The 72,089-nt window shown below is 33.4% G+C and overlaps 3 protein-coding genes across 3 annotated transcripts; 1 reads left to right on the top strand and 2 right to left on the bottom strand.

The window, feature by feature from the left end:
• Positions 1-27,366: 27,366 nt before the first annotated feature.
• On the bottom strand, positions 27,367-28,953 carry LOC111374158. Its single transcript, XM_022996791.1, has 4 exons — positions 28,726-28,953; positions 27,901-28,311; positions 27,667-27,795; positions 27,367-27,411 (listed from the first exon to the last, which is right to left on the bottom strand). Exons 1-4 carry the CDS (start codon positions 28,951-28,953, stop codon positions 27,367-27,369), a joined length of 813 nt encoding a protein of 270 aa, XP_022852559.1.
• A 1,525-nt stretch (positions 28,954-30,478) lies between these two features.
• Positions 30,479-33,153, bottom strand: LOC111374141. Its single transcript, XM_022996775.1, has 2 exons — positions 33,135-33,153; positions 30,479-31,113 (listed from the first exon to the last, which is right to left on the bottom strand). Exons 1-2 carry the CDS (start codon positions 33,151-33,153, stop codon positions 30,479-30,481), a joined length of 654 nt encoding a protein of 217 aa, XP_022852543.1.
• A 2,125-nt stretch (positions 33,154-35,278) lies between these two features.
• LOC111374134 lies at positions 35,279-35,824 on the top strand. The gene has a single exon (XM_022996763.1). The coding sequence runs from the start codon at positions 35,279-35,281 to the stop codon at positions 35,822-35,824; it is 546 nt and encodes a 181-aa protein (XP_022852531.1).
• The last annotated feature ends 36,265 nt before the right edge of the window (positions 35,825-72,089 follow it).

Genomic DNA, 72,089 nt, shown 5'->3' with positions numbered 1-72,089 from the left:
AGGCTTGTAATTGATAACAAGACGTGGAGCACCTCGTTCAGTTTCAGCCGAATTGTTGACATAGAAAGCTGAGCAACTCCAAGGAGATTTGCTTGGATGAATTAAACCTTTGTTAAGTAAATCATTGATTTCTTTGATACAAAAGTCTAACAATTCTTTGTTCATTTGAATACGATGAGATTTTGTAGGAATATTTAATTCATGAAAATCGAAATTGTATGGAAGAGAAACCACATGTTTCTTACGATCCCCAAAAGCATTTGGAATAGTAGAACAAATCTCTTTTTCCATTTGTTTTTGAAGATTTGAAATTCTTTCTTGAATTGAAGGATTTTGTAATTGTTCTTCAATTATTTGAAATTTAATTTATTCTTTGAGAAATCGAATATGATTTTTCTTGAAATTGATATTATTAATTATTTTTGAAATTGATGCTTCTTTTAAAGAATTAACATCTTTATAAGAAGGATGATTTGTAAATTTTAAACAAATTTCTTTATTAAAAATGTTCGTAGTTAAACCTTTTGAAGTAGGTTGAAAAGGATAAATTTTTGAACAATAAAAAGAGTACCAAGAATTACTTCTTGATCCAAGTCTTTTACAAAAATATTTTTGAAACAAATATCTGAATTACAAACATGAGCTTTTGAAAGTTTATATTGAATATTAAGCTTGTTACCACTAGCACCATAAAGACGCTCAGTAGTGTTTTCAAAATATTTTGTAGCTATCAATCTTTCACGGAAACAATTTTGATCAGTTTCAGAATCAATAAGGACTCTAGAAGTAAATTTGAATTCTTTGTTGACTACAATAGTCATATTGCAGTACCATTTTTGAATTTGAAGATGATTAATAATATTAATCATTTCGTCTTTAGATTGAATATTTGAAGGAATGAGAGGATTGGATTCTTCACCAGAAGAACAAGAAGACGATAAATAAGAAGGAGATTTTGACTTTAACTTCTTATCTTGAATTTTGAGAAAAAAAAAAACTTCCATTCTAACATCTTTCATTTGACATTCAAGAATAGAAATTTGAGATTTCATAGACTTAACTTCTGATTTTAAATCATAACCTGAGGATTTTGAAAGTTTTCAAAACGATTTAAAATATTTTGCATAGTGAAAGGTTCAGCTTTAGAATTTGAAGGAAGAAGGGAATTAAACTTATTTTTGAGTTATAGATCATCAATTTGATCAACAATTTCTTTAATAAGTTCTTGTTTAATAAGAATATTTATAGTTTTACAACCACAAAGTTCTTTACTTTGACTTGAAGAGGATTGAGAATTTGAACTAGATTCAGCATCTGAATCTTCTTAATGTTGATAAACATGTTCTAATTCATCGTTAGACTCATTATTAGAACCGGAATTTGAATCAAAAAGATTTAGTAGTTGAAGCTTAATATCTTCATCAATTTGAAGATTATTAATCTTGCCTTTGAGAGGACCCTTATTAGAATAATGCTCAGATTTTTGACATTTCCAACAAGTAACATTACTCTTTCTTGAAAATCTTTTCTTTTGAAATTTCTTTTTGGATTAATTTTTTGAATAAGAAGGTTTTTGAAAATACTATTCTTTTGAATAAACTTTTCTTTTTGAAATTTTTTTTGTTTTTGTTTTAGATGGAGGAATAATTTTCTCAAATCCATATTGTTCACAAAATGATCCAAGTTCTTTTCAACTATCTAATCTTTCTGTTTGCAATTTGGATTTAAGTTTGAGCTCATTACAGAGTGCTAATCCTTCTCTGTTAATGAAACAAATCAATTCTCTATAAGAAAAAACATCATATGGAATATTGTTTGAATATTCCTTTTTGATAGAATTTTTGACTCTTTCAGAAAATAATTTTGGAAGTCCAGATGAAAATCTTTCTTTCCAATAAGTTTGATTACAATATTTTTGCAAAAATACAGGTGTTAAAAATTTGTCTTTATACAAGCAAAAATCTTGTAAACTTAAACAATTTAAAGTTAATAAAATACTTGAAACTTTTTCTAAAACGTTTGTTGGAGATCCCACAAAATGTTTGATAATACAATAAATTAATGTATCAAAACTATCATTTGAAACATCATGTTTGAGAACTTGAGCAATTTGATTTTTTTCTTGTTCAGAAATATAATTGAACCACCAATTATTTAATTGGCTTGCAAAACGTTGAATAATATTGCTCGTTGACTCAATTGAAGAAATTCTTTCTTGAATATAGGCGTTATAACAAGCACCCATTCTTTCAAAAATTTCAAAAATTTGATATTCGGATAAACCATCTATATTCTAGATAGTTATACTGGCACCAAAGAATGTAGTAGGAATTTTTGCCTTTTGTTCGAAAATTAAATCTGGAGGAGTATTTTTTGGATAATAAGGAGGAATTTTTTAAAATTGGACTTTTTTACCTTGAAGTTTATTGATTTGAGGAACTTCATCATCAATAAATTGAGATTCAATATCGTCACTAGTATTGATGTTATTTGAAGTAGAAGATGATATTTTTGATAAATGAGTAGCAAATTCTTTTAGAACATTAATCTCAATTTTTGAGGTCATTTTTAGGTTTAGCCTCATGCCTGTTAATTAAAACTGGCTCTATTGGCTTAATACCTTTTGAAGAGGATGATGTCTCAAGTTAAGAACTTATTTCAATTCTATTAAGTTGAGAACAGACAGATTGAAGAACTACATTTGTGTGCTTATTTTGAGCTTGAATATTTGCGATATCTTTAACAACAACTTGAGATTCCTCAGGTCGTTCTTTAGATATCTTTTTGAAAGGAGAAATAAGAATTTTAGTACTTCCATGTGGAACTACTATCTCTTGCAAAGGAGGATGAGAATATTGAATATTCTCTCCAGAAGAAGTTGTCCAAGTCTCTTGTGGATTATTTGTAGTTTGAATAGATTTTTCTTTCTTTGATTTTGAAGAAACCTTTGAAAAAGTATGTTTTTTGTTAAAAACCTTGAGATATGCCCATTTATAAAAACTTAAATCTGTTGGAAATTCATAAAATTCTTCCCAATAAGATTCTCGTTCTTTTTTTGAAAAACTTTGATGAAATATCTTTCGAAAAGTTTTAATATCAGGAGTTTGATCAGTTTTGAATTCATTTCTTCTATCAATACTTGAAGAAATAACATTTGTTTGATAATCAAGTCTTTCATTTTGAGAAGAAACATATCAAAAAAAGTTGGAGATTCAAGTTGTTTTGATTCTTTTTCCTTTTTTGCTTCTTTTTCAATATATTGAGGTTTTGGAATATTTGGAAGGAAATCAACACCTGTAAGCGAAGATGTTGAACATCTACCTGATTGATAAGAAGTTCTAGGTTTTTCTTCTGATCTAGAAGAATAAGATCTTTGAAACCTAGAGGAAGATCCTTTGAAAATCATTTTGACGTTTCCATTAGGAAAAGTAAGAATTTGATTAGGAGTTGTTTAAACAGGAGCAGGAATAGGATTTTGAACATTTTCAAAATTTCATTTTAGTCCACGAGTATGAAGGTTCCAAGAAATTCTCTTGGGAATCATGGTGTTTGAATGAAAATGATTACATTCAACTAAAAGACTTTCATCGTTAGGGGATGAACGTAAAGCGCCAATATTGAGTTGAGTATTCATGAGCTTGTAATATATCCTGTATATTACAGCAAAAGGATTTGAAGGATCATTGAAATCGAGATTATTTGTTTGAATATAGAGATTTAGAGCATAAAGAATAGCTCCATCGTTGAGATTGGTTGAAAAATTGGAATAACAATTTGAATAAATTAGACCACTTTCTAGATTTGGCTCTAGAACGAAAAATAATAAATTTTCGAATTTGAGCATTCTCTTATCTCGAAGAGTTAAGAGAATTGGAATGTCTAACCCAAGTCCAAAAAAAGGTTTGACAGCAATTTGAACTAATCCAACATGAAGATATTTGAATTTCTTCCTGTGGGATTCAATTGAGTCTTTTGAAAATAAATTGATGTGTGCATTTTGATTTTTGATAGAGAATATTTGTTTAAAAGTTTTGATAACATATTTATGAGTTAAATCAAACTTACTAATTTCATAGATAGAATTCTTTTGTACCTTTGAAATTGTCCAGTTATGCAATCTTTGTTCGATTTGAGCAATTTGAAGTTCATGACTATTGAAATCATTTGATGAATATGATGCAGATATTTGATCAATTTTTTCTTCATTTTGAAAAACAATTGAAATATTTTCAGATCTATTTTTAGACCTCTGAAACTAATTTGAAAAAAAGGACATAATATATATATATATATTGGGAATCATCTCTCGAATAAATAAAGAGCAAGAGTAAAAAAAAGCAGTGATTCAAATCCACTCCGGCACTCTATGTAAAATCCCTCCCCCCAAAATAAAGAGCCCTAAATACTAGAAGAAAAGCACCTAGAACTAATAAGATTAAGTGAATATCTAAAATTGTGGTCATTTTATTTCTATCTTTCCATACATAACTGAAGAATGGAAAAGATTCCTCAAGTGTCTCAGGTGGACGTTCCAGTGGACATTATGCGCTTGTTACATGCAACCCTTTAGAGGAAGAGCAAAACAAGGGGGGCAACGAGTAGGAGAAATGGAGGTTTGCAAGAGCGGAGCTCTACCAACTGACCTATATCCTCCCGAGCCAAGTGGAGCATGCATGAAGTAGTCAGATCCTTCTTCTATTCATTTCCCTCGCACAACTAGGCCAACCTGGACTTTTGCCCAGGCACAACGACGCAATTATCAAGGGCGTGCTCTACCATTGAGCTAATAGCCCATCGTGCGAGCCTCCCACTGGGGGCCCGCTATGCCAAAAGCGAGAGAAACATGTGTGTGTGTGTGTGTGTGTCTATATATATATATATATATATATATATATATATATATATACACACCTCAAGGATAAAGGAATTGGGTGTTAAAATGATAACTATCCCAAGCATGAGGTGGTCTCTTGTGGTAAAAATCTAATTTTTTAAATTCTTATAGGTACAAATCAAGTGTCCTTGGCTTATTTTTGTGTGTTTATAATCCATTTTATTTGCCTTAAGATCCCAACATATTTTATAGAACTAATTTTTTAACCATTCATTCGATTACTTACCCAATTAAAACCCGATATTCGACTAACTTCAACAATTTTCACCTCAACATTCATAACATTGCTTGGTCCTTATAGTATTGTATTTTAACCATGTCACTTCATGACTCATGTCCCAACTATGTTAAAGACTTAGTTAGGGTTTAGGATAACAATAATTAACCTAATTAAAAGCGAGAAGCTTTACTGATAAAATATCCAATATCTAGACTAACATAATTTTCTATAATAGCTCAATGTAAGATTCTCTACCTAGGTCATGGAGTCAAATACTAACTGTTGGAAATCTACTTATCATGCGCAGCGAAAAATTAAAACAAATTTCAATTCCCACCAATGATCTCTTTGTGTTTAGATAGAAATTGTACCTTTTTCCATATCTGCAAACTCCTTTGCTTTTCCTATGTTCCAACAACCTTGATTTGCTACTTACAGCTTTCCAAATGTCCAGCCTCCAACGGTGATCCACACAAAGAACAATATAGTAGGTTTAGGATTTTTTCCTCTTGTGCTAGCAAGAATGAATTCTCTACAGATTTTGAAAACCCTATTCATATTTATATAAGCCCAAACGAGCTTAGCCTGACTCGGTCCAATATTTAATTAACCCATTTAATTAAATTCGATCTGTGAATTAATTAATTCGAGCCTATAAATAAGCAACCCAATTAATTAATTTATCCAACACTTGTTAAATTAATTAATTGACAAATCACAATATTCTAGTTCTCCTTTTGTGTACGGCCCATCAGGTTTCTGATCACGATGTCTAACAACGTGAAATATTATTTTGATCTAATCAAAATTGATAAATTAAAACACCCTTTTAATTTATCACCAATTCACTCACCGTCCTAGATTGATATCTAGCAATGTGTCAAGCAAATACATGTGACGAGAAATGTCACGTGGTCATTCATTTACCGTGAAACTATAATCCCTTCGTCAATATAATCCGACCAATTATGAGATATGAAAGTGTGTCAATCCCGATTATCGATCATGTCTTTCATTCTACTATTAAGTCAATATAAGTCAAAAACTCCTTCTGGACTTCTGAATACACCTTGGCCAAGGATTTCGCTATTGACTCAATTGAATGAAAAGTGGATCATAATCTCTTACTATCTAAGAGTGACAAATCCTCTATTGGTCATTTACAACATTCATACGATTATTGACATGCCCGGACGATACAATATTAGCTAACCTTAGCAGAGCAACATTCAACTCCGTCAAAGTATGACTGTCCTCATATAAGTTACCATGATGACCTCAAGTCAAAGGACCAATTTCACTACTGAACATTAGAGATTAACCATTGACACTCAGATAGTTATCTATGTGGAATCTCTCAGCGGGTCTCCAGTGTTTTGTTCTATAACAAAACATTTATATATTCATTTAAGTGTAATCACACTTTAACTTATGAGATCCGCTACTTACTTCAAAAGTAAAAAATACCACACATGATGGTCTATCTGTAATAATGATATTTGGATCTCATCATTTCTTAAGACCACGAATGATTTAAGATTCAATCATATGTAATTTGTATCTCACAATCACAACTCCTTGTGATTAACAAATTACTAAGATTTTAATCTATGGACTCCATTATTTAGTTCAATTAAATATAAATTAAATAATAGATCTACCATAAAATTACATTAATTATATAATAAAAGTATTTATGTCCAAGATTGATTGGAGATAGGGCATAACACTTACACTAACTCCATATAAAGATCTCTAAAACCTCAATAATTCGAATGCACTATTTTTGGAGACAACGATTAGGATAATTGATACAAATGACATTGTAAATAGCATAAAATGCATTAATCATATTGGCCAAATGTATAACATGAAATTTGGGATATTACAGTATCGTACGCGCTATAAGGTGTCACATCACGAGACATGCCAATAACATGCACAAACCAATGTGAAAATTATTTATATTCATACTATTTGACCAAGGTCGCAGCACGACTCTTGATTCATTTCACTACAACTATTCTTTTGTTTGTTATTTCAAATGTAAGGGTCAGGCTAAGACTTGAAATCTCCAAGGTTGTTTACCATAGTTGAACTAAAATAATTGCTTAGCAATAATTTTTGTTAATTATCATAATTTTTTCTTTCAATTAATGGTTTATGTTAGGTTTCCATTATATTGGCAATTCTTTCGATAAAAGGATAAATATAAAAGAGATGGAAAAGTCAATGAGATTGCCGAAATGTTGTGATCAAAGTTAAATTATTAAGTCATAATTGTAGCAAAAGAGTTGGAGTTGGTAATATAGTCCTTGAAGAAGTCCAAGATGTCTAAAACGATCACATATAATCATTGGGATGGAATTAGAAGTCTAAAGGATATCAAAGAGCCGCATAAGTTTTGTTCCAAATCATAAATTTGAACGCATTTTTCATATGGAAAATTTTGGAATTTGGACATGCTAAAAGAATTGCATCCCTTTGAGTTAAATTTTCAATTCATTTTGAATCACTTCAATCAGACATTAGGAGAGAAACTAACAACTGTACAACTTTTGTCCGCTTGTTGTTAGCTTATCGCTCGAGCAACAGGTCTACGACCAAATTTCTATTTTGCTTCAAACACTTGGTTTTTCAATCCCTCTTCATCCCAAACAGTTTTCCATATATATATATGAACGTACAAAAGTGTGGTTGTTCATTGTATTGCCTCTCCATATCATTCTTTGACGATCCAAGAGCACATTCAAACCTTGATTTTAATCCTTTGTTCTTGAGATTATACAACCACATATTTGGGAGAACATCAAATCCTTGAATCCAAAACACCTGACTTTCTTAACACTTTAAGGAAGATACTCTCTCAGTTAGGCATTGAGAGAGGTGGACTGCAAGCATAGGAAAAGTACAAGAATTGGTGATTCTTGAAATTTCACTTAAGAGAGACAAATGTACAAGATCGGGAAGCTAGAAAAGACAGTGGTATCTTGGAGATTATAGAAAGTCAATCGAAAAGTATAGTGGAGTTGCTAGATAACATCTAACTGTACGATCATGGTTTATAGTGGAGCTAATTGGCTTAGTCCCAAAGTTTTTACTCGGTTAGGATTTCTCCATCATCATATTGGTGTTATTTACTATTTTCTTATTACAAACTGTGACAATTTAACTTAGGATAATTGGACTGTTTGATTAATCGTCTAGAATCTATTAAGAATGACTTGTTGCTTTTAATAGAATAATTCCTCACATATGGTCAAAATAAATCGAATAAGTGAAAGAACTCGAAAGTGGTCTTAGAGAATTCTAGAGCGACTTCACAATCGGTATCAGAGCCTAATTTCGATTCCTGACATTAATTTGTCTAGATATGTAGTTTATTGACTATCCCGCCATATTTTGATGGCAGCAATTATCCGTACTGGAAAGTCAGGATAAGTGCCTTCCTAAAATCTATGGATGAATGGATCTCGTTGAGTCTTGTTAATAGTTGGTTTGTCCTTTCTAGTACCATAAATAATGTTGTCACTCCCACCCTATAGAAAACTAGTCTAAGGCTGACCTAAATGAATGTAATTGGAACAACAAAATTTTGTATGCTTTGTTTATGGCTATGTTACTTGAGGAATCTAGGAGAGTGTCCATGCATGAGGTAGCCAAAAAGGTTTGGGATATCTTACAAAGCACACAAGAGGGAACACAGGCTATAAAAAGTTTTAAGTTGCACATGTTAACCACTAGATTTGAAGAGATTAGGATGAAAGGGGATGAAACTTTTGATAATTTCTATGCTAGCCTCAATGATATTGTTAATTCCGTCTTCAAACTAGGTGAGAGAATCCCGAGTCTAAGACATCAGAAAAATTTATAGATCCTTACTTGAGCGATTTAGGCCTAAAGTTACGGCAATAGAGGAGAATAAGATTTTAGATTCTATTAAGGTGAAAGAATTGTTTGAATCTATCTAGACTTATGAGTTAACCATAAATATACCTATAAAGGATAAGTTTGTTGTCTCACGAATTGCCTGGGGTAGCCGTGATGAATCTTCTGACTCAGATTCGCCTAATGAGAAGGAGTTAGCCTACTTTGCTAAGAAATTCAAGAAGATGTTTAGGAATAAAATAAAACCTCAAGATAAACATAGAGTTGCCCTTGGTGAATATATAAAAAAAATCTAAAGGAGTGAGATGCCATAATTGTCAAGGTATTAGTCATGTTTGGAGTGATTAATTAGGATAAGGCTATGAATGCTACTCTTACTAATGATGAGTGTAGCTCTAATAATCAGAATGAGAAGTCCACTCGTGAGAAAAGTGGGAAATACATTACCTTTACTGCTAGGATTAAAAGTGGATTTGTCAAAGAGAGTAAGGAAGATATCCATGAGGCTTACGATAAAATATATGAGGAGTGCATTAAGATTATGACTAAGAATAAAGCATTGTGTGTTAAGGTCAAGGAACTTGAGCTTGAGAGAGAAAAACATATAGCTGACCTTCAGTAATCTATCTTTACCCTGAGCGAATCAAAATCGTTGACTGAGTCTATAGATATGCAGGTTAGGAATCTTACAAGTGAACTTGAGAAGACCTCTAGAAAGCTAGTAAGCTGACTACTGAGAATGAGATGTTAGAAATTCAGGTTAAGAACCTAATGAGCGATCTAGAATATTCTAAGTGTCAACTGCTTTCCTTTCTAGTGGTTCTGAAAAGCTAGATAACATCTTTGGAATGAGCAAGCCTGCTGGTAATAGGGGAGGTCTAGGTTTTAAAGAGAATAATCACAGTATTGGGAGTACTTCAAGGACCACTTTTGTCCTAGCTACTGACTAGCCTAAACATGTATCTATCCCAGAACCAAAGAATAAAGGATTTATAGGATAGAGCCCTACTAGACAACATAGGAATTGTCAATCTAGGAATAGACGTCAGCGATCACACAACATTGGTCCTAAGTTTATCCCTGCATGTTTTTTACTGTAGTGAGTTAGGACACATAAGGCCTAGGTGTCGTCAATTTCTGCATAGAAATAGAAACCATAACTTCAATAGAAGCAAGAATCAAGAGTTTGTAGGTCAGATTGACTTCATTACTAATTAGATGAGTCAATTGACTAAATTAATGACACAGATGACTAGGAAATTCTTGTCACTAGGCAAGTTTGGGTGAAAAAAAGGCTATCTGAAAAATTTTGAAATAGTTATGGTACTCTTAAAGATAAGATCATTCTTTTACCTAACTGATTAGGTAACCTCGGTGCATGCCTGTGCTTTATTACTGTGAGTCATTGATCTATGCATGCATCATATTTGTTCATTTGCTTTTTAGATAGTAGTTTCATGCATGTGCATTTTTGTTATCTTTGTATTGGCACATGCATAGTTTTTGTTTTGTGTATGATATTTTGTTTTGTGTGTTTGGAGCGTTCATTTTTCAAAAAATAAAAAAATTGAAAAATACTAAAAGAAAATGGAAAGAAAATTTGACTACAACATGATATATATAATACTTGAACTTGTGTTGTGACCATGTATGGCTTAATTGATGAGCTATAGAATATTTTTCACTGCTTGCTTAGGTTGTTATGGAGTATTTAGTATAGATGTCTTCATGTACTATCTGTACTACACACACTATGTACTGTAAGTAGGATTGAATTGCATGTGTAAGATTTGGGATGGCAGTCACATGTCAGTAAGGTGACTTTGAACATGAATTCACCTTATTTATTAGACCTAAGCTCTAGTTTATCCCCTCATAATAAAAATCTCAATATCTTATGTTCTTCTTTGGAACCTATTTGACTTGAGCAATAAATCCTGCGAGGTGTCTCAAAACTTGGTGCCTATGGTCGTCAATTGACTTGGATTAACCAGCCTAAAGCTCGATATGTGGGTCATCTTAGTCGTTTAGTGGAAAAGAACCTGTACTTAAGATGTACAAATCGATAAGCTTTAAAAATATTGAAATTTGTGAAAAATGTATACTCAAAGTTAGGGAGAGAAAAGAAAAGATTAATATACATGCAAAATGAGATTCATTTAAAGGGTTTAATATGCTTTAAACAGTTTGACTTTCATAAGTAGAAAGATAAACTTATTGGCAGTAATGTTTTGCATATCTTTTCTCTCAAAATTAAGGTTTGGAGTCCTGTTTACAAAGGATTAGTGACATTTTACACACATGGGTCACTTATACAATTTACTCCATTTTCACTTAAAATGAGTATATGGGAAAGCTTACTAATCATTTATTGTACTTGTTCATGCTATCAACTGCATTCTTAAGTTGTTATATATTGTTGCTAAAATTGAGTTTGAAATTGCACCCTTAGTCATTTGTGACAAAACGGGTTTGACCTATGGTTGACTTCTCGTTTTGATTATTATATTTCTAACAAATTTTCTTTGAGTGTTAGAAAATATTGCAAATCAAATTTGAAGAGGCAAAGTTCGAAACAAAGTTTTTCTCAAGCAATAATTGACATGGAAGTAAAATCGATGCTGTGAAGATTTTTGTAGAAATGAAAGTCAAAAGCATAAGTTTAGCATGGATGTCAAGATGAAGAGTCTCATCGAAGAAAATAGACTTAGACATTTTAATCTCATATGTAAAGGTAATATACTCCAATATTTGGCAATGAAACTTAAAAGGTTCAAGTATCAGTTTAATACACAAGGAAATTCATCTCACAAAATCTTTTACATAAGATAATTTCTCAAGATAATGATTTTAATCTTATATTATAAAAGCCACTTATCTTGAAAAATCAAGTAAAAACATCCTTCAAAGAATTACTTTTAACAAAATCATTGAAGAAGGAATTTTACCAAAATCTACCGTAGCGGACGTCTTCTAAAACACAAAGGCTAGTGAACCGTCCGGCACTATAGTAGACATCTGATACGCTCATTTGGTAGGATAGATTTTCTAACGGTTCAACAACTATAGATGCCCCTCACTGTACATTCATTCATGTACTTTAAGAGCAATTTAGTGAGGCTTTTATTGATCTCAACCACCTTTGTTTTCACTCTTTGGAGGATCAAAATATTTATTTCTTGAAAAACTTTTGAGTAATCAAATTTCTAAAAATCTCTTATCTCATTAAAGTCTTTCAACAACCAATACTTGAGCTATACTCACTAGTATTTATTCAAGTATTAGCCTATTTCTCTCTTGATACTTAAGTGTGATCGTATCATTTATTAAGAGAAAAGCTTACACTTGTAATTTTTCTCTCTCTTTTATTTGATTGTGGGTCATGTTGAAGTCTTGAAAATTTCAACTTTGTAAAAGGATCGGTGCTACTTGGTTGTAAATCACCAAAAGCTTGTAAGGGTTCAATTACGCCCTAGGTCAATCAATAAGAGTGAAAAAGGTCTTGCTCGTGACAGAGAACTTGGTAACAGAGGACGTAAATCATTGTTTGGATTGAACCTCTATAATTACATCGTTTGCTCCTTCTTTTCCCTTCTACTCAATATTTTCTTGTGTCATCTTGCTTGCATATTATTTTCGCTAATTGTTTAAATTTGTAATTATTTTTGAAAAAGTTTTAGATAACCAATTCACCTCTCCTTGGCTAGTTATTTTTGGGCTTTCAATCGGTATCAAAGCTTGATAGACTTTACAATCTTAAGTAATGCCTAACCAAATCTTGAGGGAAACTCTCCAAACTAACCTCATTTGATGGTACTCACTACAATAATTGGAAAGCTAGGATGATGATCTATATTTAACTAATTGATTATAATGTTTGGAAAGTTATCGAATATGATCCTTATGTACCTACAAAGACTATTAAGATTGATGAAAGATCGGATCAAACTATTCCTAAATCTAGAGAAGAATATGATGAAGACAAGAGAAAATTACCATTAAATGCCAAAGCTAAGAACTTACTTTATTGTGCACTTGATATTCATGAATTTAATCAGATTAGCATGTGTGAATCGGCATATAATATTTGGCATACACTTGAAGTCACACATATAGGCACGAGCAAAGTTAAAGAAACAAAAATGAACTTGTTAGTCAAAGAATTTGAAAATTTCTTCATGAAATAAGATGAATCTATTGTTGATATGATTACTCGTTTTACTAATATTGTAAATGGGCTTAAAGATTTTGATCGTAAATTTACTAACGGTGAACTTTTTAGCAAAATGCTTAGGTCGCTATCAGAAGAATAGAGCCCGGTGAGAATGCTAATAGAGAATACCAATAGAGAATACCAAAGATATAAATACATATCCTTCGGAAAAACTCTATAGGACATTAAAGACCTATGGACTCTACAATACCGAGGTCAAGGAGAAAACAAGAAAAAGTAAAGAAAAATCGAAGGGGCTTCCCAAAAGACAAATTGCCTTAAAATAGGTAATTGAAGAAGGAACATCAAATGAAAACATAAGCGATAAAGAGCTTGACGATTTAGTTCTTGTTGTCAAAAAATGGAGACGTCTTCGTAATATCAAAGATTTCAAAGGAAGGAGGAAAATAGAGAAGAAAAAAATAAGAAAATTGTTTGCTGTGATTGTGATAAGCCCGGTCACAAAAGACTAGAGTGCCAAAACAAAAAGAAAAATCTCAAGAAAAAGGCACTCTTAGTCAGATGGGACGATAGTGATGATGAAAATCAAAACAAGAACGATGGCCAAGACCAAATTGCCAACATGTGTTTTATGCCCATTGAAGACGAGGTAAGTTTAAATTAAAAATGTTCTTACGATAATTTATCTAATTCATATGATGAAATGCTTGAAAAATTCGAAAAACTTGCCTTGAGTCATTCTATCCTTAAAAAGAAGAATTTTTTTATTGAAAGATGAAATAAAGAAAATTTTGGAAAAAAAAGAAAGAAAACGTTGGTCATAATTTACTAGTTAAAGAGAACACTTATAAGAAAATGTGGAGGATGTAATGAAAATCATTCATAAATTCACAGAGGGAAAGAAAATTTTTGATTTAATACTTGGAAGTCAAAAATGTATTTTTGATAAAGAGAAATTGGATTTAAACCTTCTTTAAAACAAAAATTTCTCAAAAACATATTTGTTAAAGCTTCAAATTCAAACACTAGATGTAGTTTTTGTAATAAAGAAGGACATGTAGCTTTTAATTGCCTAACTAAAAAGAAGTTGTATTTTGAAAGAAAATATAAGTGGATTCGAAAGTCAACAAAAACTAACTACAAGGACACAAGTTTATAGGGATACCAAAAAACAAAACTTAGACTGTTCCTGTAGGTACCGAAGAAAAGAAGAAGCAAATGGTTCTTGAATAGCGGTTGTTCAAAGCACATGACCAGAGATTGATCTTTGCTATCAAACTTCAAAAAGAATGATGGAGGCCAAGTAACTTCTGAGACAATGCTAAAGGTAAAATTATCGGCATTGGAAGCATCGGTAATCACTCATCCCTTCAATTGAAATGTTCTACTAGTTGACAACTTCAAACATAATTTACTTTGTATTAGTCAATTATGTGGTAAAGGTTACAATATAAAATTTGATTCTTCAGAATGCATTATTAAGGATGCTACATCAAAAGAGGTGTTTTTTAGGAAGCTAAAGTAAAGAAGTTTATTGTTGGAAATTTACTTAAACGTGGGCAGCGGAAATAAAAACAATTTCAATTCCCACCAGGATTCATCTTTCTATTTAGATAGAAACTGTGATAAAAGTTATATCTTTTCTTGAATTTGCAATTATCTTTGTTCCAATAACTTGGATCTGTCTCCCACAGCTGTCCAATTGTCTAGCCTCCAATGAATTCCACAAAGAGAATAGATTGCAACTGCTAGGGTTTCTCCTCTTGTGCTAGCAAAAATTATGAAAACTGTATATATTTAAAATCCTAGCCATGTATTTATATAAGCCCAAACGGGCTCGGCCTAGTCTGGTCCAGTATTTAATTAACCCATTTAATTAAATCCGGTCCATGAATTAATTAATCTAATTAATTAATTCAGGGCGATTGTTATATTAATTAATAGACAAATTGCAATCTTCCAATTCTCTTTTGTGTGCGACCCATCAGGTTCCCGTTCACGATGCCTAACGACATGAAATATTATTTTGATCTAATAAAAAACTGATAAATTAAAACACCATTTTAATTTATCACCAAATCACACTCGCCGTCCCAGATTGACATCTAGCAATGTATCAGGGCAACACATGTGACGGGAAATGTCACGTGGTATGACAAAACCAAACCTGTTCGTTTACCATGAAACATAATCCCTTCATCAATATGATCCGATCAATTACGAGATATGGAAGTGTGTCAATCTTGATTATCGATCATATCTTTCATTCTACCATTAAGTCAATATGAGTCGAAAACTCCTTTTTGACTTATGAGCATACCTTGGCCAAGGATTTCGTTATCAACTTAATTGAATAAAATGCAGATTACAATCTCTTACTATCTAAGAGTGACGAATCCTCTATCGGTCATTCACAACCTTCATATGGTTCGTGACATACCCGAGCGATGTCGTATTAGCGGCCCTTAGCAGAGCAACATCCAACATCGTCAAAACATTACTGTCCTCATATAAGGTACTATGACGACCTCAAGTCAAAGGACCAATTCCACTACCGAACGTTAGAGATCAACCACTGACACTCAGATAGCTATACAAGTAGAAACTCTTAGCGGGTCTCCAATGTTTCGTTCTAAAACATCTGCGCGTTCATTTAAGTGTCACCACACTTTAGCTTGTGAGATCAGCTACTTACTTCACAAGTAAGAAATATCACACATGATGGTCTATCTGTAATAATGATATCCATATCTCGTTATTACTTATGACCATAGATTGTTCAAGATCCAATCATATGTAATTTGCATCTCACAATCACAACTCCTTGTGATTAACAAATCACTTAAACTTGAATTTTCGGACTCTATTATTTAATATTATCTATTAGAATATTAATTTAAATAAATAATAGATCTTGTCAAATTTAAATGCATTAAACATATTAAAAGTGATTACAACCTAAATCGATTGGGTCTAGGGCATAACACTTACAAATTCTCACTTGCACTAGATCCAATCACTCATGTATCTAATACCATAAGCGTCCACATGATGATCATGTTTCTGTTGTGACAATGGCTTTGTCAATGGATCTACAATATTGTCATCTGTGGGGACTCGCTCTATCTTTATGTTATTTCTTTGTATAATCTCTCTAATGAGATGATATCGCCTTAGCACATGTTTGGATTGTTGATGAGACCTCGGTTCCTTCGCTTGTGCGATGGCTTCATTGTTATCACAATACAAAGGTATGGGTTCAAAAATGCTAGGAACGACTCCCAGTTCATTAATGAACTTCTTGATCCAGGCAACTTCCTTCGTTGCTTCAGAAGGAGCAATGTACTCGGCTTCTATCGGTTGTCTCCTGTTTGGACCTTTTCCAACTAACCGCTCCATTGTTGAGAGTAAACATATATCTAGATTGAGACTTGCTATCATCCTTATCAGATTGAAAACTAGCATCAGTATACCCATGAACCTTTAGTTCATCTCCTCCATAGATCAATAACACATCTTTAGTCCTTCTCAAGTACTTAAGGATGTTCTTAACTGCTATCCAGAGTTTCTCACCAGGGTTTGCTTGAAACCTTCTTGTAACACTTAAAGCATATGAAACATTTGGTCTCGTACATAGCATCGCATACATGATAGATCCTATCGTCGAAACATAGGGAATCTTATCCATGCGATTTCTTTCATCATGTGTTTTAGGACACATATCTTTTGAGAGGTATATCCCATGTGACATAGGACACAAACCTCTCTTGGACTCTTCCATGTTAAATCTTCTTAAGATTTTGTCTATGTACGAAGATTGGGATAAGCTAAGCAATCTTTTAGATCTATCTCTATAGATCTTAATTCCCAAGATATAGCTGCTTCTCCCATATCTTTCATGGAGAAATTCTTTGACAACCATAATTTTACCGACTGAAGCATTGGGACGTCGTTTCCCATTAATAGTATGTCATCGACATATAGTATTAGGAATACGACTGCGCTCCCACTTGTCTTCTTGTAGACACATGGTTCATCTTCATTTTTTATGAAATCAAACCTTTTGATTGTCTCATCAAAATGAAGATTCCAGCTCCTTGAGGCTTGCTTTAATCTATAAATAGATCGATTAAGCTTACATACCTTGTTGGATTCTTTGGATTCAAAACCTTTTGGCTATGTCATATACACTTCCTTTTGTAAGTTTCTGTTAAGGAAAGTAGTTTTGACATCCATTTGTCGTATCTCATAATCATGGTATGCAGCTATTGCAAGCAAAATTTGAATGGACTTTGGCAGCTACAAGCAAAAAGGTTTCATCAAAATCAACGCCTTATCTTTGTGTGTAACCTTTCGCTAATAGCCTTGCTTTGTATGTATGGACATTTCCATCCACATCGAACTTTTTCTTGTAAACCCATTTACAACCTATCGGTTTTATCCCACCTGGAAGGTCGACCAAGGTCCAAATCTTGTTCTCATACATCGAGTTCATTTTCGATTCCATGGCCTCTTGCCATCTCTTCGAGTCAACACTTGACTTTGCTTCTGCGTAATTTGTAGGTTCATCATCCTTGACTAATAATACTTGATTAGTAATCGTGAATTCATACCTTCTGGGAGGTCAAATGATCCTACTTCATCTACGCTGAGCTGGAGTGTCCTCAGGATTCTCTACATCCTGATCAAGAGTCTGTCCGTCAACAGGTGTGGGATCAGACTTGGGTTCATCTAATTGGTCAACAGTATCTGTGGATTCTTGAACTTCTTCAAGTTCTATTTTGCTCCCACTACCCTCTCCTAGAATAAACTCTTTTTCTGGGAATATGGCATATCTTGAGATGAACACCTTCTTCTCAACGGGATTATAAAATTGATATTCAATTGTCTCTTTTGGATATCCCACAAATATGTATTTATCAGATTTAGCCTCAAGCTTATCCGATTCATTTCGCTTCACATAAGCGTCACATCCCCAAACTTTCATGTGAGATAAGTTTGGTCTTTTTCATCTCCATAGCTTGTATGGAGTTTCGCCGACCGATTTAGATGGGACAAGATTAAGTGTGTAGCACGCAGCAATTAGGGCATGACCCTAAAATGATTTTGTGATGTTTGCATGGCTCATCATTGATTGCACCATGTCTAACAATAAGCGATTCCTCCATTCAGATACACTATTATGTTGCGGTGTATATGGCGGAGTCCACTGCGAGAGAATCCCATTCTCTTTTAGATAATCTAAAAATTCTCCCTTTAAATATTCTCGACCTCGATCTGATCTCAACATGAGAATATTTTTAGCGGTCTACTTCCCTACTTTAAGTTTGAATTCTTTGAACTTTTCAAGTGCTTCATGCTTAAATTTCATCAGATATACATAACAATATCTAGAATAATCATCAGTAAATGTGATGAAGTAAGAGAAACCATCTCTGGCGGTGATTGACATGGGTCCACATACATCAGTATATATTAGTCTCAGTAGTTTTGCAGCTCTTTCTCCTTTACCAGTAAAAGGGAATTAGGTCATTTTGTCTAATAGGCACGACTCGCATTTGTCAAATGATTCAAAATCAGTTGATCCCAAGTATCCATTTTTATGTAACTTGGAAATGCATTTGTCATTAATATGACCCAATCTGCAATGCTAGAGATATGTATTATTTAGATTATTACTTTTATGCCTTTTACTTTCTATACTCATAATAGACGACTCAGTATCAAGAATATAAATTCCATTTTACAACACACCACAACCATAAAAGATCTCATCTTTATAAAACGAACAACGATTGTTCTTAACATTAATTGAAAAACCATTCATGTCCAAACATGAAATAGAAATAATGTTTTTAGTAATGGCAGGAACAAAATAGTAATTTTCTAATTCTAATACTAAGCCCAAGGGCAGTGATAAGAAGTATGTCCCTACAGCTAATGCAGCAACTCTTGCTCCATTTCCCACGGCAGGTCAACTTCTCTTTAGTCCCTGCATATTTATACAAATATGAGATCCACATCCGGTATCTAATGAAGTAGACATATTAACCTTGATAACTAAAATACCTGAAATAGAAGCTTCGGAAGACTTCTTTCCCTTCAAGCTAGTAAGGTAAGCCTTGCAGTTCCTTTTCCAATGACCTTTCACTCCACAATGATAACATGGGTCATCAGATTTGGTATTGTCCTTACCTGCTTTGTTATTGCCCTTAACCTTTTTGGAAGTTTTCTTAAAACTTCCTTTGATTTTCCTCTTAGTGTCCTTGGAGGATTGAATAGTTAAGACATGCCCAGTGCTAGCCTTGACATTGGGCTCCACAGTTTTAAGCATATTAAGCAACTCAGGGAGTGTGCATTCGATCTTATTCATATTGAAGTTCATAATAAACTGTGAATAACTATCTGGCGGAGATTGCAGAACTAAGTCAATACTTAGTTCATGATCTATGATAAAACCCAATTGAGCAAATTTCTCAATGAAATCAATCATCTTCAGTACATGAGCACTGACTGAAGATCCTTCTGCCATTTTGCACCGGTATAGTTGTTTGAAGGTCTCATACCTCTCCACTCCACACGAGATTGTTCATCATACAACTCTTTGAGATGAAAAATCATAGTGTAAGCATCCATACCCTCATGTTGCTTCTGCAACTCAGGTGACATAGCTGCAAGCATCACACATGTTGCAGTGTTATCATCATCACTGTGTTTGTTGTAAGCAGCCACCTCTTCCTTAGTGGAATTTTCAGTAGGTACCTCTGGAAAGGGCTGCTCAAGGACATACCCAATTTTCTCATGCTTGAGAACGATTCTCAAATTGCGGTGCCAATCGAGAAAATTTGGTTCGGTCAGTTTGTTGGCATCCAGTATGCCTCTCAAATTCATTTGATTACTCATGATTCAAAAACTGTAAATGATGAAAAATATAGAATCAATATGTATTACAATGCGTTTGCACAGATTTAATATGGACTTTAATTAACCGTGCTCCCACTGTTTAATAAATTCATGACCCTCATATATAAATTATTGGAATCCACATTTGATTTCCTGTGGGCTGGGATCTCATTCGTTGTATCAAGATCTTGAGTGTACTCAACAAATCTTAATAAAATATTTGTGTAAATACTATTATTAATTGTATTTCCATATGACTCCCAGATCACTAAGCTGACAATTCTTTTGTCTTCACACATCTTATTTGTTAGCTTAACATGCCTTTAAAACTTATCTCCTTGAGTGTACCCAACAAAAGATAAATTCTAATTAAGTTAAACCCATCGTTCAGAAATATCAAATATTTCATAGTGTCAAACATATCCCTAATAGGCCAGCCTTGAGTGTACTCAACAAGCTGATGTCGATTTAGGATTCTCGTTTTTCACACTTTTATCCAAGGATTAAGCGGTTAAAATCTGAATACTGAAAACAAAATTTAACAGAAGAAATGGATTCCTCCATAAGTAACAACTATTTCAAAGTTCCACATTGTTTATGTAACGACCCAAATCTTATATAGATTTAGAAATCGTTACCAAACCTTTCATTCCATAAATAATTAAAATAATAAATATATATATATATATATATATATATATATATATATTTAATCATGCATCAACTATGCAAATAAATATATAAATAATAGTATGGATGATTATGGACTTGTTCTATCTAGTTTTCCAGAGCCAAAGGGAAGACTAGTTGGTCAATTCCTAAAGGGGTACAACATTGGATCAACATCAATGCACCATCTCCATGGTTTCTTCCTTTTCTTGCGCCTTCAATTAGTCAAGCTCCAACATGTATCCTATACTAGTTGGCATGCAGGTCTAAAAGAAATTGGACTCGCAGGCCCATAATAATAATAACAACAACGGACTCGCAGGTCCAATATAATAAAGAGCTTGCAGGCCCATAACAACAATAATAATAACGGACTCCCTGGCCTATAAAACGACAAGAATTAAATCAACCATTCAATACATCCATATGGTCGAGTCCATAATCATCCAAAAATAAACATTCACCATATAAATGTTTCCTATGTATAATATCTAATATTATATGCAATGTCTCAAAAATCTAGCAATTATAGTCATCAAAACTTATTTAAAATTTTGGATCGAAATAATTAATTAATTAATTAATTAATCATATTAATTAATTAACTTAATTGGCAGGCCTATTTAATTAAAATCAAATTTTAACTAAATTCCGAATTAGAGTCCAACTCTAATTCCATAACTATTGGGCGAAGTTATTTAATTAAAATCAAATTTTAATTAATTATTAAATTAGAGTCCTACTCTAAATTTAATTTGCATTGGGGAAGTAGTATTATTTAAAATCAAAATTTAATTAACATAATATTAGAGTCCAACTCTATTAAAATTGAATTAATATTTTAATTTAGGACTAAAACTCCTAAATAAAATAAAAATTCAATTTAGGATCAAAATTAAATATTTAAGTTAAAATCTAATTTTAACAAAAATAAAAAAGTCGTCAAATTTTAAATATATCATTAATTTTGGGCCTAATTAGAAACATGGGTCAAATCCAATAAAATCATAATTTCAAAAACCTTTTTGAATTCAAATTTAAAACCAATTTCAAAAATTGCAATTTGACCCAATTCAAAATTAAAACACAAGTCCCTCAATTTAGTAAATAGCATGACAGGCCCCTCTATCAAAATTGCAAAAACACCCATGTATCTTTAATTGTAGGCGGGGGCTCGCAATTACATTAATTGCAATAGAAGCCCCCGCCTCCACCTTTGCCTGAAACCTTAAAAAAAAAAAGGAAAAAATTTCTCGATGCCGCCTGCCCAAAGAATGGTAGGGGATGCCGCTTGGAAGGCGACAGTCCCCCGCCGCCCACAGCAGCGCTAAGACGCTGTTACGTAGCAGTGCTTTAGCGGCGGCAGCGAAGCATCGTTATTGCTGCCGACGCGCAGCAGCACACGGCGGTGGTAAGATCCAAATTTTGTTTTTCTTTTTTGTGTATTTCAAAATCAAATTTTGAAGAAATAAGATTACTTTAATTTCTATATTTAAGAACATAATGAAAAATCAACTTTTGATTTCATAAATACGTAAATCAATTTCTAACAAATACAAAGTTGGCTCTGATATCACTGTTGGAAATTTACTTAAACATGCGCAGCGAAAATGAAAACAATTTCAATTCCCACCAGGATTCATCTTTGTATTTAGATAGGAACTGTGATAAAAGTTGTACCTTTTCTTGGATTTGCAAACTCCTTTGCGTTATCTTTGCTCCAACAACTTAGATCTGTCTCCCACAGCTGTCCAATTGTCTAGCCTCCAATGAATTCCACACGAAGAATAGATTGCAACTGCTAGGGTTTCTACTCTTGTTTTAGCAAGAATTATGAAAACTGTATAAATTTAAAACTCTAGCCATGTATTTATATAAGCCCAAATAGGCTCGGCCTAGTCCGGTCCAATATTTAATTAACCCATTTAATTAAATTCGCTCCGTGAATTAATTAATCCAATTAATTAATCTGGGGCTATAAATAACCAACACAATTAATTAATTTATCCAACGATTGTTAAATTAATTAATTGACAAATTGCAATCTTCCAATTCTCTTTTGTGTGGGACCCATCAGGTTCCCGATCACAATGCCTAACGATGTGAAATATTATTTTGATCTAATCAAAACTGATAAATTAAAACACCCTTTTAATTTTTCACCAATTCACACTCGCCGTCCTAAATTGACATTTAGCAATGTATCTGGGCAACACATGTGACGGAAAATGTCACATGGTATGACAAGACCAAACCTGTTCATTTACCATGAAACTATTATTCCTTCGTTAATATGATCCGATCAATTACGAGATATTGAAGTGTGTCAATCTCGATTATCGATCATATCTTTCATTCTACCATTAAGTCAACATGAGTCAAAAACTCCTTTTCGACTTATAAGCGTACCTTGGTTAAGGATTTCGTTATCAACTTAATTGAATGAAATGTAGATCACAATCTCTTACTATCTAAGAGTGACGATTCCTTTATCAGTCATTCACAACCTTCATATGGTTTTTGACATACCCGAGCGATGTCTATTAGCAGCCCTTAGCAGAGCAACATCCAGCACCGTCAAAGTATGACTGTCCTCATATAAGGTATTATGACGACCTCAAGTCAAAGGACCAATTCCACTACCGAACATTAGAGATCAACCACTGACACTCAGATAGCTATCCATGCGGAATCTCTTAGCGGGTCTCCAATGTTTCGTTCTAAAACATCCGCGTGTTCATTTAAGTGTCACCACACTTTAGCTTGTGAGATCAGCTACTTACTTCACAAGTAAGAAATGCCACACGTGATGATCTATCCGTAATAACGATATCCGTATCTTGTTATTACTTATGACCATGGATTGTTCAAGATCCAATCATATGTAATTTGCATCTCACAATCACAACTCCTTGTGATTAACAAATCACTTAAACTTGAATCTTCGGACTCTATTATTTAATATTATTTATCAGAATATTAATTTAAATAAATAATAGATCTTGCCAAAATTAAATACATTAAACATATTAAAAGTGTTTACAACCTAAATCGATTGGGTCTAGGGCATAACACTTACATTTATATCATAAATATTGGATTTGAAAATAATGAAAATTGGTTACTAAGCTTGAAAGATGAAGCATGGCAATGGCATAGAAGACTAGGTCATGTTAGCATGTATCTTCTTTCGAAAATTTCCAAAAATTGTTTTGTGAAAGGATTGCCGAATTTGACATTTGAAAAAGATATAATTTTTGATGCATTTCAATTTGAAAAACAAGCAAAAAATCCTTTCAAGCCTAAACTTCATTCTTTAACTACAGAACCGTTACAACTTTTCCACTTGGATCTTTTTGGACCATCTAGAACAACTAGCTTAGGCAGTAAACATTTTGCCTTCGTTATTGTCAATGATTTTTAAAGATTTACTTGGGTTATATTTTTAAGATTAAAAGATGAAGCTTTAAAAGCCTTTAAACATTTTTGTAAGAAAGTTGAAAATGAAAAGGGTTATACTATTACAAATGTTAGAAGTGACCATGGTGGAGAATTTTAATAATGTTGGCTTTGATGATTTTTGTAATGAACATGGATATGAGCATAATTTCTCGGCTCCCTGAACCCCTCAAAATGGTGCAGTAAAAAGGAAGAGTCGTACATTGCAAGAAATGGCTAGGGCCATATTAAATGAAATTAATTTGCCAAAGTATTTTTGGGCCGAAACTATTAACATCGCCTGCTACATTGTAAATAAAGTTCTAGTAAGTCAAAAGAAAACTAAAACTCCTTACGAGCTTTGGAAAAATAGAATTCCAAATATTAGTTATTTTCATGTTTTCGTATGCAAATGCTTCATTTTAAATACAAAAGATAATTTGGTAAAATTCGATTCAAAATCCGTTGTTGGAATTTTCCTAGGATATTCATCGACTAGCAAAGCTTATAGAGCTTTTAACAAATGAACACTAGTCCTTGAGGAATCCATGTATGTTACTTTTGATGAAATTAACTCTTTTGATCGTGAGAAAGGTATTGATGGCGGTGTCGGTTTGGAAGCTCCATTCGAACAAATTAATATTCAAGACCAAAACAAGGATGCTCCCAATGAAAAACAAGCGAAGGAGCCCAACATTCAAGAGAGTGAAGAGAAATAAAATAAAGCACAAAGTGATCCCTCACTAGTAAAAGAATGAAAGTTTGTTTCATCTCATCCCAAAGAGCTCATAATAGGTGATCCATCCAAAGGTACTGCTACTAGAACCTCTTTTAAAAATCATCTTGGTAGATGCGCATTCGTTTCTCAGTTCGAAATAAAAATTTCAAAGAAGCCGAGTTTGATGAGTTTTGGATTCTAGCGATGCATGGGAAACTGAATCAATTCGAAAGAATTCATGTTTGGGATTTAGTTGCTCAACCAAACAATCAAACCATAATTGGTACAAAATGGGTCTTTAGAAGCAAATGAGATGAAAATAGAATAAATGTGGGTAACGAGACTAAATTAGTGGCCCAAGGTTTCAATTAAGAAGAAGGCATCGATTTTGAAGAAACATTTGCTCTGGTAGCTAGATTAGAATCCATTCGCATGCTTCTTGTATTTGTATGTTATGAAGGCTTTATACTTTATCAAATGGATGTTAAAAATACATTTTTGAATGGATTTATTCAAAAAGAAGTCTTAGTTGAGCAACCTTCCGGTTTCAAAGATCACAAGTATCCAGATCATGTTTTTAAATTTAGAAAAGCTCTTTACGGTTTGAAGCAAGCTCTAAGAGCTTCGTACGAATGTTTGAGCAAATTTATTCTTTCAAATGGATTTTCGATTGGAAAAGTGAACACTAAAATTTTTGTTAAAACAGACAGAGAAGATATGCTTATTTTTCAAATTTATGTTGATAACATTATTTTTGGTGCTACTAATATCCGTCTTTGTGAAGAATTTTCAAAATGCCTGAGTAAAGAATTTGGAATGAGCATGATGAAAGAACTAGAATTCTTCCTCGGTCTTTAAATTAAGCAAACAACTAACGGTACTTTCATAAATCAAAATAAGTACATATTAAACATGCTCAAAAGATTTGATATGGATACCTTAAGCCTATGACCACACAATAAGCACATCTTTAAAGCTTGACAAAGATGAGCAAGGCACTCCAGTTGACATCACAAAAGATCGAGGTATGATCCGATCCCTTCTTTATTAACTGTTAGCAGACGTGATAATTATGTTTAGTGTGTGCTTATGTGTTAGATTTCAATCTAATCTAAGGAATCACATTTATGTGCTGTAAAAATAATTTTTTGATATATAAGTGGAACTAGAACTTTAGGACTTTGGTATCCAAAGGGCACTCACATTGACATAATTAGTTATTCTGGATACAATATTGATCATGAAAGTAATAGCAAAATTTGTCATTTTCTAGGCTTTGCACTTGTGTCTTGGTTTAGCAAGAAATAAAATTTTGCTGCACTATCTATCGTCGAGGCAGAATATATTTTGGTAGCAAGTTGTTGTGCACAAGCACTTTCGAAGAAACAAACTCTTTGTGATTATCATTTATCTTGTGATAACGCTAGTGCTATCAACTTGTCTAAAAATCCCATTTTGCACTCTCAAACTAAACACATTGAAATTAGACACCACTTTCTCAGAGATCATGCACAGAAGGGAGAAATCATGTTAGAATTCATAAAAACTAAGAACCAATTGGCCGATATCTTTACCAAACCTCTAGCGGATGATCGATTTTCACATATTTGAAGAGGCTTAGGAATTATTGATGAAAACAAAGTGCAATGAACTTAAACTTTCATTTCGCATGTATGGACTTTGGAATAACCATGACATAAAAAGGGGTATTGGATGAGTCCATTGGTCCAATAGCAAAAATTAAAGTACTTCATAACGAGGATCCATTAGTCCAATAGCAAATCTATCCACCATCGTCCAGCATACTAATTTTTACCTGAAATTGTAATTAAAGAGGGATAAGTATAACGAATTATACTCAATGAGATGCTTGCTACTCCACATTCAAATCAAACATGAAATTACGCATAAATTCTCTTACCAACATAAAATGAGAATATCGCACCATGACAAATGATAATTCTAACAAGCGGTGCAAAATAACGTGAAGGCTAAATTGTGCCTTAAGAAATATTATGATTTTTTCTGAAGGAGCCTTGAACTGAAGTAATTAAATTCATACATAATAATGTATTTGAAAAGATGTGGAAAAACCACTAATATCACTGAGCATCTCACCTTTTGAAGATGAATGTGGAGAACAAATTGTAACAAACGTGATTCTGTATTATAATTCCAAAACCTTAAAAAACCTTAATAATATGGAGAAATATTTTAAAGAGGGAGAGAGAATGGACGTACAGAAGTGTACTACAGAATGAGGAATTAATTATAGAATGCTTAAGGTTTTATGTCATATATATAGTAAACTAAAATATGGTGTGGTAACCACGTAGGAATTAATCACGCTAATCATCCAAGAAATTGGTCCAATTAGGAGATATAATGATTCAATAATTCATGCACACGTGAAAAAAATGGATGAATTGCATCCATAATCATATTTTATTCCAATATTAAAGTCAATTAAAGAATTCAAATTCCACATGATTTGCTTCGACCAAAATCTGTAAGCCATGATTATGTTTTTTAATCAATCATCTCTTAATTAGATTTTATAATTATTAATAATTAACATATTCAATTCCTATTAAATGGCAAATTAACTAAGAAAATTTTGGGATTCTACAACCTACTCTCCTTAAAATAATTTCATCCTTGAAATTTACCTTGGATTAGTTGAAAAGTTCAGGATTCTTGATTTTCATCTCATCTTCCTTTTCCCAAGTTGCTTCTCCCACTCCATGGTTACGCCAAAGGACCTTGGTTAAGGGAATTTCCTTATTTCTCAGTGCATGAATCTTTCTTTCTAATATCCTCAATAGCATTTCTCCATAGGTTAAATCATGTTGTACTTCTAAATTTTGATGGTTGATCACATGACAAGGATCCTGTAAGTATTTTCACAACATCGATACGTGAAAAACATTATGTACTACTGAAAGTTCTGGTGGCAGTGCTAGTCTATATGCCACATCTCCTATTCTTTCTAATACATCGAATGGTCCAATGAATTTTGGTTTCAATTTTCCTTTCTTTCCAAATCTAAGTATTTCCTTCATTGGAGCTACTTTCAGAAATACTTTGTCACCAATTTGGAACTCGAGATCTTTTCTTCTTCTATCGACATAGCTTTTTTGCCTGTTTTGAGCAACCTTAACTCTGTCTCGAATCTTTTCCACAACGTGTACTGTTCGGTCTATGATCTCAGGTCCAAGAATCTTTCTCTCTCCAACCTCATCCCAGCAGATAGGTGATCTGCACTTCCTACCATATAGTGCCTCGTAAGGTGCCATGCCTATAGTTGCTTGAAAACTATTGTTATAGGCAAATTCTACTAAAGGCAAGTGTGATTCCAAGCTACCACTGAGAACTAGTACACAAGCTCTTAACATATCTTCGAGTATCTGAATCGTCCTTTCAGACAGTTTATCAGTCTATGGGTGATATGCAGTACTAAATTTTAGTTTTGTTCCCATAGCATTTTGTAGACTTTGCCAAAATTTTGTCGTGCATCTCGGGTCTCTATCTAAAATAATAGAAATAGGAACCCCATGTAACCCGACTATTTCTTTGACATAAACTTGTGCATATTGTTCCATGGTAAATGTGATCTTAACCAGAAGAAAATGGGCTGACTTTGTAAAACGATCTATTATTACCTAGATAGCATTGTTCTCTTTCGCCGATCTCAAAAATCCTACCACAAAATCCATGGTAATGTGTTCACATTTCCACTTCGGTATATCTAGTGGTCTAAGCAACCTTAAAGGTCTCTGATGTTCAGCTTTTACTTGCTAACAGACCATTCATTTACTTACAAAAAGTCCTATTTTTCTTTTCATATTTCTCCACCAAAATATATTTCGAAGGTCTAGATACATTTTTGTACCGCCTAGATGTGCCGTATAAGCGGTAGAGTGTGCTTCTTCGAGAATTTCTTTCCTTAATCCTTCATCTTTAGGAACACATATTCTACCTTTATATATAAGTACCTTATCATCAGTTATCTCAAATCCTTTTTGCTTATTTGTCCCAACTCCAGCCATGCTTTTACACAAATGGATCATTCTTCTGGTCTTCTCTAATCCGCTCTCTAAGAGTGGGTTGAATCATTAGAGCGACAACAATAGCTATTTTCAGTACAGAAGGTGCACCCACCTCTAACCTCAAATTTTCAGATTCTATAACTAATTGTTTTGGAACTATCAACTTTCCATTTGTCTTTCTACTCAAAGCATCAGCAACTATTGGCTTTACCTGGGTGGTAAAGAATGGTGCAATCATAGTCTTTAACCAACTCTAGCCATCTCCTTTGTCTCATATTTGACTCTTTTTAAGTAAAGAGGTATCTGAGACTTTTGCGATCGGTGTATATCTCACATTTACCGCCATAGATAGTGATGCCATATTTTTAGTGCGTGAACTATTGTGCGACCTGCAAGTTCTAAGTCATGTGTTGGGTAATTCTATTCTTATAGTTTCAACTGTCTAGAGGGGTAGGTTACAACCTTTCCATATTTCATTAACACACATCCCAAACCTTGTTTAGAAGCATCAATGTATATAACATATCCTTCCAAACCTTCTAGTATAGTCAGTACTGGTGCTGAAACTAATCTCTGTTTCAGTTCTTGAAAACTACTTTCGCACTTATCTGACCATTATAACTTCACTCCCTTTGTAGCCAAATGTGTCTGTGGACCAGCTATCTTAGAAAATCCTTCAATAAATCCCCGATAATAAAAACTACGAACTTCACCCACATTGGTCGGTGTAGCCCAGTTTGTTACAGCTTCAACTTTAGCTGGGTCTTCCTCAATTCTTTGCACAGTAACCACATGACCAAGGAAGTCAATGTGATCTAACTATAATTCACATTTTTTGAATTTGGCGTACAACTTCTCCTTTCCAAGGGTATTCAATACCACTCGTAACTGTTCTTCATGTTGATGCTTATCCTTTGAGAATACCAATATATCGTCGATGAAGACTATAACAAATTGATCTAGATATGGATGAAAAACTCGGTTCATTAAGTCCATAAACACAGTCGGTGCATTGGTTAACTCAAATGGCATCACTGTGAACTCATAGTGCCCATACCGTGTTCTAAACGCTGTTTTAGGGATATCACAATCCTTTATCTTGACTTGATGATAACCCGATCTCAAATCTATTTTTAAGAACATCTTTGCACCCTTCAATTGATAAAAAATATCTTCTATCCTTGGGAGTGGATATTTGCTCTTTACAATCAAATGATTAATATCTCTATAATCAATACACATCATCATTGACCCATCTTTCTTTTTAACAAACAATACTGGCGCTCCCCCATGGGAATACACTAGGCCGGATGAAACCCTTATCCAACAATTCTTGTAGTTGTATCTTTAACTCCTGTAATTCTTTTAGTGCCATCCTATAAGGAGCCTTAGATATTGGTGTTGCCCCATGGGCCAAGTCAATTGCAAACTCTACTTGCCTATCAGGCGGTATACCAGGTAAATTTTCAGGAAAAACGTCCACGAACTCATTAACCATGGGCACTTCTTCTATTTTTCTTTCGGACTAGGGTTTACTATTTATATTCAATAAAAATCCTTGACACGTATTCTTTCTCAACATCTTTTCTGCTTTCATTGTAGATACCAATCGAGGTAGAGTCCCAATTCTAGTTCCAAAGAATCGAAATTTTTCTTTTCTAGGTTTTTGAAATAAAACTTCATTTTTATGGCATAAAATAGTTGCATAATTTCTACCCAACCAGTTGATACCCAAAATTACATCAAAGTCTTTCATTCCCAAGATGTACAAATCTGTCTTTAGTACTTTTCCTTCAATATCTAACTTAATACCTTTAACCATTCGATTAGTATTAATGACTTCGCTTGATGGTAGACTAACTTCTAAAATGTTACTCATTTTTACGCATCCATTCCCAATCTTATCCATAAAAATCGTAAAAATAAATGAATGAGTCGAACTAGAATCCATAAGAACAACAATAGGTATGTCAAATACTGGTAACATACCTATTATTACGTTTGTGTTTTGATCCTCCTTTTCCCCCCTCAAAGCAAATACTCTAGCTTTTCCGTTCTTAAGTTGGTCACCTTCTTTCTTCTTCTCTGAACATTCTCTAAGAAAGTGACTACGTTTACCACAAATGTAGCATACTCCCTTTTCTTGAAGACTATAATGCCCTGGAAATTTAAAAAAATAAAAGCTATTTGTTTTACATACTATATTTTATTATTATGATAATAATAATAATAATAAATGTGACTAAAATGAAATAAGTTTAAATTCCTACTCTTTTATTTGGGTCTAGTAATTAGATTTTCACAGATCAAGATTTAGTATATCAATATTGGGCTTGTTGGATAGATCATATTAAATCATGAATTTTAGGCTCGAGAAAAAGTTAATTTGGATAAGTTAGGCCAAAGATATTGCAGTTCTAAGAATAGATTTTTTTTATTTAAATTGATTTAGGATTTGGTGTGGTTAGGGCCACCAGTTTCACGTGTAGAAGAATAAGAATATTAACTTTCATTGGGTAGCCACATGAGGGGTTTTAGGTAGAGAATTATTAATCTTTTATTTTAGGACAAAGGTTAAGTTAATTTTAAATAAATCTAAGCTAGATTTATTTTGAAAAATCCCAGTCATTCCTTGCCTTTGTATTTTTTAAAAACCCTATTGTAGGATTCTTTTATGCAGATAATCCAAATTACATTTGATAAGGTGGCAAATTGAGTGTCGATAAATGAGTACAATTCTTTTAGCTAATCCAAAACTCAAATCACTTGTTAGGATGAATACGCGTGCAGATATATAGGAATTCTATCGTGTAATTGTAATTGTAGTGGTTGGCCATGATTCTACTTTTGATTTAATAAGTATTATTTATATATATTTTTATCACAATCAAGTACATGAATCACATCATGATTTGCTTTATCAAAAAAATTTAGCTTTATCCAATTTGGTGGTACACGTCTCTTTCATCCCAATTTCACCAAAATTCTATTATCTTTTTCAACTATAAGTACAATGTCAAAAGCCTTATCATTGACTGCCAAAAAAAAAAAAAACAATACACACGGCAAAGATAGAGAGAGAGAGAGAGAAAGGAAGATAGAGAAGAAAGAAAGAGAGAGAAAAAGGAAGAGAGAGTAGCATTAGAAATAAAGTTTGCATACATCGAATATTTTAATCACTTATTTTTCAAAACGGAGAAAAAATTTTGAACGTGCTTCAGATTTTTTTTCTAACAAGGTAAGATGCATTTATGTACAAAGTGTTTTTCGTTTCCTTATGCTCTTATAAGCAATTAAATATGCATGAATTGCCAGTAGACATTCGTTTTTTCAAGAGATATGAAATCTTACGGGATAAAAGAGGACCTAAGATGGGTGTGTCGCTTGGTCACCGATATACTTCATAAGAGCATAGTGGTATGAAATGTAGATTTTTATTATTATATATCTTTATATGGAAATTGTACGTGTCTTACTGGATGTTTTCGAATACTCACTCTTACAATTTTTACAAGTTAATTCGGGTCAATTGGAATGGTGTGGAATGGTGATGCGGGCTGCCAAGTGGATCAAATGAAAAGAAAACGAAATAAGTTCGCCGTCTTTAGATTTACCAATTAGTTTAATTTTGCTCCAAACGTGTTATTTGAATTAGTTATGAGTTTATGTCATGTTTATATACAATTTTCATGTTTTAAATTTAGATTTATAGATGTTGCAGTTATTTGTTTAATAATGAATTTTATTTTTATAGTTTCACACTTAAAATAAAGAAAATTGAGTTTTTCATAACGTTCTGGAGTTTATAAAAAATTGGGGTCTTATAGCTTGGTATCAGAGCATGGTTTGACTTTCTTGTAGACTTGTTTTTGAAAAAAAAAAGTTTTGATAAAGAAAAATTTTGAACAGTCCACGTGAACAATACGGTATTGATCATGTGAATAGTAAGATATTTTTAAAAAAAGGTTTTGGAAAAAGAGATTTGAACAATGTTATGTGAACAGTAACAATACAATTACTGTTCATGTACTGTTCACGTGAACAGTAAAGACAAAGAAAAAATTCCAGCTTTACATGACATGGCAAAGAGTTCTAGGATTTTAAATGTGATATGATATACTTTGAATATTACAATTTTTTTGTTATAGATTTTTGTCTCATTTTGTAGTAGTTTGGATTACCATTCACATCAATACCCATTTATTTTTATGCATTTGCCTCTTTAATTTGAAGAATAAATGATTGTTTAAATTGATTTCAAGTAATAGTGATCTAGAATTTAAATTGTTATAGTCTCATGCCTATGGTTTAAATCTTACATGTGATAAATTTTTATGTGTTTTAACTTTAGCCTTTGGAGATGTTTTAAAAATGAATCTTTGAAAAATTGATATTTTAAGAGATTTCATGTTTGATTTATTGTTTGAATTTTGTTGAATTGCGTAATTGCAAAATTGAAAGACTTTGTTAAAAGGACCTAAACTATCTAAGAAGAGCTTGAAATTTAAGTTGTCCGTCTGTGACTCCCCTCCTCATCTTGAAGCCTTTTAATTGTGCGCTATTCAAATCGACAAGATAAAAGACAATATTTCAGAGAATTCTAAATTTAAGAAAATTCAAAATTTTGAAACTTCTATTTTGAGAAAATTTTATTGAAAGATATATACATATACAGTTATGATATATAGTAGTAGTAGTAGTAGTAGTAATAATAATAATAATAAAGGGATTTTGTGAAATTTTTATGTAAAATATGATTACATGCCTTAATTAATATGTAATTGTATACATACTTTGAAATGTTACCCGACAATTACCTTTAAGTAAATATTAATTTTTATAATATAAGTGGTTGTTATATAGTTCTATTAGTACTTATGTGTTATGATTTTATTTACAAGGATGTATATGTATGTATTATATGTTTGTGTTTAAATAACCATTTCTAATGTGATTTTAAATAACGATACTACTGTTAGGAACTTTTATTTCTTGACTTTTTCTATTCTATGAAATTTATAAATAATTATAGTCAAATTATTTTTAAAAAAAAAAAGAAAAAGAAAATAGGGAGTTTAAAGGATAATGTAATTTTTTTTAAAAAAATAATGCTATAAGAACACTTGGCACGTGGCGCTCACCATTCGACTACCCTCCAGTTGATCCCAGGTATGAAATGAATTCGTTTCATTCTTAATTTCTAGCATGGTTATGAGTCATATTTCTACATGTTATGAAATGTATAAGTATGTTCACCTCGCATAATTAAACTGTCATCTTTTTCATTTTACTAGAATATCGTTTATGCATTGAGAATAAAACAAATTGATAATGTAAGATTAAACATAATTGAAATTATAATTGTCACGTGATTAGGATGACTAGGAATTACCCAACCTACCTCCAGCGTGCTGAAATGGCCATTGAGAACTACATAAATTATGAAGTAAGATGGGAGCGAACTTTTGTTGAACATGTTGAAGATTTTCTTTCTAAGTGGGAGCGAGCAAGATCATTTGGATATAATGAGGGGACAATCCTCTCGATATACCTCCTTATAAGCACTATACGACCTTAATGGAGAGACGTGGCTTACTTCGTGAGGGATATGGATTATGGGTTATATTTCAAAGAAGATTGGGATTAGATTGATTTTAAAGGGTACTGTGAGAATATCATAATTTTATGGAATCATAGACAACAAGCATTGGCGCCCGAGCTCGAACCCAAAACCCGAGCCAGAGCTAGAGGATTACCCGGAGGAGGAGCCAGAGGAAGATATCAAACCAGAGTCGGAAGATCCTAAGCAAGAAATCCAACCACAAAATTTCATTGATTTGATTGCAGATTCCGAGTCAAAGTCATGCATTACTTCGGATGATGAGATGCCGTAAAAGAAGATTTTTTTTAGGACTCATAGGGATTAGAAATAAGTATTATTTATTTACTTAGAAAAATTTTAATTGTTTATTTATTTATTTTATTTTGAAGAGCACATTACTATATGTAAGGATCTGGAAATTATATTTTTAAAGTTCTTCGTTATTACAAAGATTATTAATAATATTAGGTTGCTTTATTAAATATTTCTAAATTAAAATTTTATTCGTGTTAAAAACATATCGAGACAACGACAAAACCAAACTACGATCTTCATGGATTTGCTAAGGGCGGTACAAGATTTGGGTAGGCAACAAGCACAGGTTGGTCCTTATGGTGCAAACACTAACAACATCAGCTCAATTGTGGAATAGTTCCATCGCTACAAACCCCCAATCTTCGATGGAAAGGCAGACGTTTGGTAGCCGAAGAATGGATAAGAGGAATGGAGCAAATCTTTAAACATCTATCTAGCACTTATGCTCAAAAGGTGTTATGTTCAGAACTCATGTTGGCTGACGTTGCAGGCCATTGGAAGGTGTCTACATCTCGTACTAGAGTAGAAGCACAACAACGTGCTCTGACGTGGACACAATTTAAGGACAAAGTGATGGAAAAATACTTTCCCAAAGCTCTAAGAGATCAAAAGGAGATAGAATTCCTTCAACATAAAACAAGGGAAAAAATGAAGCTTGAGGATTATGAGAGAAAATTTGAACAACTTTCAAGGTATGCACCACACCTAGTGGATACTCAAGCAAAGAAAGCAAGAAGGTTTGAACTGGGATTGCACCTTGAGATTGGTGGAATACTGGCATCCCACCAATTCACCACCTATAGCCGATTATTGCTGGCTGCCCAAGCAATCTCAAATAGGTTGGAAATTGATCAAACTCCCCAGCAAGGGGCCGAACCTTCAAGAAAGAGGAAATGGAATGGGTCCAACAAGGAGAAAGGAGAAGGACAGAACAAGAAGGCTAACTTCGGATAAGGTTTTCGACAAGTCGTTCCACCTTGTCCAAAGTGCAAGAAAATACATAGGGTGGATGTCTGTATAGGAAGCATGTGTTCTATAGATGCGGTAAGACCTGGCATATTTCCAAAAACTGCAAAGAGGACCTTTTGAAGAAGAATGATGAGCCAGAAAAGAAGGGAGAGGCTAGAGTTTTTATTTTAGCCCAAGGACAAGCCACAGAAGACTCGAACGCAGGTAAATTTTAAGGATGGAATTCTTTTAAGGAAGAGAGATCGTAATGCCCCGAAAATTTAAAAAATAAAAGCTATTTGTTTTATATAGTATATTTTATTATTTTGAAAAATAATAATAATAATAAATGTGACTAAAATGAAATAAGTTTAAATTCCTATTCTTTTATTTGGGTCTAATAATTAGATTTTCACAGATCAAGATTTAATATATCAATATTGTGCTTGTCGGATAGGTCATATTAAATCATGAATTTTAGGCTCGAGAAAAAGTTAATTTGGATAAGTTAGGCCAAAGATATTGCAATTCTAAGAATATATATAATAATTCTTTGCCTAAAACCCTTCATGTGGCTACCCAATGCAAGTTAATATTCTAATTCTACTACACGTGAAACTGGTGGCCCCAACTACACCAAATCATAAACCAATATAAATAATATATATATATATATATATATATATATATAAGGATGGCAAATTGAGTGTCGATAAATGAGTACAATTCTTTCAGCTAATCCAAAACTCAAATCACTTGTTAGGATGAATACACGTGTAGATATATAGGAATTCTACAGTGTAATTGTAATTGTAGTGGTTGGCCATGATTCTACTTTTGATTTAATAAGTATTAATTATATATATATCTTTATCACAATCAAATACATGAATCACATCATGATTTGCTTTATCAAAAAAATTTAGCTTTATCCAATTTGGTGGTACACGTCTCTTTCATCCCAATTTTACCAAAATTCTATTGTCTTTTTCAACCATAAATACAAAGTCAAAAGCCTTATCATTGACTACCAAAAAAAAAAAATACAATACACATGGCAGAGAGAGAGAGAGAGAGAGAGAGAGAGAGAGAGCGAGAGAGAGAGCGACATTAGAAATAAAGTTTGCGTACGTTGAATATTTTAATCACTTATTTTTCAAAGCGGAGAAAAGATTTTGAATGTGCTTCAGATTTTTTTTTCTAACGAGGTAAGATGCATTAATGTGCAAAGTGTTTTCGTTTCCTTATGCTCTTATATGCAATTAAATATGCATGGATTGTCACTAGACATTCGTTTTTTAAGAGATATGAAATCCTACAGGATAAAAGAGGACCTAAGATGGGTGTATCACTTGGTCACCGATATATTCTATAAGAGCAGAGTGGTATGAAATGTAGATTTTTATTGTTATATATCTTCATATGGAAACTACACGTATCTTACTCGGTGTTTTCGAATACTCACTCTTACAATTTTTACAGGTTAGTTCGGGTCGATTGGAACGGTGTGGAATAGTGATGCGGGCTGCCAAGTGGATCAAATGAAAAGAAAACGAAATAAGTTTGCCGTCTTTAAATTTACCAATTAGTTTAATTTTGTTCCGAACGTGTTATTGGAATTAATTATGAGTTTATGTTATGTTTATATACAACTTTCATGTTTTAAATTTAGATTTATAAAGGTTGCAGTTATTTGTTTAATAAAGAATTTTATTTTTATAGTTTCGCACTTAAAATAAAGAAAAATGAGTTTTTTGTAATGTTCTGGAGTTTATAGAAAATTGGGGCCTTACAAAGACATTTTCCCAAGTGTCACTTGTTGCAATTGGAGCACTGGGGAAATGTTTTGGTTGAGTCTGACCAAATCTTTACTTTCTTACTCTGATTCCTACCTTTCTCTTTGTCGTGAACTTGCCACTTTCTCTTTACAGAATTCTCAGTGCTGGATTGAGGTTTATTTTCCAATCCTAAACCATTAAAAATTGCTTGTGCTTGATGTACAACTTTCGCATAAGTAGTATACTGCTGGGCTGTCATGATTCCCTTAATCTCTGGCTTTAACCCCATCTCAAACCTTTTAGCCTTCGTTAGCTTAGTGTTTACCATGTGCAGAGATTATCTAGAAAGCTGCTCAAATTTTCTTTCGCACTCCCTATGTGGCAAACTCCCTTGCGTGAGTTGGAGAAATTCTACCTCCTTTTGATCCCTCAATGGTTGGGGAAAGTATTTACCCATCAACGACTCCTTGAATTGATTCCATGTGAGATTACGTAGTTGTTCTGTAGTCTTAGTACGTGCTTCAGAATCCCTCAAATGCCCAGCATCGTTAGTTAGCATGAACTTTCCACAGGAAACTTTTTGAGCGTTGTTGTAGTTCATGTGCTCGAAGATCCCTTCTAGTCTTCTCAGCCACTCCTCCACTGCGAAAGGGTCACCTTTACCATCAAAGGATGGGAGTTTAAAATGACGAAACTGCTCTACAATCGAGCTCATGGTGTTGGTACTTTCTGTTGCATTATTAGGTGTCATTTGAGCTTGCTGCCTGCTTTAAGTCTTGCACTATCTTTAACAATTCTCTGAACATAGTAGATTGATCTTATTGTTGTCGTGCCATTGCCTTTAAGTAAAAGTAATTTATGTTAAGAACTATTCAACCATGCTACACTCTTCCTATAGGTCTTTCTATGTTTAGCCATACCTGTCATGTATATTATGCTAAGGCCAAATGTTATGCATTAAGGTTTTTAGTTATATGTTAATCATATTATTAATCGTGTGATTCGACGCAAAATAATAATATGCTTAATTAACATTCTTCTCTGGAATAAAATGATGTGTAAGGAAAAACTCATGAGATTATGTAATTAATTAGTATGCATGAAAATATAAAGGATAATATCAATAAATATATTCTTCATCATACCTTAAAAATATTGGACAATGGCAGATTGATGAGCATTGGATTCCATGGATCTCGTAACTTATTATTATTATTATTATTATTATTATTATTATTATTATATATAAATTTTGTAAAATGGATTTCTTTTTCTTTTTTCTATAAAAGTTTCTAAAATGAAAGGATTTTTCTTAAAATTTGAAGTGCGTTTAAAAATATTTTTTTTTTCATCTTATTGATTTGAATAACATACAACAAAAAAGGCTTCTAGGTGAGGGAGGGGGGGGGGTTCACGAGGGGGGGGGGGGGGGGGGGGGGGGTTCACGAGTGGACCGCTTAAATCCCAAGCTCACCTTAGATAGTTTAGATCTTTTTGACAAAACATTTTTAATTTTACGAATACACAAATTAAGAAAACTCAAACAATGAATTCCCCCCAAAGGATTAAATACGTATAGCCCTCCTTTTTTTTAGTCTACAGAATACCATTCTGTAACGCCCCAAATTCTAGCAACTCGACGCGTTACGAAACATGAATTTATCAAAGTGCTTGAAATAAATAATTTTATTATAACGAGAAATTCAGTAAAAATTGAATAATCTTTAACAAAGATAAATTAAATTTAATAAAATATGTGGAACGTTTTGGAATCGTAACTTTTAGCAAACATTATTAAAAACTAGCTCTAACAAACAATAAAATTAGAACTAGTTAAAAGTAATAACGAACTCACAATTGAGTCAGAAAGAAAATCAAATATTATTAAAAATTCTAGTGTTTCCAAAAATTAAAGTACAGCATGACGAGGATCCGTTGGTCCAATAGCAGATCCATCCAAGCCGTCAAGCATACTAATTTTTACCTGAAAATTGTAATTAAAGAGGGATAAATATAACGAATTATTCTCAATGAGATGTTTGCTATTCCACATTCAAATCAAACATGAAATTATGCATAAATTCTCTTACCAACATAAAATGAGAATTATCACACCATGACAAATGATAATTCTAACAAGCACTACAAAATAACGTGAAGGCTAAATTGTGCCTTAAGAAGTATCATGATTTCTCCTGAAGGAGCCCTGAACTGAAATAATTAAATTCATACATAATAACGTATTTTAAAAGATGTGGAAAAATCATTGATAGTACTGAGCATCTCACCTTTTGAAGATGAATGTGGAGAACAAATTGCAGAAAACGTGATTCTTTATTGTAATTCCAAAACCTTAAAAAGCCTTTATATGGAGAAATATTTTAAAGAGGGAGAGAGAATGGACGTACAGAAGTGTACTGCAGAATGAGGAATTAATTGTAGAATGCTTAAGTTTTTATGTCGTATAGATAATATACTAAAATATGGTGTAGTAACCACGTAGGAATTAATCACGCTAGTGGGGCTTTAAATTCCGTTCATTCATCCTAGAAATTGGTCCAATTAGGAGACATCATGATTGCATAATTCATGCACACGTGAAAAAAAAGGATGAATTGCATGCATAATCATATTTTATTCCAATATTAAAGTTAGTTAAAGAATTCAAATTCCACATGATTTGCTTTGACCAAAATCTGTAAGCTATGATTACGTTTTTTAATCAATTACCTCTTAATTAGATTTTATAATTATTAATAATTAACCTATTCAATTCCTATTAAATGGCAAATAAAATATATACGAATTAACTAAGAAAAATTCGGGATTCTATAGTTCCGATCTCTCTATTCTTTTTATTGTTTCTCTCAATTTTCTTTGAAAAAAATCAATTTGTGACTTAAATTCTTATAAGATTTCATTAAAAAAAGTAGATTGATTTGTAATCAAATTCTTTTATATTGGTTTATCGCTAGCATAATAACTTTCAAAAATTTACTTTCTGCAACTTGTTATGATAAATATTATTTTTTGTACTATATATTTTAAAATTTTATCCATGGTCCATATTTTGTTTCTTTTCATTTTCATTTTCATTTTTTTTCTATTTGCATAGTGAGAAACTTCTCTCTCTTTTTTTTTTTACCTTTTATCGACAAGTATTGATGCTTACTTATTTTTCGAATTGAGACAACTAATATTTTTTTAAAAATTATTATATGTTTTTTGAATCTTTTTATCATGCAAGTAATGAATAGAAAAGGTATAATATTGTAATTCAAAAATAAATAATTCAACAAAATAAACTATTTACAATAATTTATACAGACGTTTCGTATAAATTTGTATTCTTTCCAATAAAAGTAGTTAAAGTCAAATGAAATTCTATAAAATTTTCATATTAACTTATGGCTACCAATTTGTGATTTGATAGTTTGAAAGCAAAAAAGTGGGTTGTGCAATGATAACGAATAGATGTAACTTCCCTTGTCACTGTTTTCTCATTTAATTTACCATAGAGAATGCTAAAATTTTACAATTATAGATGTTCTCTTATTGTTATTTTCTCAATAACTCTATAGAGATCATCAGCACAAGCAACCAAGGAAATAATCTGCAATTTTATTAAACTCATCGAAAGTAAAAAGTGTTGAAATTTTATTAAACTAAATCATAATAATATGAAAAAAAACCTAATTACTTTATTGCCAAGATCCTACATATCAAATCACCAAGAAAATTAATAATGTGGAACATACCTTGATCCATTGATTTGTCTCTCGAATGATGAATCTTGAATAATAATTTTCAATTCTTGTTTACTGGATCTCCCTTCTTGAATGGTTTTTTGCTTTCAATCTTGAATTTTACCGCCTTCAATTCTTTGATTCTTGTTCTTGGTTTCGCTTCTTCATCCAAATCTTGATTATTGAATTCCTTCATCTTGATTTTTAATAGTAGATTGTATGTTCTTGATTGTGGATTTTGGATTTTCCTCTTCAATATGCCTTTTTTTTTTAAAAAAAATCTTGTGTTGATGTGATAACAAAAAGAATGAGAAGTTGTATATAAATTGGGAACCATAGTCCTATATATAGTTTTCACATGTATTTCGCCCATCATGACATACCATTCTAAAGGAATTCGGTTCACACTTTATTTAGATGCCCTAAGCCCAATTACTTAATTCTTTATTAGATACTTTAATTTTAGGTTTCATTTTAATAGTCTTTATATACAATTAATTACTTATGTCGACCACATTGCAAATTAAATAATTTCCCAATAATCTCCCACTTGGGCCACATATATAAATGTGTATAGAATTTTGCTTGCTGTAGGCCTGTACAGGTCACTCGTGCATGGATGGGTGGATGGTGAAGTGGGTAATTATTAAAAAAAAAAATCACCCACCTCCCTACATTGTGAGTGCCTGTACAGACCCTGTGAAAATAGGGTTGTACAACCAGCAATGTTCATGTGTATAACCTTATGAACTCAATACTTTTGCTATCATAATCAAAAGGCATTGTTGGACAGTGTCGTCCATTAATTATGTCAATATAGGATCAAAGAGGTATTCGTTACAATTATCATAACTAAACCATCATTGGTCATGTATCCAACACAATCAAATGACATAGATCAAATATGGATATGGAGCATAGAAATTACATGCAGTGTGATCTGAACATGCCTATTTCTAATTGGCCCTACCTTATAAGATCAAACCAAAACTTTAATCAGAGCGAAACTTGATTGATTATATTATTTCTGAAATAAAACGGAATATCCGTGGATAGAATTATGTGTCCAAAACAAACAACATCCGAATACAAACTCGCACTAAACTGGCATATCATCAAAAGATGAAACACCTATGTGAGCTGTATGCTCATGAAAGACCTTGAATGATAGCCCCTTAGTAAGCAGATCTGCAATTATAAAGTTTGTCCTAATTATTTCATGGAAACTTGAACACTCTAAATTATTTCCTTAACAACTAGGAACTTAATATTTATAAACTTTGGCATCATTGAGCTCCTGTTAGAATACAAGACCATTATTGTCATTGAATAACTAAAGTGGCCTTTCAAATCTATCCAAAATATGTAGCCTATTGACAAAATTTTGCAGTCATATATCATGATCAAAATCAGAATATCCAATGATCTCCAATTGGTCTGATTTTCCTGAACGTGATCATGTAATCCTTAGTTCTCTAATAACCTAATTGGTTGCTTTCCAAATTCTATCCCAGAGTTACTTAAATATCTTATAGTATTCCAACAATGAATGCTATATCCGAAATGTATAAATACTTGAGCATATATCAAACTCCCAACTGCTGAAGTAAATGGAATTTTCTGTATTTTCTTTTCTTTAAGTTTATTCTTAGAGCATTGATTGAGACTAAACTTGTCTCCCTTAGCAACAAGGGTATCACCTCGTTTACATACTTGCATTCCAAATCCTTTAAAAGCTTTATTGATACAACTCTTTCGTGATAATCCAAATATACCTCCAGGACGATCCTGACGTATTTGTATTCCCAACACAAAAGAGGCACCACCAAGATCTTTCATCTCAAAATTCCAGGACAGAAATCTCTTGATTTCATTCAATAAATCCTTTATCATTGCATGCTTTTAGTATGTCATTGACATCCAATACCAAAAAATATGCTTACTTCCACTGCACTTGTAATATACACAGTCATCAACTGAATTAATCTCAAAATCAAACGAGATAGTTATTTGATGAAATTTGTGATACCATTGATGGGAAACATGCTTAAGCCTATAGATGAATTTCTTTAATTTGTAAACCATTAGATGTAGCTTATGATCAAATGCTATAATAGTCCTAAACGAGTATTTCGTATAAACCGGAGAGAAAGTTTTTTTAATGTCAAAGCCTTCCTTTTAAGTAAAGTCATTTGCAACAAGACGTACTTTAAATCTCTCTACATTACCCTTTGAATCCTTCTTGATTTTAAATATCCATTTACAACTAATGGGTTTCGTACCTTTAGGTAATGAGATGAGTTCCCGAACGTCATTGTTACTCATAAACTTTATCTCTTTAATCATGGAATCCATCCATTCTTAAGAATCATTCCATTGCATTGCATGATGAAAGTTGATTGATCAAGACTTCTTCCACCAAAACAATACCATCCTTATTTTCTTTGAGGAAGACTATAAAATTATTTGAATTACCTTTCTCTCTTTGTTTTAGTGGATTTCTTTAATGGCATTTGTTCTTAAAGTTGTTGAGTTTGTTCATCCAAAACAATCTTTTAATTGTGTATGAGAGATTTTATAATATTGTCTTAATCTAAAATTGCTTCTTAAACAAGTTTTGGATCAAGAATTTGTCCCTGATCAAGATCAAGGTCAATTGCGATATCTTAAAAACAAAATCTTATCTCCCCTATGAAATTTTCATCGTCAAAGAACTAGGTGTTTCAAAAAATTGTCTTAATAGTGGGATCTTTAAAATTTCCTTTAATAGTTGCTTTACTTGAAACTTTATTGTGAATTCAAGCTGCAGCCTTTAACGCTTCAACCTAAAGAAATTGTGGTATAGCGTGGAATGACCAATCTTACTCCTTACTATGTCCTTGAGTATTATGTTTCTTCTTTTAGCAACATCGTTCATGCTAGGAGAACCTAGCATGGTGTACTATGGGATAATTCCACAATCCTATAGGAATATAGCAAAAGACCCTGGACGTTGTTCTCTTGATTCGTTAAATATGTCACAGTGCTCATCACTATAGTAAGACTAACTTGTTTTATTCTTTTGCTGAGTTGACACACTTTATTTAGATGTCCTAAGCCCACTTAATTCTTTATTAGATCACTTTAATTTTTGGGTTTAATTTTAAAATAGTCTTTATCCACAATTAATTACATATGTTGCCCTACATAACAAATTAAATAATTTCCCACCAATACGCAGGACAAAAAAGGAAAAAAATTCCAATAATGGCAAAAGGCATAGCATTTTCCATTGTTTAGAAGCTTGCAGAATACACATGCAATCCAGTTTTACGCCAAACCAAGTATTGTTCTTCTACAACAGTAACATTCAAAATTTTCAAGATAAAGTTAAAGATCTTGAAGATAGGATAAATGATGTGAAACTATGAGTTGATGATGCTAAAAGAAATGATGTAGTCTTCGGGAAAGAAGTTTCGGCATAGTTGCAAAAAGCCAGTGAAGTAAAGAAAAAAGTGAACAAAGTCTTGAAGGGCATAGCAAGTTCTGAAACACGGTATCTATTCAATAGAGTCCAAATTTGAAGTCTCCTTACTTATTAAGCAGGAGAGCTACAAAGAACACTATTGAGGTTGATAAGCTCAAAGTGGAAGGTACATTTGAAAGTGTGTGCTATCCTCGACCGTCGATTGAAGTGTTGAACCTAACATCCCATGAGGGTTTTGAAACAAGGTTATCAACAAAGAAGAAAATCAAGGAAGCTCTAAAGGAGAAGGATATTAGTATAATTGGAATCTATGGCATGCCTGGATTTGGTAAGACAACAATAGCAAATGAAATGGTTAATGAAGTCAAAGTTGAAAAATTATTTGAGGAGGTTGCATTTGCAGTAATATCTAACAATCCAGATATAAACAAAATTTGAGATCAACTCACTGAAGCACTTGCTTTAACAATTGAGGAAAAGACAACTAGCATGAGAGCTAGACGACTTCTTTAAAGACTTGAAGGTAACGATGGCAAGAGCATTCTTATAATATTAGACTATGTATGGAATGAAATTGATTTGTGAACTATAGGAATTCCATCTCTATATGATCACAAAGGGTTGAAAATTATGCTTATGATGGAAATTGAAGAAACGTGTAGTAAAATGGAAGCCCAAAAGATTTACAAAATCAAAGTTTTGGATGAAAAAGAAGGATAGCAACTTTTCAAGGATACGTCAAGGATTTCTGATGATGAAATTGATGATGACCTCGTAAGCATGGCCTAGAAAGTTGCAGACGAATGTCAAGGTCTACCTCTTGCCGTAGTGGTTGTTGGCAAAGCATTGAAAGGAAACAACACAATATATAAATGGAGAGATGCACTTTGACAGCTACATGGGTCTTGTACTACTAATCTTGAAGGAATGTACAATATCTTGTACCAAAGTATAAGATTAAGCTATTCAACTATTTTTGGGAAGTAAAGACAGGGCTTGTTTTTGCTTTGTTCTCTATTCATTGAAGATGAAATTATTCCAATCACAAATTTGGTTGGATATGCAAGGGGGGCTAGAGTTATTTAAAGAAATTGAGACACACTATGAAACTGAAGATGGAGCAAAGACATATGCCGATAATCTAAATGGTTGTTATTTATTGCAACCGGGTGTGGAGGAAGACGAGTGAAATTGCATGATGTTATAAAAAATTTTTGCTTATAGATGGCAACTAAAGACAAATTTAGGTATCTGGTGAACATTGCTGGTTTGAAAGAGTGGCCAGAGCATGATGGTGATGAATCATTCATTCCATCTCAATTACATTTGATAAGCTAGGTTAGCTTCCGATAGATTGAGCTACCAAAATGTTGAGTTGTTATGGGAAATATGTCGTAAGTTGGGAGAATGTAACATTTTCAAAGAATTTTTTGAAGATATGAAAGAACTCAGAGTTCTTGAATTGAAAGCTATGTACATTCAAATTCCATCATCAATATAATTGTTGACAGGTTTTCGAAATCTGTCCTTGATTGCCTGTAATATACATTTCCAATTATCAATGACTAGGAGTCTAAACAAGTTGGAAATTCTCTCTTTCTATCAGTCTTCCATTGGTTATTCTCCCATCTAGAAGCTCAGTTCACTTTTTTATGGTTTTATGAGTTCTCCTGCCACTTTTACTTGGTGTTTTGTTGGGTATGAAGAAACTGGAAGAGTTGTATTTGGGACGTAACATTGGAATAGAAGGTGAAGAGGGCAATATATTGAAGAATGTTGCAAGTGAGTTAGATGGAAATGGTTTCATTAAGTTGAAGACACTAATTATATCAGATGGTGATTTCGAGTATCTTATTGATACTGTAATGTACTAGTCGTTAGATTAAAATTAGGACTTAAGTGCACTATTATTAAAGTCTAATGACTTTATTAGTTATTGACCTAGTTAAATGACTTTATTTATTACTAGCCAATAGTTTGAGGACCTAAGTGAAGAGTTAATTTGGAAGTTAGATAAAATCAAGTGTAAAATATACGTAAATATGCCAATTAGCGATGATTAAAGATGATTTATTTGAACACACCCATTATTCACCACATTTTAAGCAATGTAATTAATCTAACCACATAAATAAAGGTAATTGATTTGACCGCATGCATTATTTGCACAAAATTTTAAGCCAAGTCAATTGATTTGATCACCTAATTAAAGGTATGGATTTGACAACTTTCAAGGCAATGCACCAATTATGCATTGACCATACCTAACATCTAGCCATTTTCTTTCAATTTTTTACACATGATCCAATAATTTGCACGACAAATAGGAGATAAACTCAACATTGGACTACCCCCAACAACTATTTACACACACTCTCTATCTTTATCACCATGTCTCTACACATTTACTCTTTCTCTTGTCCTTTTCACATTAAATATAGTCATACACTTACACAATCACACAACCCCACACACGGCTCAATGATCTCCCTCCAACAATCACTTCTTCCATCATTTTTGAATTGTCAAGTTAAAGGTAAATGTAGTAGTACGAGTTGTTCTTTCATTATTTAAATTATGGAAATTTATGTTGTTAATATGATGATACGGAAATCCAAGTTATGATTATGACAAGGTCCTATATGTGTAAGTTCAAAGGACCCGAGTAGAGCTACGCATGGAAATTATAGTCACAAAGTTCGAATTTTAGTTCCCGTATCTCCATATGTATGTTATGATTTTTCATAATTTAATATGAAATAAAAATTTGTTATTACTCATTTACTGAGATTTATGTCTCACACATATATGTTAAATATTTTATAGGTAATTAAAAAGGCAGGTTCGAGCCAATCGGAGGTGGATTGTGCTTGCGTGATTCAAAAATGAAGAATAATTTAAGTAATTAAATATTTTATTGAGGTTTATTGTATTTTTCAAAAATTATTTTAAATCCTCTTATGTTCATAAAATATTATGTTTTTCATTGTTTATGAAAGTATTCTTTTACGCTACATGTTTAATGATTCCAAATGTAAAAATTTGGGTTGTCAAAACATGGTGTTAGAGGGCGTCTACACTTCTATATACTTTTTTAAAAAAAAAGATTTAAAAGTTTATTATATCGCCACCATGTAATACAACTTTCAAGTTCCTAAGCCATCAAATCAGGTAGAAAAACATGCAAATGCGTTAATATTTAATGTTATGACCATGTGATGATAATTATATTATATTTATGTTCATTACGCTTACCTCTATTTAGAATGTCCTAGTTTAAGAAAAATTAAACATTTCTATGCACGACTATATGAATAATATGTATGAAATTATATTTAAGCAAATTAGAAATTTTTTATTTATCAAAAGGTGCTTATTTGCGTACAAATTTCTCTTTATATGTACCTAAGTATGGAAATTTACCAAACTTTTAGATAGTGTAGATTTATGAATGTTTAAATTTTAAAAAACTAAAATTCTAGATATGAAATTGACAATTTTCTGATATTATGTAACTTTAGACTATTAAGTACGTTAAGGAATATATTAGAATAGTTGACCTTAGAAAGTTTCTTGATCAAATAATAGTCTAATTAGGAAAACCATACTTGAAAATATTTTCATTTTCTACTTATTATTTGAGTTTTCTTGGTTTGTGTATTCACAAAATTGAAGAGCTTTGTAAAAAAGACCTAAACTATCTAATGAAAGCTTGGGATTTAAGTGGTTCACTCGTGACCCCCTTCTCATTTGGAAGCCACTTAGACAAGCATTATTCAAGCCAGTAAGACGAAAACAATATTGCATACTCAGTCTAAATTTAAATGATTTCCAAACTTCATTCTTCAAAATTTTTTATGAATTTTCAATTTTTGAAACCTTAATTTTAAGAATCTCTGTCTTACAAAACTTCCATTTCAAGAATCCTTATCAAAGGAAAATTTTTGGTGAAGTGTCTAATTTGAGAAACTACTATCTTACAAAACTTCCATTTAAAAACAAAAAATTATGGCTAAAAAATTCATATTTCAAGGAAGTCTTAATTTACAAAATTTCTATAAAAATTCCTCATTTAACCCTTTGCTTATCTTAATATAGTTTATTAAGACTATGACACCCCGAGGTATGAGAGCAAATAACAGTGGCAAACAACCCCAACAGCCCCAACCTAGTAACGTTGACCCACTGTTTGCTTAGCAATTTCTAGCTATGATGAGCACGTTCATCCAAGCAATAGCACTTCAGTAAATGCCATTTCAGTCGTAGGTACCAACGACGACAGAGGACAACATAAATACTATTGCGATTGTCATAAAAATTTCCAGGAAACAACATTCACTTACCTTCGAGAGTGGTATTGACCTTTGGAAGCAGAGGATTGGTTGGACGAAATAGAAAGAATTTTTTTACCCTATTGGCTACTCGGATAGTAGGAAGGTTATTTGCGCAACATTCATGCTTAATAAAGGTGCTATGCGTCAGTGGGACTCAAGCACAAGGTCAAGGGCTCGCGAACATATATGAATGTGGAATGAATTCAAGGAACAATTCCTGAGGAAGTACTATCCTACAGGTATCCACAACCAGAAGAAGAGAGCTATAAGTTCCTTAACTTATTCAGGGATCAATGTCCTTAACCGAGTATGAGAGGAAATTTGAGGAGTTATCCCATTATACCACCAAACTAGTGGAGACGGAGGAGAAAAGGGCCAGACATTTTGAAGAAGGGTAGATGATTTGAGGCAGGCTTTGGTAGTGCTTCAACTAAGAACCTACCATGAAGTGTTAGCTAAGGCGCAGTTGGTATATTTCAAGTGTCATAATAGAGGGAGAACAAGCAGCATGTACAACCACAAAAGTGCAAGTGGGAGGATTACAAGCAAAAAGGGAAGCAGAACTTCGTAAAGAAATATAAAAAAGACTAAAGTGTGAATAGTTTTCAATAGAATTCAGCATACCTCATGGGGACAAATGTATACTTCAATTGTGGCGATACGGGGATAGAAGCGAAAGAAACAACAACAGCCTGGGAATTCCCTAGAGGCCAAGCTAGGGTGTGTGAACTCACAAAATAGAAAGAGGACAAGGATCGCAACATCTTAGCGTGTAACATCCTTATATCTCAAACCCCTGCTTATACTTCGATTAACTTTGACTCCACTCATGCTTTTATAGCTCCAATGTAGCCACTCAATATACTTAGTAAACACATAAATACTACCTTAGAAGTTGCTATGCCCTCAGGAGAAGTGTTAGGTAAAACACTATAGTGAGGACAACTAAGGTGAAGATTAATGATAATCCTTAGAAGCAAACATATATGTCTTAAACATGCAAGAGTACGACGTAATTTTTGAAATGGACTAGTTGTCTAAGAATCATGCAGCTATTCTATATTTTGAATGAGAAGTGGTATTTAAGCATCCTAAAGAAATGGAACGTTATCTTTCCGTATCTAAGATAAAAACCCTACCTCATATCATTTCGGCATTAAAGGCCAAGAAACACTTGAAATTAGAAGGCTGTAGTGGATTTTTTTTTTATGTTAATAGTAGCTAAGAAAGATGAAAAATTGAAAGTGAGTGATATTAAGGTGGTAAGAGATTTCCCAGAGGTATTTTCTAGTGATTTGAATGAAATGCCACTGGAACGGGAAGTAGAGTTCACGATTGATCTAGTTCCCAATTCCACGCCCATTTCTAAGGCTCTTTACAGAATTGCACCAAAAGAGTTACAGAATTTTATGGCCCAAATAGAGGAATTGTAAGGAAAAGCGTTCATCCAACCCAGCATTTCACCATGAGGGGCACCAATGTTGTTTGTCAAAAAGAAGGACAGGTCAATGAGGATGTATATCGACTATCAAGAGTTGAATAGAATCATCATAAAAAATAAGTATCCCTTGCCCAGGATCGAAGACTTGTTTGATCAACTAGGAGGGGCCAAAGTATTTTCAATGATCGACTTAAGGTTGGGATATCACGAGTTGAGGTCAAATCTAGTGATGTCTCAAAGATAGGGTTTAGAACTCGATATGGCTACTACAAGTTTTTGGTTATGCCATTTGGCTTAACAAATGCTTCTGAAGTTTTCATAGACTTGATGAATCGCATATTCCATGAATACTTGGACCAATTTGTCACTATATTCATTGATGACATTTTAATCTGCTCTCAAAGTGAAGAAAAGTATGAAAAACATTTGAGAATTGTGCTAGAGATCCTCAGGAAGGAAAGACTTTTTTGCAAAATTCAAGAAGTATGACTTTTGGCTAGAATGGGCAATCTTTCTTGTTCATGTGGTCACAACATGGGGAATAGAGGTAGACCCCAATAAAGTAGAGGTAATATTGAATTGGTCAAGGGCAACCAATGTAGGATAAATTCACAGCTTTTTGGGTTTTGCATGATACTACAAAAGGTTAATTGAGGGTTTCTCCAAAATATATGGACCATTAACAAAGTTAACTCATAAAAATGTAAATTTTGAATGGACAGAGAAATATGAATGCAACTATAAGGAACTAAAGAAGAGGTTAATCAATGCACCAGTTTTAACCATACTTGAAAAATCGGAAGGTTTTGTAATATACAATGATGCATCCAAACTGGTTATTGGATGTGTTTTGACACAACAAGGCAAAGTAGTTTCTTATGCATTGAGATAAAGCCTTATAAGTGAAACTATCCCACACATGACTTAGAACTAGCTGCGGTAGTTCATGCCCTAAAAATTTGGAAGCACTATTGTATGGAGGGAAGTGTAACATCTATATAGATCATAAAAGCCTCAAGTACATCTTTACTTATAAAGAATTGAACATGAGACAGAGAAGATGGCTTGAACTAGTAAAAGATTATGATTGGGAAATTCATTACCATCCGAAAAGGGGAAACGTAGTAGCCAATGCCTTTAGTAGGAAGACAACGGGACAAGTGGCAATTTTAAGAGTACAAAGGCCTTTCTAGAGAGAATTTGAGAGATTAAGTCTTGAAGTGGTCACTATTCCCTCTTATTCTATTGCTCGAATGGCAGCACTTTTAGTTTGACTAACTTTCCATGATCGGATTAAGAGTTAACAATAAGGTGATCAATCCTTTAAGTTTATCAAAGCTGAGATTAACATAGAGAAAAGGAAAGATTTTACCATAGCTGAAGTAATGCACTTTATTATCAGGGATGCCTATGTGTACCAGATTTTAAAGAATTAAAAGTTGAAATCTTGGAGAAAGCCCACTCTTCTCCTTATTTTGTGCATCCAAGGAGTACAAAATCGTGAACTAAGAACTGTGGTTTGGCGGAAAAATATAAAGGGAGATATAGCTCAATATGTGGAAAAGTACCTAATATGTCAATAAGTAAAAGTCGAACATCAGCAACCATTAAGGTTGTTATAGTCACTGAAAATTCCAGAATGGAAATGGGACCATGTGAGGATGGACTTTGTTGTAGGTTTTTCGAAGTCAGTAAAAGGACATAAGGCTATTTGTGTGATTATCAATCATTTAACCAAGTCCGCATTTCTTACCTACTCACATTACATTTTCTATGGACCAATTTGCACAGTTATATGTTAAAGAAGTAGTTAGGCTAGATGGTGCCCTAGTTTTAATTGCATCTGATGGGGACTCAAGGTTTACATCAAACTTTTGGAAGAGTTTACATCAGGCTATGGGAACTAAATTAACTTTAGTACAACTTTCCACCCTCAAATTGATGGACAATCTGAATAGACAATTCAAACACTAGAGGATATCTTGCAATCGTGTATCCTGGAATTTGGTAGACATTGGGAAAAACATTTATCTTTATTGAGTTTGCATTTAATAATAGCCACCATACCTCTATTACATTGGCACCTTATGAGGCTTTATATGTGGGAAAATCTAAATCACCTACTCAATAGGATGAGGTTGGCAAATATAAGATCTTGGGCCCTAAAATTGTAGAGTAGGCAATTGAAAAGATCAAAGTTGGTATGAAGAAGGCTCAATTTAGGTAGAAAAATTTTTAAAATAAAAGGAGAAAGAACTTGGTACGATAGGGGATAAAATACTTTTAAAGGTTCACCTATGAAGGGAGTACTATGATTTGGTAAGAGGGATAAGATCAGTCCGAGAAATATTTGTCCTTTCAAAATTTTAAAGCAGATTGGAAATGTTGCATACCAGTTAGCGTTACCACCAGAGCTTTCAGCTGTACACGATGTCTTTCATATATCAATACTCAGAAAGAAAGTCCTTGACACAACTCACGTGGAAAGACATGAACCGTTAGATATTTAGCTGAACCTAAGATACGAAGAAGCACCTATATGCATCATAGTTAAGAAAGTAAAGAAGCTTTGCAGCAAAGAGATACCACTAGTTAAAGTGTTTATGGCAATATCGTTCAGTAAAAAGCTACTTGGGAGCAAAAGGTGGAAATGCGAGCCAAGTACCCACAATTGTTCGAAGAGTTCTAAGGTAAATTTTGTGGATGAAAATTATTTTAAGGGATGTATGTTGTAATATTCCGAATTTTCATTACTAGTCGTTAGATTAAAAATTAGGTCTCAGTATGATATTATTAAAGTCTAATGACCTTATTAGTTATTAACCTAGTTAAATGACCTTATTGATTACTAGCTATGTTTGAGGACCTAAGTGAAGATTAATTTGGAAGTTAGATGAAATTTTGTAAAATATATATAAATATGCCAATTAGCCATAATTAAATGACCACATGCATTATTCACCACATTTTAAGCAATGTAATTGATTTGACCACATAAATGAAAGTAATTGATTTGACCACATGCATTATTTACATCACGTTTCAAGCTAAGTTAATTGATTTGATCACATGATTAAAGGTACTGATTTGACAAATTTCAAGACAATGCGCCAATTATGTGTTGACCATGTCTAACATGTAGCCATTTTCTATCAACTTTCTACACATGGTCCAAGAATTTGCACGATAAATAGGAGATAAATTCAACATTGGATTACCCCTCACCGGCTATTTACAATCTCCCTCTTTATCTCTATTATTTTGTCTCTACACATTTACTCTTTCTCTTGTCATTTTCATATTAAATGCAATCATATACTTACACAATCACACAACCCCACACATGGCTCAAGGATCTCCCTCCAACACTCACTTCTTCCATTCTATTGAATTGTCAAGTGAAAGGTAAGTGTATAATGATTTCAAAGGTTAAAATTTAGGTCATTATATATGCCACCAACACTATTCCAAATGGCACCTTTGGTGAATTGGAATCTCTTGAATTAATAGATTTACCTAAATTAAGAGAGATATGAAATGGAAATCTTCCAAAGGTTTTCTTCAAATTTCCATTGTTCTGTAACCTTATGATGGTTGAGATGCATTTTTGTAAAGTAACTACAAGTTTGTTTTAGGAATCAGTTGTAATATGCTTGGTAAATTTCCAAAGTCTAGATATATACAAATGTTCGATGTTAGAAGTTGTTTCAACCAATGTACGAGAAAACGAACCAAAACTTGCAAAATGCTTGAGTTTCCAAAAATTGAAAAAAGTCAAGCTTGAATATTTGAGTAGATTTAAGAACTTCACCTCTCAATCAAGTAAAGTTGTTGTTCATCAAGCATTGTTCAACTAGGCATGGTATTCAACTTTCCTTTTATGTGCATCCAAGAGTCCTTATGTGCTATAACGAGCATTTATTTTGTTTCTATAAAATATGAAGAATAAGACAAATTTTGGGAATTAGATATACTCAAAAATGAGTTCCAAATGAACAAATCATAAACGATGAAGCAAAGATACTAGAATGTTCATTTAGTACAAATTAATGAAATTTTATGATAACAAATATTATTAATCAGAGTGAGTCCCTTAACGAAACCTAAGCCTTTGCATAAACTAACAGCCATGAGTTTGTATGATTGTGTTAAATTGACGGCCATTGAAGAATTTGATGCAATTCAATTACTACAAAAATCTTGTTTATCTTAGAGTGAAGGGATGTAATGCACTTGAAAATTGTTTGACTTTGAGGGTATAAAGGTCTCTAATGATGATGTTTTTGGTCGGTTACGACTTTCTGCGGTGTTAAAGGTACAAGTGTAATTATTCTCCCATCTTTGTCAAAACTGTACCTATTTCTAAACCCATCATGCTTTACCCTTCTATCATATTGTCATGGCCAACCCAACAATATATGTCCCGCATACATTGGCACAACATCACACATCACCTCATCCTTATATTGTCCAATCGAAAAATTCACCAACACCCATTTATTCACCTTAGCTTCTCCATGATCATCCAACCATTGTAGTTTATAAGGTTTGGGGTGTTTAATCATATTCAAGCCTAACTTATCAACTAATGTGGTACTAACAATATTTGCACAGCAACCTCTATCAATTATTAAACCACATACCTTGTTTTTGACTTGGCATCTAGTACGAAAAATATTCTCTCGTTTCTCATTTTCTTTCACGTTGTTTTACGTGTTCAGTGCACGCATCACCACAAGCGCCTCACCTTCTATCGCATGTTCCACCACTTCACCACTATTAACATCCTCTAGTTCGGACATCCCATCTCCATCACTATCACTCACCACTTCTCCATTGGCACTCAAGATCATGACTCGTTTATTAGGACACTAAGAAGCAATGCACCCTGATCCCAAGCATTTGAAACACTTGATATTCCAGCTCCTAGATGGATGTGGCTCCGTCTTTAGTGTGATCTTGCTAGCATTTTCATCCTTTTCCCTTGGTGGTTCAGTTTTAGGAAAAATTGCAGCAGCGGACCCTAACCTTTTCATTTTTTATAGACTTTACCCTAACCTTTATTTTGTGCCAATTGAGGTTCCCAACCTTTTATAAATATGCACCTGAGGTCCATCTGGATGGAAACAGTCCAAAACACCATCAATTGACCTGGAATGTCACATCCCATTCATATAGATAACTATCCATTAACCTATGTGGGAATGAAATTGATGGCTCGACCTAGACATAGAATTTCACATATTTTTTTCACCTAATAAAACGACATAAGCTATGTCTCTAAACCAAAATCATATCGTCGTAATCAAACATATATATTCTACGGCTATAAACATGTTTACAAGCCATGTCAAAAGATATACAATACAGGATCCCCAACATATAACAAAATAGGCCATAAGCTCAAAATAGCAGCCCACAAAACAACCCTTGTAATACTCCGAAATTTTATGCTGATTTAAATTTCTTTAAGATGGCGATTTAACTTTCAATACTATTTTTGGCCATAAGAAAAGGGGACACCATCTTTGTAGTGGTTAATGTTAGAGATAGCTAATGACTACAAGCATGAGGTGTTAAATATTGCGTATACATGAAGTGATTATTAGTTAGTCGAAACTTAAGTCAAGTTTGAAATTGAATGTGGTCGATTATTTTGTTAGGACTTCAATTGACCAAATGATTAAATTAATTCACGATCTATAATTTTTGGATATGTAAGTTGGATATAAGTTTAGATTTGGGATACATTTGCTAATAATGAAAGATAGAGGGTTGGATTATATTAGTTGGAAGATTAGAGATTTCCTTTGCAAATATAGGTCTTTAGGCTACTAATTACTTATAATCAACCCCACTTGTTATCCATCACCACCATACATTTGGATCATAGATTAAACAAGTGTACAAGTATAAAAAAAAAAAAAAAGAGAAAAGGGGGTCAAAGTCGGCCACAACAATAAATTAAAAAAAAAATCTTTTTATACTTATCCTCTTATACAAGTATAAATACATCCCTATCCATGCCATAGAGAAAGAGATTTCTTTCATTTCTACAAAACACTTATACATTTGAAAAGAGAGCCAAAAACCGAAATTTAAGGAAGGAAGAAAAGAAGTGAGCTTAACACTTTCAACTTACTTTTCAAACAAAGATCATCAAGTTTTACGGTAAGATACTTTCATGCTTAAGAGTTATGATTTTCATGGTAATATTTATGTTTAAGTTATGCATGAAAAACCATAATATGATTGTGGTGGACAAGTTCACAAAGTTAGATATCTATTTATGCCTTAGGACAAGTCCGAAGGGCACCGGCAAGCCGGAATATGCAAGTATGGGTTTGATTGTATTCTTTTGTGTGGTATTATCATGATAAAAAAAAATACAAGCATGGTATCTTACTGAGTATTTCTTATACTCATAATATGTTATGCTAAATTTTCAGATCCATGATCGTTTGGATTGATGGAAGTTAGTTGACAAAACCGATGATGGATTAAGGACAAGGATGTTTTGTATCGAAAGTTTTCTTTTGTATGTTTTGCTCGATGACTGTTGTTCCATCTGTTTTCTTATGGTATTATGTACAAATATGTACATGACATGATATAATATGGTATTAATAGTAGATTTTGTAATTATATCTTTCATGTTATGTCAAGAGACATTTTTGTAGTTTATTTTCCTTACAAGAGACAAAAGGCAGAAACGGGACAGTTTCTGGAGTCAATTTCAAAACAATGTTTCTAACTCTATAAAAGTCCATTTGAGACTCTAAAAATATTTATGTTTTCCTCTGTGAGTTTTCTAAATGTGGCCGAAGGAATCACTCAATTTGGATATCTATGGTCTGAGTTATCAAGGTTTTAACGTCGAGGGGTCAATCTGGATTTCCTGTGTAATACTTCACTGTTTTCAGTAAAACGACTATATCATATGATCTTGGAAAAGTTTCATATTTTAACCTAGAAAACTGCTTGAAATTATCTTTCTAATGCCACAAATTTCATGTAAAACGGAGTTGGGATGAATTTTATAAAAATTGTCAAACTTGCTGCCCCAACTAACCTTGATAGTGCCGAGGCCGTATATGTAATGTATAATTTCATGTTGGCATGTACTTTTACCGGCCATCAAATTTTATAAGAATTGTTTTACCAAGTTGAAAAATAAGTTTCTAACATGTAATATTTCTATTTAAGAGTATTTACATGTACCAAAGGTAGAAGTTATTATGTTTAAGTACGTGACCCTCGAAGCTTGAGTTCGGGGTGTCACAACCCTAGAGGTCGTCATCCATGTACATCGAACTCTGAAATCTCGTAAGAGCTCTACAGCTAGCCATGCTCTCCATGTAGTTCCAGGCTCACCTACAATGCAAGAACCACATAAGTCAATGCTTAGTAAGCAAAAATCATGCATGTCATGAATATGAATAATAATGATATATGCCACTATGCCATTTACTTTTTAGACATCATGATAAAGAAGCATCATATTCCAATATGCATCAAAGTCGGCTCGAAATCATTTCATTTGAAACCTTTCATTTCATTGGGCCTTTGACCCACCTACTATGCACCGGATAGAGCTCTGCACACTATCAATAACGATAATCAAATTACCAATATAAAAGCGACACCGACGAGTGGACCATCCTCTCGTAACCACTAGAGGCCCTTCCCCTAGCTACCCCTATGATCACTGAAGAAGTCTCCCACCCGATAGCGCCAATAATCATAATATCACAAGGGCACAGTCGAGTGGTCTACCCTCTCGTGATCACCAAAGGCATATCCCGTGTCTACCTTTGCAATCACATAGGAAGTATCAGCTGCGATGCCACACATATCACACAAGCATGTCTCACATACCTCGGTACCCTAGTAGTGGTCAATAAAATATTTATAAAGAAGACCCACTTTGAAATCATGTTTCACATGCAGGATTTTCGACCATGATCACATGTCGTGCATGCATATGAAAATGCTCATGAATGACATATTAATGAAAATCAATGCTAATTGGTTCCGCAATGTCATATTCAACGATCATAACCATCATATGATGTGCTATAAGCCTCTTATCAAAGTTATGTGAATGTTCCAACATTATCATATCACAAATACTAGGTTCTTGCATTGTAGTTGGAAATGGATTTTTACTTACTTTTCATCTTTGTGTGTGCAAGCTCCTAGGAAGTGTATATCAATTCCCTCTTTCGCTCAACGTCAAAAAATCACCTGTATTACCACCTAATGTTAAAGACAATCCTCTATTTAATAACCTTAACACACACAACCCCAAAATACATCCATGCACGCCAAGACAATTTAGACGAAATCATTATTTCAAGTTATCGATGGCATTACAAACTAACCCCATAAGTCTCGCTATTTTTCAAATCCAATTATGAACGTCAACATCATCCAATTGTTGTCATTAACCAAGTATTCCTTAGAATCTATTTTCTAGGGCCAAAGATAATTAATGGATATGTAAAGGTTGAAATCACATTAAAAATACAAATGGGCAGAATCTGTTTTCAGATTTCTATTACCGTCCAATTATTTTTCCAATCCTTTTTCACCCCCTTAACTATATCCAACGACTCCCAATTTTTTATCACACTTCTATAACATGAGTTTGAAGGTAATCATGATCTAAATTTGTGAAAAATGAAGTGTTTTCAGCCTCAAAAACCGTCCTTTTTTCACCACACCAAGTCAGGCAGTTTTCTTTTCTTGTGATTGTTTTCGGTTTCCATTTTACTAGCATGTCACCAATCAGATTCCAGGATATTAGAAGACCATTTATATTCTTATAACTCTCATATAAAAACATTAATTTACATAGATACAAGTTATATCTTAAGTATTATCCAAAATCAAAGTCTAAACTATTAAAAGCTAGCAAATCCTCATCTCTATCCAGATTACTTTCTTTCAAATTCTTATAATTAATTACCCCTATTTTGGCATCATAAAATCATTAACAAAACTCCAACCTAATCACAAGCAAGTTTAGATGTTCAATAAATTATAAACCCCTTAAGAAATAATGGATACAAACCTCAAAATCGAGAAGTAACAAAGCTGTCCAGAAATTCCAGCTTCTTATTTCTATTTCTCTTTGACTCTTTCACCCTCTTTTTCACTTGGAATAACTTAGAGACAAGCTAAGGGAGTTAATATATTATCTAGGAGATAAATGAGTGGTCTTTAAGTGGTTGAGATCGTGCATATTGCTTAATGATTAAGGATATTATGGGATGCAGCCACATCAAGCTACTTTGGTGAGTAATAAGCACGAGTGGCTTCTTGCTGCAATATTTGACCTTTCTACCATTGTATTTGGATTTCTTTATGCCTTATAAGATATCTATATCCATCCTACACGAGATCATGCCGTAAGGTTAAAGAAATTGAGTGTTAAAATGACAAATATCCCAAGCAGAGGTGGTCAATTGTAGTAAAAATCTGATTTTATGTCTATCTTTGCAGGTACAAATCAAGTATCCTTGGCTTATTTTGATGTGTTTACAATCTATTTCACTTGTCCTAAGATCCCAAAATATATTATAGGGCTAATTCCTCAACCGTTCATTTAATTTCTTACCTGACTGACACCCGATTGTCAACCGATATCAACAATTCTCACCTTAATATTTATAACGTCATATGAGACATATATTATTGCGTTTTGATCATGTCATTTCATGCCTCTTGTCTCAAATATGTCAATTACCTATCTAAGGTTTAAGGTGACCTTGATCAACCGAATGGAAAGCTTGAACTTTTGTCGATACTAATTTTCGACCTTCTCGATTTTCCATTACTTACCAAACCAATTTCCAACATTCTATCATAGCTCAATGTAAAATTCACCACCTAGATCAAGAAGTCGAAGATTATCACCATGTAAAGATTTTAAAGCCTCGATGATCAAGTGCACCATCTTAAGAGAAAGACATTAGGAAATTGATGTAAATGACAATGTAATTAGCATGCAATGCATGAATCATATTGGCCAATGTATAACGTGAAGTCGGGGTATTACATTGAAAATTAAGGAATCAACGTCCAATAAAACCATCTAAAAACACCATCCAAAAAGGTATCAACATCCAATAAAATCGTTGCGATAGCAGATAGTTCAAGGAATTTTCCCTGTCAACTGATGGTGTGTTAGACAGTTTCCATCCAGATGGACCTTAGGTGCATATTTATGTAAGGTTAGGGACCTTCGTTGGCATAAAATGAAGGTTAGGGTTAAGTCTGCAGAAAATGAAAAGGTTAGGGACCGCTGCTTCAATTTTCCCTCGATTTTATTGTTGGCAATAGCCCCATCAACCTTTTCATCATTCCACCTCGATTTCCAAGATGAATTTGGCCTCGTTGAACTCCTAGCTGACTCCTTTTGCCTTAAGTGATTCGCCACCTTCATCACCACATGTAACATATCCTCTAATTCTTTATAATGTTGTAGCTCCACCACATTGGCTATGTCCCTATTTAGCCCATTTAGAAAACGAGCCATAGTGGCTTCTCGATCCTCCTCCATGTTCATCCTAATCATCAATATCTCCATCTCCTTGTGATAATCCTCTATACTCTTCGACCTTGATAAAAACTCTGCAATTTCTGATGGAGTTCCTATATTAGTGACTAGGTACAAATTGCTTCCTCATCACCACTTTCAACTTATCCCAAGTGTTGATAGGCCTCTCCCTATTCCTCTGCCTCAATGTCTCCACTTGATCCCACCAAGTTATTACATAGTCGATGAACTCAAGGACTGCAATCTTTACTTTCTTCTCCTTCAAGTAATTGAGACATTTAAAATCAAATCCGTCTTTTTTCCCATTCCAGTTACGCCTCTGGGTCACTCTTACTGTTAAATGGCGCAATGGACATTTTGATGTTACCCACACCTCTATCTACATCATCTCCCATGTTATTTCTATCCCGTCTCTCGAACCTATCACATCTATTCCTCATTCTTCCTATCTCAACTCTTTCATACTCATCTTCATCCAACTCACTACCATAATCAAACGTCTCCCACCTTTCCATCATAGCCTTTCTCTTGATGAGGTGCTTTCACTTGTTGTTCCCTACTAAGATTAGTAATCGAAACATCAAGCCTATCCAATCTTTCGTCCATATCTGCCAACAACCTCTCAAACCATCAAAACATCAGGCATAGTGGCATGATTGGCGATCTTGCTTGAATTTGATCCTTCTCTATCTGGCATCCTAATTCCAGAAATTTTTTCTGCCTCACTGATATTCACATGGAAATCCCTCCATTTTTGGCTTTTACCCTCAATTGATCTCATCACTTAGCATTTTTCCACTCAATTAGTTCAAGGAACAATCGAACTCAATCCCAACAATTCATAAAGTTTTTTTTTTTTTAAAACACTAGAGGAATTAGATAGGAAAAATCAAAAGGAAATTAGGAAAAATTCAAAAAGGTGTTCTGAAATTGTTTTTTGACCGGACATAACAATTTCTTTTGGACACTTGGATAGAAAAATTGACTACGATTTCAATAAAATAGATGGAAGTTGATTTGGATGCTAAATTAGTCCAAAAACAACTTTTGAAATTTTGACGAAATTAAAAAGGATCAAAGACTCAAAAACAATTGGAAATTACTAAGAACACACAAAGAATGTGGAAACAAGAATAAAAAATTCAATAACAAAAAGAAAAGATATAACCTCGATTTTGGAGCCTATGCTTTGATACCAACTAATGTGAACCCGTGTAGCAACGAAAACTATGGAACCCACAAAAAATTGAAATCGAATCCCAAGAACACTAATTGGATCAATGTTTTGGATTTGACCCCGAAATAATGAATCAAGCAACCAACACAAGAATATGTCGACCTCTTGATTACACGATTTAAGAATCTCACCTGAAAATTGAGAACGCCACAACAAATTCAATTTCTTGATAAGGTCGATTGTTGAAGAACAAAGAAAATTGGAAGCAAATAGCCTCTTGATTTATTTAATAATCAAAGTCTTGTTACAATGAATATTGAAATCTCCTTTTTATGCTACAACCTAGAAATATGGAAAAAAAGGGAATTAAAAATATGAAAACTTTCCAAAAATAAAGAATCCTAGCCTAATTAAAACTCTCACGACAAAAGGAAAATTTCGACCAACATTCGAACCATGAGACTGCATGGCTCTTTTATGTACGATCGTATGTACCTAACAACTGCCTCCCTCCAGGTCTCAGGTGACCACCATGCGGTGACATGGTGGGCACAACATTGCGATCGCATGGTTGTATGTCCAGGCCCACTTTCGTCTGCTTTTATTGACTTGCGCCAAATCTTTTCGGCTTTTGTCCCCAACATCAAATTTGTTCTTTGGCTTGTCAACTTTATCTACTTACACTCCATAGCTCAAATAAGTAATCACTCTATCCCATTGGCTCGAATTAAGCTCAAAGCTTGGTCTCGAACATGGCTTTTGCATCTTCCAAACATTCTTCAAATTCTTGATAATTGTTAGCGCATCCTAGATCATATCACAACTTTTGAAATTTTGAGGAGATTTTTATGGATCAAAGACTCAAACAAAATTGAAAAAATATGAAGAAGACGAAGAACAATGAAAAACAAGAACAAAAGACTCAAGAAAATAAAAAGGAAAGATATGACCTTGATTTTGGAGCCTAAGCTTTGATATGATCTGATGTGAACCCGCGTAGCAATGGTGACCATGAAACCCACACTATATTGAAATCAATTCCCAAGAATGCCAAAGATTCAAGGTTTTGGATTTAATCTAATAAATATGAACCAAGCAACCAATAAAGTAAAATTTATCGACCTCTTGATCACACAGTGATTGAATTTCACCCGGGATTATGAATGCCACAAGATATTTAAATCTTGATAAGTTTGATTTGTTCAATGCAGAACAAAGAATTGGAAGCAAAATAGCCTCTCGAATTGAATTCTCAATATCAAAGTCTTGGTTAAAATGAAAGAAATAAAAATACTATTTATACAAGACCCCTAAAAATGGAATCAAGACTCATAGACATAGAAAATTACCAAAATAAAGAAATCTAGACAAAACAAAACTCTTGTGCGAAAAAGGAAATTTTCTCCCCGAATTTGTATTGTGCGACCGCATGGTGTTATTCCATGAGGTCGCATGGAACATGCTTCTTCTATCGGTTTGCTCTAGGGTCGCCAATATGTGGCCACATGGTAATTTTGAAACATCTTTCTCATTGTGTGGAATTTCATGACAATTTTGGATTGTATTCGTGGACGAAAATTTGACACCCGAGTTGAAAGTTATACCCGTTTTAATCCATGCTACTCATTTCCCCATATATCCTCAAAAACTTTGAATCCAACACATCCAACATGATTTCGCCTTCATGACCAATATATAAGCTGTTATTTGGCTTGTTAACTTCAACATTTTGGACTCTATCTCTCCAACAAGTAGTTGCATGGCTTTGTTGACTCTATTTTGTCTCGACTTTACCATAAACCTCTTCTCGACTCATTCTCAACCCTTGCAAATTTGTGGCCCTCCTTGGATCATATCATTAAGTCACAAACCTATTTTTTCAAAATATTATTTTTCTTCAAATTTATTTTGAATCACACAATCACTCTTGGTTCTGGCCCAAGGCCACCTAGGCATAGAAAGTAATTTGACTATTTATAAACAAATTGTAAACAAGTAGTCATGGATGAACAAGAACATTTCTAATGCAAGTCTTCAAGAGTGTAATAATTATTTGAAATTCTTTTATCAGAACAATTCATAAAAGTACATCCAACGAAGTATTTTGGCGTTCTTCTAACTATTAGTTTGATACCATTCGAGTAGTATTTTGTAAAACGACATTATGAATTAATATTCAATTATTCACGTGTTATAATTTGAAACAATTTCCTCACTTCCGTGATCATATGGGAAGTATTAAATTGTATACTCGATTGTTCGAGTACAATGAGACATAACTTGTGATGTGATTAAAATATATCATTCACACTTGGTACATAAAAATTGGATGCTTTAATTGATCATATTGCATTGTTCTTATTGAGATTTATCTAGATTTGGGCATAAGAACAATAATGTGTTTTGATACACATTGAACAAGACCATGTAGATTACTCATTTGTGATCGTTCGTAATGAGAATTACTTGATTATCAAACGAGTTACCTAACACCTACGTGAGTAATGTACATTTGATTGCTAGTTCAAGTTTCTTTGTAGTACCACAAAGTGAAGTTTGAATTAGAAGATTGATCCTAGTGCTCTGGGAATTGAGTACATGTTGAAATGACGCAAAAGGGTCATTTTGCCAATTTCAACATATTGATGGTCAAACGGGGATTGACTTATGGAGTGATGATATGAATTTATTGTTATCGGATCATAATTTTCTTCCATAATTATCCCTCAATTTGAAAGTGCAATTTCAAATTTTTTGATAGAATAAGCCAGGATTAATATATGTATCTTAATTGGTCAAGAGCTGGGCCCAATTAGAAACATCTATTGGAGCATGGGTCTTGTGAGTCCAGTTGGATCTCTCTCTTGACTCTAATAAATGTGTGTGATTTAATTGGCCTACTATAATAAAGTCCAAGAAAAATTGTACAATTATGAAACCTCATTTGAGTATATAAATATGCCCTTTATGTATGGATACATTTTGATAGATTTTAGGGTTAGCCACATTCTCTTATATTTTCCAGAAGAGATGCACCTAAAAGAGAATAAGAGTCTAGGAGAAGAAGATTGACTAGATAATTTTGAAGGCCGCTTTAACCTCTTTCAAAGGTTAATTCCTTACCCATATGTATGAGGATTTGAAAATAAAAATAAATAATAAATAATAAAAAAAATCCAACGGTTTCAAGGTAATCTAAGATCCACCGTTCGTATGGGTTTAATGTACAAAGGAAACTTAATTTCCTATTTTGATTACTAAATCCAATAACTAACACTGACATGCTAGGAAGAACACAATATAGCAATTCTTCCTGCCTCAGTCTAAAAAATATCTTTTGTCCACGCGCACATATTCGTCTTCTTATCTTTAATCTGGTTATTTACATGATCATAGCATACATAAGCAAACCAACTGCACTGGAATAAAGAACTTGAGACATATAATCAATGTCTTCATCTGAGGACACAATTCAGATGACAATTTAAAGTGATCAACCAACGGAGTATTGCCAGCCTTAGTATTCAGCATATTAAACCTTTGAAACACCTTCTCAATGTACCCCTTCTGACTCAAGTACAATCTGTCAGGCTTTCTATTCCTTAAAATTTCTATACCAAGAATTTTCTATGCTTTATCCAAATCTTTCATCTTGAACTCCTTACTAAATTGAGATTTTACTTTTCTGACCTCTATTTTATCCTTGGCTGCTATGAGAATATCATCAACATTTAATAATAATATATGTGATCAACCCATTATCTTCTTTTATGAAGTATCCACAACTATCATAATTACTTTTAATGAAACTATTAGTCATCACGAATGAATTGAGCCCGTTATATGACTTCCTCGGTGAATGCTTCAGTCCATATAAGAACTTCTTCAACAAGTACGTGGTCTTCCTTTCCAGAAACTATGAAATCCTCTAGTTGTTATAAATAAATGTTCTCCTCAAGTTCTCCATAAAAGAATGTTGTCTTGACATCTATCTACTCGAGCTCCAAATCATTCTTTGCCGCTATCCCAAGTAAAGCTCGAATTGAACTATGCTTTACAACTGGTGAGAAGAGGTGAGAAGACATCTATCAAGTCTACACCAGGAATGTGGCTATAGCCCTTTGTTACAAATCTCGCCTTATACCTAGTATTTTCAATCATTGATGTCATTTATTTCCTTTTGAACACCTACCTGCAGCAAACAACTCTTTTATCCTTAGGTAATTTTACTAAGTCCCAAGTACTTTTTTATTCAGTGACTCCATCTCTTCTTCCATAGCAATCAACCTTCTACTAGAATCACTGCAACTGACTGTCTCTAAATATGTAGCAGGCTCTTCAATGGAATCAATATTTTTAGCCACAATTAATGCATAAGCTACCAAATCTACTTCTCCATACTTCTATGGAGGTCTAATCTATCTACAAGGTCTTACCCTCAGCAATTGAATAATTTGGTATTGTTGGTGGTGTAGCCAAAGTATAACTGTCGGTCAACTCTGGACTAGACTGATATTTGGTGGATTGTTTTGAAACCTCTGATTGTTTTTCTGGACCAATTTTCAACTCCACCTAAGTTGAAAGATTTTGTTCCTTAGTTTTATCAAAATTTTCATGAGGTAAATCATGAACCACAACAAATTTATCAAAAACTACATCTTTACTAATCATTACCACTCTTGTCTCATGACACCACAATTTATACCCCTTCACACTTGATTTATGTCCAAAAAAGATACACTTTTCTCAACCTAGGTGTCAGCTTCCTATTATCCACGTAAGCATAAGTATGACACCAAAATATTTTCAAATTAGAATAACATGAAGGTTTACCTGACTATATCTCAATTGGTGTATTTATCTCAGTAACAGCTGAAAATGAGTAATTAATTTGAAAACGAGCTATAATAGTAGCTTCACCACAAAAAGTCTTAAGCAATCCAGAAATTGAAAGCATACAATGAACATTTTTCATCAAAGTTCTATTCATTTATTCATTCTGCCATACAATTATTTTGAGAAGTTTGAGGTCGAGTATCTCAAGATGCCATCAACCCTACAGAATCTATTGAATTCATCTAAATAAGATTGAAACCCATTATTTGTACGTTGACATTTCACCTAGTTTCTAGTCTATTTTTCTATCAATATTTTACACTCATTGAAGGTCCTAAACACATCATTCTTCTATTTTAAGAAGAATACCTAAAATTTCCTGGAGAAGTCGCCAATCACTATCAACAATTAATAAGCACTTCCTTTTGAAGGCACCCTGGTTGGTCCTGAAAGATCTAAATGGATATATTCAACTGTTTCCCTTCATATTGTGTCTTCCTTTAATGAATCTGACTCTTTTCTGTTTCTTAAAGACACAATGCTCATAAAACTTCATCTTATTAGTCTTCTATCCATCAGTAAGTCCTTTCCAACTCAACTTTCCCATAGCTGTCTATGCTCAAGTTGTGTATGCCGAAGTTTAGTGACTTTTCCATCAGCTAAAGAAGATGTAGAAACTGCCGCATCTCCCAAAATTGTGGAAACTTGCAAAATGTACAACTGTTGTGAGTTTTTTGTCCTTTTATGACAACAAAAGTATCTCAACTTGCCTTCAAAATCCACTTTCATCAATATATTTATGACTCTTTGGGTCAAATGTAATCAAAGATATGAGGTTCCACATAAATTCTAGAACTTTAAATGTACTAATAGCACCATCGAATATTCTAATTCTAACTGTATTTTGCAAAGCATGTTGCTTCCTATAATCACTCTACCTCTCAAACCAATCCTTGTTGAGACACATATGGAAAGTACATGTCAAGTCACGAGCCTATCCCTCACAAGATTTGGAACCCATCTTAGAAATCACAAGGAGGTCTCATTCACTTTACCCATCTTTCGCAACATCAACCTCCACTATATTAATAGGTTGTTTTCCTTTATTAGTAGCACTGATTGTTTTATTTATGCTTTCCAATGTATAGAAATCTCATATGTCCCTTCTTCTTACAATAATGATATACTTTCTCTGAATGTCTAGATTTCGATCTATCCCTTATACTCCTACCAAGATTCCTATCTTGACTTCTTTCACGAACAACCAGGCTTTCAGTCTGACCCCCAGATCCTTCAGAAAGATTTAAATAGTAAAGTATCATACACCTCTTTCCCAACTATAGAGAATAGTATATCTAAAAGTCACATATGATATGGTAGCTACTAACAAAATAACATCAAAGACAAGTCCTTCTCATCATACTTAACAACCAATGTCTCCAAATTGACCACAATTTCTTTGTACATAGTTAAGTGATCATCCAATAATGCGCCTTTGGACATCTGATGAGAATATAAGCATTGTTTCAAGTGTATCTTGCTTATCAAGCTCTTTACCATACAAAGTTGCTCGAATTTCAACCATAATGTAGCATCACTTTTCTTCATTAGAACATCATGAAGAATTTGAATTGATAAATGTAGATGAATTTGAAATTTGGTTTTCCGATCCCTACGCTATTTTTCATTCGGCATCCAGGTTGAGGGTATCTTATCAAAGCCAAGGAAGGAATTATCCAAATCCATTTACGCGAGAATTGCTTGATTCTTCATTTGTCATATAGTATATCTTGTGTTTAAATCAATAATGGAATATCACATTTCATCATTGCCATGTGGAATAATCAACCTCGCTCTGATACCACTTGTTATGAATTGAGTTCAAGATAATGACAATAATGAAATAAAGAGAAATAAACTAAGAAAAGCAAGATTTTTGTGAAAACTCAAGATGAAAAATATCACAGGTAGAGGAGGAAAAATTCACTATAATTAATAGTAATTGTGTTTACAGTAAGATCTCAATACTCTCAGTTCGGATCTAAAGTTCTCAAGATGTTGTATGAATGTTATGGGAACAATACAGGCCATGACTTATATATATAAATCATAGAAATCAAGTTATAGATGAATAGGAGTGCAAAATGCGTCAAAACGCGAAACGTGCCTGGGCGGATAACCTTGTCGCTCGAGTGATAGACAAGTGATAGGGAAGTGACAGGTCTCTGGAAGAAATATATAGGAGCAACTCAAGCGGCCAGCCAGCGGCAGGCTAGCGAAAATGTGACAACTTTTTTTCTCGATTTATTATTTTGATATCCTTAAGACCACTTCAACCAAAACTCCAATACCCATTAAAATTTAGGTCAAACTACAACACCCCCAATTATCTACTGTATTATGCAAAGGCCCAATGTTGATACCAACACTCTCATCATGGGAGTCTCTATTGTCTCGATAGCTTGAGAATTTGATGGTATGGATGAGTCTTGAGTTCCAACATTTCTTTCTTTGAGCATTCACCTTCCTTACTAACACATATTAATGGTATGGGTAGCCCGATTGAAAAATTGTGGTTGAAATGGGCTTCAACTTGTGCATATGACGAATTCCTTGAGTAAGAAAAATATTTGGTCTCTCTTAAAAGGGGTCGAATTATTTCATGTACAAGTATTCCCTTTCCATAAGAAAATAGCCCTTATATGAACTTAGCAGTATTTAAATTAATAAATAAATAGATAATTTACTGAAACCAGAAAATTAAGTTTCAGAGTAGCCAAAATTTGACGCCAAGACTATACATACATAACTATGTATAAATATTTATTATTCATAGCATGTATGTATATAGGTGAATCTAGGAGAGACGGAGAAGAAAGGAGAGTACCTAGGTTGTATTCTATGGATGGGTTTAATCGAAAAGAGAGAATAAGCTCCCGCTTGCTGTTGTAGCCTATAGGAAGTAGTGAATGTAAGTATTTTGATGAGTTTACTGCTGTGGGGGAGCGTTTTAACTTTCAATTATTCTTAGGAAAAATTGCAAAACTGATTCCAACTCATAGTTTATATAGCAAGTTCGTCTAACTTTAAATATGGACATTGCTTTTCAACTTGTAATGGTACACAAAAGGTTGAAATGAGACACGATTTCGTAAAGATCACGTGACAATTTAACAAAGATTTGTATGAATTTTATATTTTCATGTTGAGAATGATTGCACAACTATAACAAAAGATCATAGACAAATAGCTCCGTTTTCATTATTGGTGATCATGTTACTGAGACAACTAGTTGAAGACCAATGGAACAACAGTCCATATATTAGATTATATAAAATCTTCACTCAATATTGTCACTCTATTTCTACTCCTTTCAATTCATTTCAAAAATAATTCAACACTTTTTCATGATTGCTGACCAAACACATTAAATACCAACTATTGACCTACAAAAAGTTACCAACAAATACCAAACCCACCCGCGCACACACAAGCCTAGTCTAGCATGCTAAGACACGTGGACGGTCTTGGAGAGATTAAGGGCATGGAAGCGGCTCAAAAGCGCGGGACGAGAACCTTCAGAATCCGACGAGATATTTACATGAACAATTGTACAATACTTACCGCTCGATATTTGTGAATTTGTTTATGATCTCGAGTTATATTACAAGATGGTAAAGAGATTGTTGAATGAAGTGTATTAAGAGAGTAAAAATGTGTAATCTTGGTTCTTGTATTGAATCTTGCATTATCCTTGTGAAAGATGCATAGGGGAGCATTTATAGTATTACAAGTTAAATCATAGCCCTTGATTGGGACTACACGTGGCCTCATCTCGTGATTTTACATGTCAAATTAGAGACATCACATTTGACTTCCTAGCCTGCTACACATTTATTAATTGGCAGAGCCACCGTTACTTTGACAAGACAAGATACTTGCACTCTATGATAGGTGTCCCATCAATCAATCAGGAAGGATTCTTGTGTAAGACCAAAACTCTGGGAAGGAGTGCTACTCAAGGTGTTCAAGCCTCAGCTTCGATATGCTGGGCCTCAACGTGAAGGGCCTCGACCTATGCACTTCGACCGTCAACATTTGGGCCACGTCATGGGTATTTCTTCTGTATGTTGGTTGACTTCTATTGGCCTAGGGGCCTCAGCTAGGATGCCACGTGGTTTGGCATGAGTGAGCCATAGGCCCTAGTGGGTCGGCGAAGTGTGCTAACACGTAACAATAATCCCCCAAGTACAAGTATAGTCATTTATGTAATGCGTGGACTTTAATATAGTAAAGCCAGTGTGTTGGATAAAAATTGAAAGAGTTTTTTGTACCCTAAATAATAGTCCCCCAAGTCCCAATTTAGATATTTATATCATGGTTGGAATTGAAAGTGTACTACCATGTTCAAATTAGTACGTAAACATTGTTGTTATGGTGCTACTACGAGCAAAGGGATGACGAAGAAGTCGAGGTGGTGAGTGGATCAAACCTACTGAGGCTTGTGAAGATGCTGAATTATGAAGAAGAAGTCGAGGTCGTGAGTCGTTCGAACCTGTCGAGACTTGTGAAAATGTTGTTGAATTGTGATGAAGCTGAGGTGGTGAGTGGATTGAACCTGCTGAGGCTTGTTGATAATGATTATCTTTGATGGGTGCAACAATGATTTGATGTTTTGTGTGTGTTACCGAGAAAAGGCTGTCGAACCATTACAACTTTCAAGACACGTACAATTGCTGCATTAAATGCACAATGATGGTTACAGATGGGGCTTCTAGAAGGCGACGAGCCTGGGGAGGTGCATGAGTGGCACGTTTGAATCTGAGGCGTTAATTTGAAAAAGGGTTTGAATTCTACGCCTCGAATTTGGTCTATAATGAAGGGCCCATATTTGATGTGCGTTGATCAGATGGCTGGAGTTTATTCTGG

The sequence above is a fragment of the Olea europaea genome, chromosome 2, assembly GCF_002742605.1.
Source record: "Olea europaea var. sylvestris chromosome 2, O_europaea_v1, whole genome shotgun sequence".
NCBI classification, from domain to species: domain Eukaryota; kingdom Viridiplantae; phylum Streptophyta; class Magnoliopsida; order Lamiales; family Oleaceae; genus Olea; species Olea europaea.
The sequence above is the reverse complement of the archived record's forward strand: the minus strand, read 5'-3'. Positions and strand labels throughout refer to the sequence as shown.

Excerpts from the sequence above, each read along its gene's own strand:
- LOC111374158 (XM_022996791.1), bottom strand. The coding sequence starts at position 28,953 with ATGGCTGGAGTTGGGACAAATAAGCAAAAAGGATTTGAGATAACTGAT. Across the intron at positions 28,312-28,725 it reads AAAGAAAAATAGGACTTTTT|ATACTCGAAGATATGTTAAG; the intron begins GTAAGTAAATGA and ends AGGACGATTCAG. Across the intron at positions 27,412-27,666 it reads AGGAAATTCCCTTAACCAAG|ATTTTGGTCGAAGCAAATCA; the intron begins GTCCTTTGGCGT and ends CATGGCTTACAG.
- LOC111374134 (XM_022996763.1), top strand. The coding sequence starts at position 35,279 with ATGGAGCAAATCTTTAAACATCTATCTAGCACTTATGCTCAAAAGGTG.